Source organism: Erigeron canadensis, chromosome 1 (genome assembly GCF_010389155.1).
Source record: "Erigeron canadensis isolate Cc75 chromosome 1, C_canadensis_v1, whole genome shotgun sequence".
In the NCBI taxonomy this organism is placed as follows: domain Eukaryota; kingdom Viridiplantae; phylum Streptophyta; class Magnoliopsida; order Asterales; family Asteraceae; genus Erigeron; species Erigeron canadensis.
Window position 1 is genome coordinate 47,172,240 of NC_057761.1, and position 72,089 is coordinate 47,244,328.

Here is a 72,089-nt window from a genome sequence, read left to right on the forward strand (position 1 = left end):
GTGTATGTTGCCCCGGTCGAGACTAATAGCACCACTGAAACAGTGGTGGATTGCTACGAAGCAGCCAAGATGTACGGTGGGACTGTCATTGCGGATTACCCTGAGAAGAAGCCTGCACGCAGGGCGGGTTTATATTACAGATAATTAATTAAAACCTATAACTAATTAGTTACATGTCTAATTGAGTAGTAGTAATATACATCATGTATGTGATATATGGTTTCTGGTGTGTATGTATGTTATATATATAACTCTTCATCATATGTACCCTCACCCGACCTGTACTATATTACTCTGCTAGCGCGGTATGCTGTTAGCTATGTCTATCGGCATCAGTTATATATATCCTAAATAAAATGCATATTTACTCTTTTACTTTGAGTATATATATATATATATATTATATATATATATATATATATTGTGTGATATAATTAAGGTGAAACGCTATCAACCACTTACAGAATGAGTCTTTGGATGGCCTGTTGGAACCACGTTAGTGTGACCGTCACTGATCATGTATCATTCTTAATATGATAATTAACGATAACTGAAATTCCTATGTCTAGTAAATATATAATGGGCTTATTTACTCTTAAAGACGTAGTATAGGGTTTCCCATTAGGTGTTTGTAACTCAGAGGACTAATGGTACACACATTAAATACCAAAGGGGTTAAAGTGTAAATACTCTCCTTATATATAGAGAGTCATTAACTCTAAGTTAAGGTTAATCCATACACTCATAATACCCTAATTTTTGTGTGTCTCTCCTCTCTAAATTCGTGCATCATGTTCCAGCCGAATTACTCATCCCATTATTACTCAATCACCTTGTTATGGGAACCCGAAATCAATAGCAATTATGCTTTAATGTTCTTACAGGTTCCACAGGACGATTGGGGATATTTTATCACTCGAATCGAATCATGTTTATTCCAACATGGTCTATTAATCGATAATCAAGATGACCGATATATAGATCTCAAGATGTTTGTGCGGCGGTATACAAGATTTGTCCCCCCATATGTATAAACGTTTTAATCTTAATTAACCCGGCATTATAATTCATTTATTCGTGTCTACATAGTGGTGATACTATACCTAATGTAGATTTTGAAGGTAAAGTGATATATATATATATATATAATGATTCCAATATATATACCATATCCAATTTCCAATAAAACTTTTTCTTTTTTTTTTTTTTATGTCAAAACTTGGATGGATTGAAATTAATACATAAGTGTTAATGATCGATGTTTGTGGAGACAAAGATCATGGGTTCGATCCTCATCTCATGCAAAGGTTAGAGGGCCTTTTCTACCATTTAGGTAGAAACTGGAAGCAGCCTCTCTACTTAGGTAGAAGTAAGGTCTGCCTACATCTTAACCTCCTCATATACCGTCGAGGTATTGGGGCTCAAAACCCGCGAAAGACGGCACTGAGCAGTTACTTTTAGATTTACATTGATGAAATTGTTTTACCATATACTCCTTAAATTGGTTGTACTGGTTGAGACTGCATGTGTCACTCTTGCTACATTGAAAAGAATATTCTTCCAGAATCAACATATATATATAATGTTTCATAGCTCTTAATTTGATTAGACCATTTTGGTTTTTTGTTCAAAAACAACACGTGAAATGATTCCGTTTGTTAAAACAGCTTTCTAAGCAGATAAAGGAATATTGTTATTCCATCTTTGGTTCATTCATTCCATATCTTGAGATAAGTGATTATTTTCCTCTCTTTAGAATCATCATATCTGGTATATATTACAGTAGCTATATATCTGATTATATATCATGCATCGACTTACATTTCCTGATAACATTTTTGGTGCTTTGCCTAGCTAGCTATATTAATTAAATTTGGGCCAACATATCCTGTTTTAGTTCTAACCAAGCACAAACATTGTTGTAGAATCTACATCCATCATAAAGCTAGCTTATTACATTTATATCTTAATTATATTATCCAAATCACGCTCTACAGTCGATCAAGCCATTGGGCTCATAACAGGGATGTAGGGGCCAAAATTGAGTCTGTCAATCTAGCTAGCCATACAGATAGAAATTAAGTCAGTGGGAGCTTGGTCTGTTCGTAAAGATATGATAATTGGTCAAAAATGGAATTTCTAAAGCCAAGTAGTAACTTGCTCAAGCTTAGCGAACATGCCGTTTAATTTATCACTTTATAGGATGCTACCAAACTTTCTTTCATTCGGAATCGATTACTTTATATGATTTTGATGGCCTTAAGTTCACATTCATAACTAATTAATATTCTATTCGGAACAGATAATCGGAAATAATTCTTGAAATGCTTTCATATTGCTTTGGAAGTGAACCAGCTGCTTTTTAGGAGCTAGGTAGAATATAATGACGATCTCCTTATACGTCATCTTGATGAGCCATTAATTAATTACCTCATTAATTTAATAGTTCTCTAGTCTCTACTATTGAAAAAAATTAAACTTTTTGTTTCTTTAATTTAAAACTTGGATGGATTAAACCTAAAAAGTGTTAATATTGATGGTTGTTGATTATGATGAATGAGTTTTACATTTGATGCAACTGTTTCACCATATATATTGTACTGGTTGAGACTACGTCACTCCTATTACTTGTTTAGAATATAGACCACAAATATTTTGATATATTCGACTATTTTGGTTTGTGAAGACAACTCTATGTTTACTTGTTGAAAGTGAGTCAACATTTCCTGTTTTACTTTTAACCAAGCACAAACATTGTTGAAGAATCTTCATAAAGTTGTGTTTTGTGTGTGTGTGTGGTGTGTTCAAACACAATAAAATGTTAAAAATTATGATATAGACTACTGTCATATTTTAGAAAGTTGACAGTTTTTTTTTAAAAATTTTCAAGCTACAGTTTATTCTGAAGGTATAGGGCAAACATATCGGGCTCATACAAATAAAGTTTTAATACAATTATTATACGCTCTGCGGTCAGAAAGAGAGATCAATATCAAAAAATAACACATACGAGGGTAGAGTTTGTATATGACAAGTCGTCAAGCCATTGGGCTCGTAAGGGATGTACGTAAGTAAGGGCCAAATTTGAGTCTGTGAAACAAGCCATTGTGCTGAAAAGTGAAAACTGAGACCAGGCCCAATACAAATCCACGTCTGAAATTGAGCTAAAAACCAGTCAAAAGAAGAGTCAACGAGCCGCAACCATGGCCTCGGTGATTTTCGAAAGACCATTGACTCTCTTTTTTATTTTTAGGAAATGATCGATCCTTGTGACAAAATAGATTAATAATCCTTCTAACTATTAGATGAAAACATGTGTAATAATCAGGGAGCAAAATTAGGTTAGAGAATGAATGAATAACACATGTCACCTTCTTATAGTATTGGCTAATTTTTAGAAGGATTTAACATTTTCCTTTATTTATTGTTTTACGAGATGGGTACCCTCACAATACGGCGGCGGTGGCAGCAATTGGTGGTGGTGATGGTGGTGGTGGTTCTTAATATAAAAATAATTGATGTAAATGGTAGTGTAGTTATTTTATGGTTAAGATATGTATCTTTGATAAATAATTTTAATAAGAATGTCATAGAAATATTAGATGGAATTATTTAAATTAATGAATAAAGAAGATAGATAGTTTGGATAATATGGTTTGAAAATATTTTTAGGGATATATTGACTAGATTTAGTCTGTGAATTAGAAATGTGTTGAAATTTAAGGATATTTTGGATATTTTAAAGGTAGAGAGTTGAAAAAAGGAAGATAGTTTGTTTTATAATAGAGTATATGATGAATAGATTGGGTACTTTAACTCTATTTTCATTTATATAATTTTCATTAACACAAACAAAAAGTCTAGGGTCAAAGTTAGAAAAATTCTTCAAAAAGTCTAAAGTGGAAAGGAGGCATGCAGTATATATATATATAATTTGTCTCAAGACTAACATATCTTTATTCTTTAATAATTTGTACATCAGGTGGTATAGTATTACCATTAACCTACAAATTCGACCAAGTTAAATATATCAACAATCTGATAGAATAATGATGCAAACTAAATACTAAATCACAGACTCACAGTACCATTTTATTCAACTTTTTGTTGTCTATTAATAGATTATCATATCTGCTCATTTAACCTCGATCATCCTTAATAATATTTGCACCACCAAAAAATTTAAGGTTTATCAGTCTCATGCAAAAACAACAAATTCAGAAGGACCTTCCATTCGTTTAATATGAGTAAAAAAAACCACAGCCATTCACATCCAACAAACCTCTGCTATATAGATAAATTTGCAGGCAAAGGATTCCCTAGGAGCTCATGTATCCATACATAGTTATTGCATATCATTATAAATAAATAGAGCATATAGAACAAATTTTTGTAAAAATAAAAATATGGCTTTGGATAGGGGGAAAAAGAAGAAATTTACAGTTATCGCGCTTACTACCATCCTTTTGGTGGCAGCTGTTGTCGGCACCTTTGTCCATACTCGAAAACTTATTGATGAATCCAAACAAAGCAAGGCCATTGAAATCGATACGCAAAAGGCTGGTGGCAAGAAAACCGCTATTTTGATTGCAGCAACGACTGTGATCATTTTGTGCAAATACACCGATTTCAGGGATATTTGTAGGCAGACATTGGATAGAATAAGGGCCGGGTTGAGAGAACCAAGGGATCTTATAAAAGGAGGCTTTTTAGCTGCCGTGGATAATGTGCAATTCGCGATAGAAAGATCATACCCCCTTAGACAAGCCGCAAAGGATCCTAGAGCCGCGGCGGCTTTGGACCAATGTAAAGAGCTTCTCAATACTTCCATTGAAGATCTCAAAAGATCAATTAACAGAGTGAATCTATTTGATATCACAAAGTTGAAAGATAACACAGTTGAGCTTCGGGTTTGGCTTAGTGGTGCTGTTACCTATCAAGAAACATGTCTTGATGCATTTGAAAACACAACAGGGGATTCTGGATTGATGATGACAAAGTTGTTGGAATTAGGACACAAGCTTACAAGAAACAGTCTTGCAATGATAGATGGTGTCATTGAGTTATCAGGAGGTGCCGCGGCATCTAGAAGTCAAGAGGCCAGGATAGTCCCTCAACCAAAACTACCAAACACTGTTGTTGATTGGAAGGTAGACCAGCCTCGACAAAGACAGAAAACCATTTCGGTTGATTGGAAGGCAGGGTGGAGCATGTCGCGTTCAAAGACAAGAACAAGGACGGTTCAAGGTGGGACCATTGTGCCTCAACCTATGGATCCAAATGCAGGTGGCATGCCTAATAATGCAGGGAATCGTAGGATGCTTGACCAAAACTCGAATAATGAAGAATATCTGGATCCCGAATTGCATTCAAAGATGCAAATGAATGGGGATCCATCGGATGAGGAAAGTATTGTTACTCCCCAAACGACGACGACTCCTGAGTTATCCCATGATGATCCAAACTCACCTTATCCTTCATGGGCAGATAGTTCAAGACGCGCCCTAATTAACGTTAATCCAGGGAACTTAAGGCCTAACGTCGTTGTGGCTCAAGATGGGTCCGGTACTTTTAAGACCATCATGGATGCCGTTCATACAGCTCCCCAAAAGTCAGGCGAACCATATATCATACTTATCAAGGCAGGTACTTACAAAGAAGATGTCACGATTCCTAGGCATGTCGACAACGTTGTCTTGATTGGAGAAGGTCCACTTAAAACCAGGATCACCGGAAGCAAGAACTTCATTGACGGAGTCTCTACTTACAATACTGCTACCGTTGGTAAGCTAGTTCCTATGAATCTTAACGCGTATAGGTGTGTTCATTGTCGGTAAGAGATAAATATGGCACAATAACATTATTTTGTGATTATGTTACAGCGGTTAACGGGGATGGCTTCATGGCCAGAGACATAGGATTTGAGAACAGTGCAGGACCTGAAAAGCATCAAGCAGTAGCATTGCGTGTCTCAGCCGACATGTCCATTTTCCACAACTGTATGATGGATGGTTTTCAGGATACTCTTTACACCCATTCATATCGACAATTCTATCGCCACTGCACCATTACTGGAACAATCGACTTCATATTTGGAAACGCTGCAGCCGTTTTCCAGGACTGCAAGATGATAGTCAGGAAGCCAATGAGCAACCAAGGATGTATGGTCACAGCCCAAGGACGTAAAGACCAACATTCCGTGGGTGGCCTTGTCCTTGATGGCTGCACCATCACCGCCGAGCCAGAGTTCATGAACGCGGTCCCAATGCCCAAATCCTATCTCGGACGTCCATGGAAAGAATTCTCTAGGACCATCATTATGCAATCATTCATTGACAAGAACATTGACCCGGAAGGATGGTCACCATGGACCGGGACGTTTGGTCAAGACACGTGTTACTATGCCGAATTTAACAACAAAGGTCCGGGCGCAGACACTTCAAGGAGGGTCACATGGAAAGGAATTAAGAAAATATCTCCACAAGAGGCTCAGAGTTTTACTCCAGGAACTTACATACAAGGGGATACATGGATCAAACCATCTAATGTCCCATATGATGCTGGAATGATGAAGATCTAAATCTCTTTGCTTGTATATACATGTTTTTTTTTTTCTATTTCTTTCTTAAAGTTAAGTTTTTTCAAGATAAGTTTATGTTAAGTGTAAATGTATAAAGTTCTACAAGTATAGAACTATAGATAGTTTAATTTAGTATAGTAGCAGTACTTCTCGACTGCTCCTCCTATACAAATCTGTTCATCATACTTCTCTATTGTATGGGGCATTGCCTTGGTGATCCGCGCTAGTTGGATCCAGCTGCCCTTAGAGTGTGACACTTGTCATCTACGTAGGCGCCTTAGATCATCGGAACTAGTTAGGAATTGTGCTCATTTCTCCTCCTATATATGTATATATACAGTAGTCTCATCATGTACTTGATATGATATGACATTATTAGAATGACATACATTTACCAAAATTATATCGTCTCTGTATCTATTCTATCTCCATTCTTCTCAATAACTTGTAATTAGCTAAGCGGTGGAGGAAACGCAACACAACGACGAAAATCAGGGGTTTAAAACTGTCTCTTAAATCATAGTGTTATATGATTTGATAATCTTTAAATATGATGTTGAAGCCTATAGTAATGATTGGAACCACCTATGCTATTTCAGTTAAGTTGTATATCAATATCAGTAACCAGTAATAGAACATATATAAATCTTGTAAATTGCATTTTCAAAGTCTTAAGCCTCCTAAAATATGTATATATAGATGCCCTACTGTATTATGTTTTTGATGCGCTCCCAACTAGCAGTTGCAAGCTCTTTTGTATTTGGAGGTAAAGATAGAGTCACAAAGCTGGGGCTTCACTCAAATGGTCATATAACTTGAGCTATATGACTTCGTTTTTGATGTGCGATTAGTCAAAACAACCGTTGAAATGAGGAGCATCAAACAGTCAAACGGACATGTAACCAGTCAAAACGATCGTAGGCGGTTTGGCTTGACTTTCCATGTAGAGATATATGTATATATTAGGGACTATTATTGTAATTAGTTCATAGTTAGTTGTTAACCTAGGTCTATAAATTAATATGTTGTTTGTATTCATTTTATATTTGAGATTAGTGAAATAATTCTTTCACTTTTTCATGGTATCAGAGCCACCATTGGTCTCCAACTCTTTCTTTCAAATCCGTGACGGTTTTGATCTTTTCTAGATCAAATTCGCGACGGTTGTTCGTCATCTTCGTTCAATTTATTCAATTCTATATTTTCCGTTTGATTCTTCATATTTTCTCATTCATTCATCTTCTGTTTATCCATTATGTATGTTTGTTTTGTTCGTTCATCTCCAATTTCTTAATTTATTTTCATTGGTCCATTCATTGTTTTCTTCAAATTTGTTATTCAACTACTTTGTTAAACTTTTTGCCGCTATATTTGCAAACCATATATATATTTTTCGTATTCTATTGATTGGTGTTATTCATATGTATTTTTTTCTAATTATCACACCACCGCCGCAATCGTTTCTTTTCGATAAGGTCACTCAGTGGTAACAAAAATTACATTCGTATATATTGGTCAACGTCGATTTATTCACTGCCAAACATTTATATTCATCCAAGACTAGAACAAATTGATTCATTTGCTATTTGCTTTGAATTAATTCACCTTTTTCTTTTTTGTTCTTTTATCACTCAACAAGTGCGGCTCTTATTTTTTTTTTTAGACCAAGCACTAATTTCCTTTGACCTTTATTTTCTTCTTGAACTTAATTCTATTCTATTCTATTCATAGACCTTAATTCTATTGATGTTATATTCTTTCCAATAAAGTTATTTTCATCAACCTTATTCTTTCATTGACCTTATTCCTTCATTGACCTTGTTCCCAAACTTAATTTCACCAAAGTTAAACTGCTTTCATCACCATTTTCTTGGTGATATTTTCATTCTTCTTGGCAATCGTTAACCTTGACGGTTTGTCTTTTTTTCTTTCTCGATGACTCTGTTTTTGGTCATCATCTTCTACAGAATTTTGGATTTATTCACACAAGACATCAAGTCATGGAAGGATTATTCGGACGAAATAAACTGACTGGAGAACTTATAAAGAAGATTTTAGTATTGTGTCGATTTCTCCAGTTGTTTGTCCAATCCGAAGATGTCACATTGCCATCCTTCGGCTTTGGGGGGAGGGGGGTAGAGATATATGTATATATTGGGGACTATTATTGTAATTAGTTCATAGTTAGTTGTTAACCTAGGTCTATAAATACGTTGTTCGTATTCATTTTATATTTGAGATCAGTGCAATAATTCTTTCACTTTTTCATTCCGGCCTAAAAACGTTAATTGTTTTCTAATCAGACTTTAATTTTGTCATAACTTTCGACTCATTTATTTTTTTAAGTCCGTTCAAATTTTACATGTCATTATATGTACTTGACTACCTGTAGGTTGTAACCCCCAGTTTTATAAAAATTCAATTTCTCTCTAAACACATCTATGTTTGTGTGAGAACTCTAATTTTTAGTAAGTGTTTTGAATGAACGAATATTAAAAGAATTGTTGTTGGTATTCTTATAAAACAACAAATTCAGTTTTTTTTTTTTTTAGGTATAGATCATTTGATCACAACAGGCATTTTGCTTACGTTGTCTTAACCGAGTCTGCGCTAGAAAGCTCCCTCACCTTAAACCCCTAACTAAACCGCCCGAAGGCATGACATATAATTGGGGTAAAACCCTGCCCCCTTTGTAGGACTCAAACTTGCTTCAATGAAGGACTTTATTTGAAATGTTTTTCTCATGTCTCAAACTCAAGACCTTCAACATAAAAAACTAGTGCTCAACCATTGAGCTACAAAGGGAAGTACTAAAGTTCAGTTAGTTATTTTGTTTTTCCATCTCACCTCTTTTCTTTATAAATTAGCCACTCGAAGATCCCAAAAAGTAAAATGCATTTGGTCGAAGCTTAGTAGTGTTGCGATGGAGAAACAAGAATCACATATTTATATCCTATAAAAACATCCTTTAGAGTTTAAACCTCTACATCTTTTATTTTGTTTTTAAAGACATGGATTGAATATTATAACGGAAGGTATATATTATGTTGTCTTAATCGGGTTCATGTTATAAAACCCCATCACCTACTACCTGATACGAGGACCCCCCCCCCCCCCCCCCGGGTTTAATATTTCGTCCAAAGGAATAGCAACATATTATGAGTAAACCCTGACTTGAAACTGAGTCTCTCATAAAGAGATTTTCTTATCATTGTGTAACACCCCAACAAGGCGGAATAATGGGATATCACAAGAAAAGCACAGCACGACATGGAAATTAAGTAGAGACAATCTAAAATGCATTAAAAGGATTGGGAATCCATATAATTCAATCAACTACAAATCCAAGATCATGCAAAAACAATGCATAAGGAGCACGACCATCAAACGTTTACAAAAGAGAATACAAAAGATGGCATATGATCCTAAGCATAACCCATAAGCGGGAACAATGGATTCGTGGATCCTTGATAAAGTCCAATTCCAATCCTAGCATACAAACAATCAATCATCATCCAATATGTCTTCCATTAACCTGTTCACCTGAAAAGTATACTAAAACGTGTCAACATAAAGTTGGTGAGTTCGTAGGTTTAAACGTTAAAATCATAGTGTCGGGATAACAACCGTTAATGATACACGAAGATTAGAATACCAATTCACGATCCAAGGGAAACCCTAAAAGGTTTCACGTTATTACAATTCAACACATAACACAAATCAACACATATCGGCACGACTTACATAGATTTCAAAGGTGTGTTCATTTCGGCATGACTTACATATATTTCAAATGCATGATCAACGGCATGACTTACATATATTTCAAATGCATGATCAACGGCATGACTTACATATATTTCAAATGCATGATCAACGGCATGTCTTACGTATATTTCAACGGCATGATCATAACAAACAATCATGATTACGTTTACGGGGAACAAAGCATTTACATTCACAAATCATCGTTTAATATCAAATCATTTCAAATAATTTGCTACAACGTTTACAAGAAACAAGTACACTTTCCACCCCAAATATAAGAGAAACGGGGCTACGAAACTCACCTTGGCCTTGAACGTGGGTAGAAGGTGACTAAGCGGGTAAGCAGGGAGAACAATGGTCACAAACCTATTATAACAACATTTCATCATCACATTATAGCTTACGTTACAATATACCTCACTCTAGGCCATTCCAAGACACCCCAAGGTTGGACGATGAATACACGATTGGAAAAACGAGGGACTCGGGAAGAATGGTGTTAGATTCTCATAAAAAGGATGATACTAAGAGAAACTAGACTCTCATACGATTCTAACGATAGGTCATACGCCTAAAACGGACTTACGGTTCAAAAGTTATAAGCGTTTGAAGTTGGCAAAAGAAATCGTTCGGGCAGCAAGTTCTCACTGCGCCGCAGTCAAGACCAGGGAGTCCCACTGCGCCGCAGTGAGACCAAAAACTCCAAAAATGATCAAGGGGAAGCTACTGCGCCGCAGTGGTGGCTATCCCACTCCACTGCGTCGCAGTGGCCAATATCTGAAGCCAAACAGCAGCAGAACAGCAACAAGAACGATCCCAAACCCAATTTTTGACATCCAAATCGACTTGTGGTGTTTCAAGACTCGTTTTTAGGCTCAAACAAACATCATTAAGTATAACTAAACATGTTTCATCAATCAAATCCAAACCCATAACATAATTACATGTTCAAATCGTATTTGACCCAAACCAACCCTAATGAAACCCTAATTTGACCCAATTCAGGTTTTAACCCGATTTCGACCAAGGGTTTCTTAGACATGACTAGTAATGAAGTTTTAAACATAAAAGGGGAGATTTAAGATGATTTTAACTTACCGAAATGGTTCAAGACTTCAAATTTTGGGTTTAGAGCAAAAACCTTGGATGAACACCTTTAGAACCTAAATTCTTGAAGGATGATTATTATTATTATTATTATTATTATTATTATTATTATTATTATTATTATTATTATTATTATTATTATTATTATAAGGGTTACTTAATTTAGTTAGATTGGATGATAAAACACAAATTTTTGGTGTATTAATGGTGGATTTATGATGATTTGTGGTGGTGGTTGAATGAGAGAGTGGAAGAGTAATGAGATGAAGGAAAAGAGAGTAAGGAGAAATGAATGTGGTGGGTGTGTGTGTGAAGGATGGGGGCTGGCCTAGGGAGTCCATTATTGGGCTCTCGCTCCGCTAATTCCGACAAATAGCTAAACGTTAACCATTTAAACGCTAAAACGAGACCGTTAACACAATTAGACTTCACGTTACGTTACTATACAACAAAACGTTCGGTAATTCATTTAAGTCAACAAATTCGTTCATTATCGATTACATTAAATTACAAGTCAACTAAGTCAAAAATCACAAATATTACACATTGGGCTATTAACACACAGTTAAAGTAGTTTAACTAAAATAGTTATAATTAAAATAGTTTACCAATCATCAATAGATGGATTGGTATATGGTAGAGTCTGAGACTGAGAGGTCTTGGTTTCAAATCCTGGTGTGAGTAAATGCTCACAAGAACAGAGACAGAGGTTTTCCACATATGAATTTACTCTAGAATTATAGTTTCATTAAAACTTTTTTACCTAATGGACATTTATATATTGCAAATGTTAATTATATAATATCCATTTATATACAGTATCAACTAGGACGACCAAAGTCACAAAGCTATATACTGTATCTTAATTTAACCTTTTTGTTCTTAATTAGTTGGATAATTATTTATTAATTGACCAGGCCGACCATAATTCGATCATAACCGCTATAAATTAATTTCTTCCTTTTTATACCATGCTAAAAAAATTTTCTAAGGTCTCTTAATTCTTAAATATAGGACTATTTCTTTTTCAAACCAACACAACCACAAAAATGTCGTTAAAACTTACGTCATTGTATACTCTTTTGTTCATTCAAACAAAGACGACTACTGCACACTTGATAAGTTGTACTTACAAAATAATATATTACAATTTATATGATATGTTCAAACGTTTATCTTTCCTTTCTCAAAGATTTACTACAATTCATATGCAATATTCAACCTTTTCTTTTCTTTCCTTCTTCACACTAATCTATTTCCATTGGACATGTACTATAGGTGCGCACTAATTATAATTCATTTAATAAAATCAAATTATCTTAATATATTAAACATTTTATCTTTATCTTTATATACAATAAAAGATAACTGACCAAATAACTTTTTAACTAAATTTAAGACTCGATTTCATCGAATTATAATTTACGTATGTCATAATTCATGATTAAAAATAAAAAGTTACGGATCCACATATAATTTATTATGTATGTCATTATAAACAATTTCTCATTAATATACATTTTTGTTTGTTCCATATTAATTTACACTTTTTAGTATTTGTTAAAAAAGTCTCATTAAATACTTAATTTAAATATAACTATTATACTTTCTAACTTTCAACTTTAAATTATTTTTTTCCAATTTTCACCATTTGATTAGATAAAAATATTCAGTAAAACTTTTTTCTTTCATAAAACATTAAAGCTATATGTTAACTTACATTTACAATCAGTTTATAAACATCCGTGTAATTGACATGAAGATAAATCTAATATGTATTTATGATTCATGTAAATAGAGTATACATGTACTAGATTGAATTAAGTACTAAAATATTTTTTGATTATTCAAAAAGATATAAACTTCGTTAAATATAATATAACTAATGTCCCAAAGGGCATTATTAACAACACTTTTTTTACCGGCAAACTATTTTACTTTTTTCAATTAACTCGAATGTTTTGAATGAAACATAAGACCACACAAAAATACTCAAAAGTATTCTTTTTCAAAAATTTAAATTATGACGGGAAACCAAAGATACTAAGTCCCTAATGAGAATTATATATTAATTTATTTTATTTTTTTTAAAGGTAAAGTAGTTAAGTTGTACATTTTGTTTCTTTTTTCTTATATATTTTTGTTTTGTTTTGTTTTTTTAGACAAAACCTATTTTTTACAATATTAATATTATTTTTTTAATATTTCTGTTCTTTATTACATTTTCATGGTAGATGATTTTCTCATATCAAATGGGAAGTGATATATATTAGTACTATCTAAATTGATTAATTTACCACAATCATTCACTAACTGTTTGTACATTGTGTTATAATACTTATACATTGGTCAATTAATCAAGTTTGGTGGTACGAATATCACTTCTCATATCAAATACTACATACTTACACTAAAGTATTAACTATTAAGTAAGGGAAGTCATAAATCTACCAGAAACTTTAACCAATTACAACAATACTTAATTGTATGATACAGTTGTACACTGTCCAATAAATTTTATAATTTTATTGTAAATGACTAAAACTTGTTGTATGAATATCACACCCCGTTGATTAAGAGCTACCCGCTACCAAATGCATGCCCACTAGGTAGCAAATAATATGCAAGTGAAAGTAGTTGATGACCCAACTAGTCAACTCTCCTGTCCTTTTTAACATCAAATTCTTTTCATTAATTCACAAACCCCCATCACTAGCCAATTCAATTAAAGAGCTAGTTTAAAGAGAGATGGGAAGCTGTTGTTGCGCCTCTGAATCATCAGATGAAGGAATAGACATCAAGGGGTTCCTGCTATTACTTGTTATTGTTCTTGTGCTAATGGCGGTTTGCCTTCCACAGCCGCGAAAGCGAACCTTCTACGTATACCGCTGCTAGCTAGTGCTAGTCATGTCCAATCTAAGGTTTCATTTTGCATGAGCTCTGTCCATGTTATTTTGTGCAGTTCTTTTCTTAAATTGGGGGATGGATATATGTCATTGATATGATGGTATTGATCATGTGATTAGAATTCATTGACTTTTACTTGTTTTGTAATCTCTTTTTTACATATTGAATAAAACAACTACATTTTTTAGTATAATACATGGCAAATGATAATTGTACCACTTTTTCTTATTAATTTATCATAAAATATAAGGTTTTCAATTTACAGTATAAGTCAGTGTTGCATATGTGTGGTAGATTTATTATAAGTCAGTGTTGCATATGTATGGTAGATCTATTATATGTGGTGGTACGATTATCACTTCCCATAATGCATATGTTACAATAACTTGATTTTTGTGAAGATGGATGATATTTCACAGACCACAACATTCATAACTTTTTGTGAAGGCCGACCATAAAGTGATATAAACTGTATACAAGTTCTTCCTTTTTATACCATGTCAAAATATATGTAAGCTGGTACCTCTCTTATTTAAGCATATACTATTTATATTTTCAAAATCAGCACAGCCACATAAATGTCATCGTCGAAACGTCATTGTAAACTCTTTTATTCATTGAAACATAGAAGAGTAACATCCACACATGATATAATTAAGTTGTATTTACAAAATGATTAAATACGACGACTTATATGAAATGTTCAATTTTTTTTTTTTTTAATTTCCTTCGTTTTTCATACATTTCTATCGAAATGATTTACTACAATTTTTATGAAATGTTCAACTTCTACTTCTTCTTTTCTTTCCTTTTTAATACTTTTATGTTATTGCAAATAAATTTTATATACATAAATGTAATATCTATATATCAAAGTTTTACGAGTATCTATTTGATACTTTTGTGATTTAATGCACCACGGGTTTTATCTAGTCAAAGACCATAGTTAATTAGCCCAAAACAAAAGATAATAATAAAAAAAATACATAAATATATTGATAGTCGTACAATTACTAAAAATAAATATCAAGAGATACCAAATGACACTAGCTAGCAAACATGCAAAAAGTAGTTGATGATCTAACAACTAGTCAACTCTCTTGTCATATTTAACGACAAATTGTCTTAAATCTTTAGTAATTGATCGATAAACTTACAATAAACGTACCCCCATCATTAATAGCCAAATTAATTAAGAGCTATCTAATTAAGAGATGGGAAGCTGTTGTTGCTCTAACTCATCATCAGACGAAGGAACGGACATCAAGGTGTACCTTCTGATACTAGTCGTATCAGTTCTTGTGCTAATGGCGGTTTGCCTTCCACGTAAGCGAACCTTCTATGTATACCGTTGCTGCTAATTTTAATCCAAGGTTTCGGTTCTGTCCATGTTAGTTATTGATTTGGGGGGATGGATGTCATTGATATATGGTATTGATGTAATTAGAACTCATTGACTTTTTCTTTTTCTGTAATCTCTTTCTACATATGGAATAAAACAATGACATTGTGTATCCAGTTATTTAGTTTCTAAAATGCACATCTAACGATAACTTGATTTTTTTTTGAAGACACATGGGTCGAAAGTTGTTACTCCTTACAAATTAAAGTCAGAAAACCTTGCTTGCCTTAATTAGGTAAAACCTGTAAGTAATTAACCTCTGGGGATAAGAGTACCACATTTCCCATACACCATCGTAAACAGTATTAACTATTAAGACCCATGCATAACCTGTGGAAGCCAGTATTTGGTTTTACTTTTTACATGGGCCAAAAATCCTAACTAAACTACCTCTCACTCGTGGAAACCTTTGTATGTATATCGATTTTTTTTGTATGCTCCTATATACACCGGCTTTTGGTATCTGATTCTGTAAAGGTGTATTAGTAGTAGTTAATTAGTTAGTCACTAAATGTATAGACAACCTAGTCCTTACCAAGCTGGTACTCTGGTTCTGTAAATTGGCCCGGTCATGATCCATTGATCACGAATACGTACAAATGTACAATGATCATCAATTAATCATGAATGCAATGCTTAAGACTGTTTTTAGCCTTGGTCTCTTACTCTCTTACTAGCTCGGGGAAAAAGAAGGGCTGATGCCGCTGATCATACGGGCCTGGATGCTAGGTAGTTTCAACTTTCAACCATTTTTAGGTGACCCGGTTCGATTTTTTCTTCTTTTTTTTTTTTATATATATTCATTTAATTCTTCGTAATTTCTTGATGTCAGTGTATCTTAAGGTAGTGATTTAGTCTTTCAAATAGATTAGAAAAGTAGAACAGTAGTTTCTATAGTTTAATAAGGCAACTTAATTGTAACAACTAAATTTTGTATATATAGAATAAGAATAATAGTAATAGGACTTGTTAATATATACCCCGGTCACTTTGTTTATGAGCCACAGATATTCACATTCACTTTGTTTTTGTTAGAACTTGAACCCATGTATAATATATCGATTGTTGGACATATAATAGTTTTTTTTTAGAACGGCATTCTAACCTACTCTTACGTCTAAATTAAACTCTCGAAAAATTCCAATTAATCTACCCCAACAAATGTAGGTTGTGGGACTTGAACTCAAGTGGATTCCCCAAAGTCAAAGACTTTACCAATGGACCACCATATCGGTTAAATATTATATGACAAACTGTATGCAATGCCTTCACATATAAATAGAGTGAAAAATCAAGAAATTAGCACCTTACCAGAAAATTAAGGTGTCTTTTTTAATAATAATAATGATAAAGGTATTAAGGTAATGGGCCAAGAAAATAGACATTTGAGCCTAACTCGCCTTTTGACTTTTGTCTTGACATGAACATTTCTCAAGCCCAAGCCCAAGATATATTAACTGTTCATCTCTAATGATGACCTGGGACCTAGGTGGCTGGGTGACTGGGTCAATACGTGTAAAGTGTGAACATGTAGGTATTGGGCTTTCCCCCATCTACTTCTTCATATTTCTTGTTATTTTCATCCGTATAAGAATAGAAAGAAAAAAAAAGTATATGTATTCGATTGAACTCAGCGAGTTTAATTGTATGTTTACACTGAATTGTAACTTTAAACTAGTTGTGTTGGTTAACTATTTAAGCTAAATTTTATATAAGTATAGTAATTTAGTACAAATAACACATGTAATGCACATGTATTTGTATCTCATAAGCTTAACTTAATCTTAATCTTAATTTTAATATATACTATAAGACAGTTGAACTAATGACTTAATCAAATCGCTCAAATTCATCAAATTGACTTTCGCTTATGTCATCATTTAGATTAACTATAAATTAAAAGTACTTATGATCATTATCTAAATATATTATTATATTTATATTAATTTGTAGAAAATTCTCATTAATTTACACTGTTTTCCAGCAATAATTCACACTTTTTTAACCATAAATGTTTAATGTATTTTTGTTTTTAACCATCAACTTGAGAGAATTTTTTAAATTTACAATCATTTAATTAATTAAAATAATTTCAACGTATGAAATATTGTCTACAAAAACTTATATCAAAACCTAATGACTTATTAACCAAATCAATATTAACTTCATTCAAGATTCATTCTATCTCTCAATCAAAAAAGTACAAAATTTTCTCCCTTTTTATATACTAGATTTGCGTATTAATTTTTTAAGTTATAATTGTCACTCAAATCAAGAGTCTTAATTGTTAAAAAAAATATGAAAACAATCTTAATTGTTATCTAATTATCATAGGACGAGTGATTGAAAATAAACTATTCGTGTTATGGGGACGTATTATAATCAAAGACATATACTTGAATATCAAGTTCAGGATCACAAGTATGTTTATATTTTAACTCTTAATAATCTTTCATAATAATCACATTATGAGTACAACTGGTTTCAAAAAAAATTGTAATAGAGAAATTATTGTAGCATGTGTCTTGTGGAATGACCACGACAAACAATTTCATCAATATGTTTCAGCTAATAATGACAGTGACGAACCTGTGATTATTGTATTACAACTTGCAAATTATAGCATTTGGAACCGTATATATTTAAAATTATAAGTTTTTATAACTTAAATATATGAAAATCTAATATTGATGGTATCATAAACACTGGATACGAGTCTAAAATCTAGTTATATACTTAATTTTAAAAAAAAATAATTAAACTTATTTTTTATATAAAAAAAATTCTGTTGGTACATAAACAGCATTTTAAGTGATTTGATGTGTGCATTGATTGGATTCAATGATTCATGATCTTAAAAAGCCCTGAGGGTTAAATATTTGGAGGCTATTTGCATTGTCTGATGTATGATTATAAGAATTTCAATAAAACTTGCTGTTAAAAAAAGAGGTTTACTAAATACAGTCCTAAGGTGCATAAATTATTTTTACATTTATCATGAAAATCAGGAGGTGGACTTTTAATATGGAAGGTACAAATTGTTTTATGCACGTTAAATACAGCCCTTAACATTTGTTTGGACCATATTAGTCGATTGTTGTATTTCATCATTATTGTAGACCTAAATTTTCAATGACAGAGTCGATCATAAACCAAATTAGCGAGTTTGGGAAATAGGCCGATGCTACCTTCTATGTCTATCCTTCCCTGTTTAATATATTATCTTTGACCTGTTCGAAAAGAAAATTAAATATTTCGTCGGCCGAGTGTTATGGGCACCATATAGCGGTTGGGTGCAATTAATAAGTGTCGTATCCTATCTTCCCATCATTTAATATCCAAAGTTTGGTTTGGGTCATTCCTAATATAAGGTGTGGCTAATTTTTTTTATAAAGGTTACATTCGGACATGACACAACTATCGTAAAAATTGTAAGGACAAAAATACTAGTGTAATATACACAGATAATATTACATTATATTTACTAGGTGCTAAAATAGGCAGGTTTTCGAATCCTCGTTCCCCAAGCAAGGTTTTTGAGGTCTCACTAAACCCTACTAGTGGTGCATGGTTGTTAGACTAGAAGAGAAACTAGTGGTGCATGGTTGTTAGACTAGAAGAGAAAAATCCTTCACGGGACTAAAGGGTTCCCCGAGCATTTACCTTTTTAAATTTGCACCAATCAATTTAACTAGCTAGTCGAGCAATTCTTTGTTTACTCCGATACCACAAGAAACTCATGGATTTGATGTACTACATATTAGTCCTTCTCGTGCTCGTTGAGATACTTGACGATCTATAATCTTTTCAGGCTTTCTATAAACACCAATATATCATCATAATAATGTCTTTCGAGATTTAATTAATTAGACAGCCTACCAAGTCCCTCCTGATCATATATTTCAACCAAACCTGTGGTGATAAAATTGAAAAGGAAACTTGTCTTAATTATAGCATACACTAATATGGTTCATGGTTCTATATCTTCATAGCCACCCAACACGATAATGTATAAGGTGTGCCTAAATGACTAGCTATTTTTGTTTAGGAAAAAATATGTTTCAAGGATGCACGCTACCAAACTTCTCCAACAAAAAAATAACTCTATTGACAATATCAAATATTGGTGTATCATAGGTTACTTAATTTTATAAATAAATAAAAATTACACTTTTAATCTATTATTTTATATACATAAACACAACTTATCTCTTTTTCTTTATCTTAATTATCTACAAATAAACTAAAACATGATTGTAGATTTTTTTAAGCAACACATAGCGCTATATTAAAACGACATGTATCTTTTTAGTCATTCATTAATTAAAAAAACCTATCTAATAATTTTTTAATATCTTTTATCCATATTTAGTCTAGGATTCTTATATTTTAATAAATGTATTATTATTTAAACTAAATATTCATATTTGATTAAGTTTCCTAAAAGTTTTTAAGTTCCTAATATTCCTGTTTGTATCTAGCCTATGTAAATAATTATCAAATACTAGATTTTGTCTATATTTATTTATACTCGTATTATTTTATTGTTGTTGTTATGCAATAAGACTAACTCTTTCTCTTTTTAAGAATATTTGGTTTTATGATTTTGTTCTAATCTAAAAGGAAAACCATGTTAGCTACAAAAAAAACAACTCGATGGCAATTCAACAAGAGTTTTAACCTTCTATACATTGCCAATACTTTTATGTAAATTAAATTTAATAATCATAAAGTTTGGCTACATAATGAGTTACCATTATTTCAAATTACAATGGTGTCTTCTTAAGCAATATCTCCATCATTCGGTTCAAATTATCATTTGCTTTTGTATACTTCGAATTATCACTTTGATAACGGAATAATCATCCGGTACGTTTTACTCTGTATATCTTATTCTTAGTGCGTTATTATTATCTGACTTAATATTTATTTACTTTGAACTAATAATTTTGTAGACATAAATTCGTGTGGATCATGTGTAAATGATCATATATAAATATTTCTATTCAATCTACCAAAAACTTTAATCATAACCAAAAAAATTAGAGCAATTTAGTTTTCTTTATATGTAAAACTTTTTTTGTAGAACATTCATAGTACTTGCATATTGTCAATCGTATGGGTATTAGTACTGATAAGTAATAAAAATAAGGCAAATTTGGTTGTATCACCTCTAACCCAAAAAGTCGGTAGATATCATTAGAATTACTTGCAAGATGAAAAAGCTAGCAACAATTGGAAACGTACAGTAATAATATTAATTCTGTCTACATATATCAAAAGAAAGTACAAGTAATTAAGTGATCACATTGATGGATGAAGAGCGATTGATCGAATTATACATCAAATAACCTCTTCTCATCGATCAATACTTTTTATGAAGATTTAAAGCAGCAATGACGACAAGCATAAGATACATTAAGCTACCGGCAAACGATAGAAAGAGAGCTGTGGCAACCTGGTGACAAAATTTACCGAACACGTTACAGACTTTGTCCCACTGCACATGCGAGTTGCCTTTGTAGCCGATGAGACCAACAGCGCCCGTTGCACCAACCGCGGAGAAGAGCAAGGCCACCATCACTAAGTCCAAAATAATTATGACTAGTGACACGAGCTTATGTTTGCCTCTGGTTACCAATATAAGCATCATTGATGTTGCTGCATACAAGCATGCGATTGAATTCGCAATCACAAGGTACCTGTAATATATGATATATGTAAATTCAGTTCAGATATTATATACATTCAAATTAATTTAGACCGGCCTCAATTCAAATCGATATGATCATCAACATAAGAAAAGTTCTGTTCAAAAAAAGTCAACATAAGAAAGTGTGTAATTTAATAGCAATTGTTTTAGGTACACTCTATTATTGTATTCAATTCGAGACTTAATTAGTATCACTTCTGAATTTAAAACATAGACAAAATAAGTGTAGCTTTTAATTTGTTAGTGATCAATACTCAAATATGTTACAAAAAGTTTAAAATCTAATTTGAGACCGAAAAAATCTTTTACTTGCATTGCACAATATTAAAAAAATTAAATCGGGGCTCAAAAACTTTTACTATAACTTTGTATGTGAAATAACAAAACATTTTTCCTTTTTCAACGTTTACCTTTAAGGTTTGGGACAATAAGTAGAACTCAAGTAGTTCAAAAGAAAAAAAAAACTCACAGAATTATCACTCTAAAAAACTAAACAAATACTTATAGTCTCAAGCATTTGTCAATTGATCTATGCTTTAAATGTAATTTATAAAGATTTGTTTGTGAGTATAGCATTTATCGGCTAACATTTAAGTTGTGTATTGGGTATTGGATACTCAGTGCGAATGTTTTGGAGTGTACAAATTAGTACGTTGGGTATTGGGTGTGATTAAGGGGATAATGTATAAAAGTTTTTTTTGCTAATGTATCTCTAATTTGACAATATATTGGGAGAGACTATTTAGGGTCCTCTTAGTAACTTGCCACGTGAGGGGAAGCCGGTTGATGCATCAAGTCATCTCGATCAGTAACTCATATACTTTTTGTGAAACTAGTATTCTTTTATTCAGAAAAAATAAATCAATTGTCACCTTTCTTGACAATTTGTCCCTCCGAGATAGGATGATGTATTAATTAGGACAATTTGAATAATAACTAAATCATATATTGAGATATAAATCAAAATCGGGATAATACATATACTAGAACAATTTGAATAACAATGTATATTGAGATATGAATCTTAATTACTACCGATCCATCAACAGATTGAGTGATGAGTTTAAGTTGAGAGATGCGAATTCTATTATTAAGGATCGATACTGATCAAATCATGTGAATATTAAGTGAATGTATTTTACTAGCATTAAAAATTTACAGGAAAATTATGATGTGATCCAATATGGTTCCAAAGACATAATAGTGTCTTTTTTACTTTTTATTTTTATATTGAATCTAGTTAAAAGAAGATGATTATTTAGAACACTATGATAAATAGCATTTCAAGTTTGACATGAACTACTGTTATATAGTACGAATAGTATATCACTATATCATATCATATCAAAAGACGTATATATAGTAGCTAGCAAACTTACACAAATGCGGACAAGTGAGTCCATTTAGCAGTGACCGGGAGGTCAACTGGTGGTAGCGACTGAACAAGCGTCATACTGACGGTTGTGGTTTCCTTATTGACACCGAGAACGATTGCGGCAACTAGAGTGAATGTGAGTGCTAATAACCTCACCACCAAGTCCTTGCCATTGAACATCGATCTTCTGTTTATTACCTCGATATCTTTGCTTTGTGTCTCCATATATGTTTTTCTTTCTGATGATATGATTATTTCTCTAGCTAGTAGTAGTTAGTAGCTATATTATGAGCTGAGAAAGTTATAGAAAGAAATATATGAGCTGATGAGGTTGCAATTTCAATGCGATGAGTTTATATAAGGTGATCCATGGCTGATTTAGCAGCTTGAATAGTTGGTTGGCTCCTAACAGACAAAGTTATTGTTCACATTTATTTCTTACTTGAATTGGGGGAAGCAGTACACATAATGATTTTCGATTGATAAAATTGTATTGTCTATTAAAAAATTTGATTATTTTTTAAATTTTTTATAAGGATAACGTGAAAAGAATTATAAGTTTAATTTTGGTAACATACAGAATACTTTTAGCAAATAATCCAAGATTTCCTAATTGAGGAATCAAATTTAATTAGAATTCAAAAAAGAAAATATTACCTTTTTTTTGTAAACTTTTTTAAAAATATTTATGTTCTGTAAAATTTATACAAAAAATATTATTTTATTAATCAAAATTCCTTTTAAATATACAACTTTTTTGAAGTATAAGTTACGTGTTCAAGTAAATATACATACACGGAATGTTGGTGTTACTAAGAGCAAGTTCGGATCTAGAAGGTGAAAAGATGAAATGATCGATACTCTTTTATCTGTTTTCTTTTTTTCTTTTTTTTTTTTGTATGTGCGTGTTTAGTTCGATCGGGGTTCTCAAATTCATGTAATGGTAGTTCAGCGGTGTTAAAATCATGTCCTGGTGTTGTCATTTTATTATTTTTAGTTTCTATACTCATAGTTTTAGAGCGTCATATTCCATAGTGTGCAAAGTTTCATTATCAACCAAACTAAGGAAACCGGGTTTTGGGGAATTTCAGCATTTGCGTCTTGCGGTAACCGTTATTAGAATGTGTTTTTTATTTCCATGTCAAGTAATTACTTTTTTTTCATTTCCATGTGTTTTTATTAAAAATAAAAAAGTGATAAAAGCTAACGATTTCAGGCTCATTAGATTCGTATTGAAAGAAGATTTTCAAATATAAACTTATTTTTAAAAAATGATTAAAATTAAGTGTGAATATCTAACAAATTATATTAATTAGATAACTTTAAATATGATGATAGAAAATGAAAATGTGTAAAACCAAGGTTAGAAGTGAAAGTTTTTATTGATAAAAGTATAAACTTTATGGAAAAAAAAAGTTATTACCAATAGCTTGATATTCTTCAAGTCATTAAATGCCATTGGAGTTGATCTTATACCTTTTTTAAAAAAAAAAGCTTTTGCAAATACACCATAGAAGATGTTCTAAGGCATCTCCAATTGGAAATAGCTTTTAAAAGCTTTTTATTTGGTCAACTAACCAATCCATTGATTAAATAAGAAAAAGTTATTCACTCCAGTGCAAAAGCTTTTTTGGTGTGTTAATTGATCGAGAAAAAGCTTTTATTCAAAGGGTTAAACATTATTAACTTTTGATAAAAAAAAAAAAAAAAAAAAAAGTCTTTGTACCCAATGGGATATCTAAGTTTTTCAAAGACTTTTTGTTCCTAAAAAAAGGTTTATCATCAACTTTCATTGAAAATGCTCTAAGGCATATAGTGAAACCTCTATAAATTAATAATGTTTGGACCAACACATTTTATCAATTTAACGAGATATTATTATATCGATAAATTAATAATTTATTAGTTTAAAGATGTTTTATGACGTAAATTTTAAAGAAGATGTTCGTGAGTATATATGGAACCGTGATTATCCGTATGCATTATCAACATAAAATAGATGTGAATCACTCGCTAGATTATGACAGTGAAAATAATACATGTTATGAGGTTCAAAATATTAGAGAAATTGTGTCGAGTACCATTCAAAATCCGATTGATAGCGAAGTTGAGGGTGATTTAAATATAGTAGAATTGTTCACAACTTATTGTTACAATACGAGTAAACAATGCCGAAACTTTTCCATAGTTACACTGCATTCTTAAGTTTGATGAGATTTATCAATAAACTCAATATAGATTTAAAGTTCTACAAAAAAAAAAACAAGTGATTATATATCATTTTATACTAAAATTTGAAATAATTTAGTAATTATTAATTTATAGTTTTGTTGGAACCAATATAAATACACTGAGTTAAAAAAAATTATTATCTTATTATTTTATTGATTAGGGTCCAATTTACAAATTATTAGTTTTACGAGTTTATTAATTTATCGAGTATCAATTTATAGAGGTTTTACTGTATATGAAATATCCTTATATTTAACAGAAACCCATGTGAAAATAACAACATTGACAAGAAACGTCAAAAAGTTTACAGCTGATTTGAGTACGTTTCTTTTCGCTTGGATCTAAACATATATATACACTATATATATATATATATATATATATATATATAATGTTTGGCTTTTCTATTGCCGCACCATATATAATTTTAGAAGATCGACACACCACTAGTTATTATGGAGTAACGTTGCCTCAACTATGCCATACACTCAATGACTCTCTCATTAACTTTGAATTAAAATTCTCATCATGTGCAAACGCTATTTAATGCATACCCATCTCATTAAAACTCTTATCATGCATTTATGTTATACTTCAAGTTTCAATTAAAATTTTGAGTTTGATTCTTGTGGATGGAAAAGTTTTGGGTTATTTTAATTAACATTTTGTTTTTTAAAATACGTGTAAGATTTTACCATTATACATATCATATGATTTTCCTAACATCGTATAAATTGAATCATCCGGGAAAAAAAACAAAAACATATATACTTTATCTTTATTATTTTATGAAAATATTCCACCTTTTACTTTTAGATATAGTGAATAAAAAAAACAAAAAGTAATGACTCGATCGCCTCAATGAACCAATAGTTGTCGTCATCACCAATTACCATTAGTCGTCGTCACCTTTAAATTGTCATCGCTCCATTACGTGGGTACTGTAGTTTGAATATAATAACTGAGCGATAATATATTATTAAAATCATATTTTTAATATTCTATAGATTTTAATTTTGAGACGATGTGAGTGAATCCACATGTGAACGAGTGAGAACAACATCTCCATATTTTGCAAGTTGTGCAATCCCGAAACCCAACTTGATCGATGAGACGATCATTGAGTAGCATCTACACCTCTCATACGTTCCCCAATTTCCTTCTATAAATCACTAGCATTCATTAATTGTTTGTAGCTGACAATTGTAAATCGAAAATTTTAAAAAAGATATTCGAAAGTGATTATAAAATCAGTCAAAGTTACGTGGGGTAAAGAGAAAAAAAAAGAAAGAAAAAGAAGAAGTTAAACTTATATTGTTGTTTTCCTTCCATGGTAAAAGACGCAATTCATAAATAGTTTGTTCATACTCATTAGACCAAAAGTTAATTTTATTAACGTCGTGTCTTCTATAGCAGTTAAATTAGAGGGTTTTCCCTTTCTTGTGGTCCCTGACTTCATGGATCGGTCGCTAGTGACTATCTGTCCATGCATATGGATGTAACGGCTAGCCGTCTCGTAATACGAACGTTAAAAAAAAAAATTATTGGATTTCAGTGAATGATTTATAATTTAAAAAATGGGAATTGGTCTATTATATAAGTAACATTTTATAAGGAATGTTAAGTTTATAAAAATTTTACAAATAAATGTTTATAAATACAGCTAATTTTACCAGTCAAAGGATTATGTTCATATATTTTACCTTTCTTTTCTCTCTTTCTATTGAATCACATCATATATCAGACGTATTTATATTATTTATTTGTATCAACAATTTTAAAATTATGAATAAAAAATAATAGGGATCACTATATCCAGTCAGTGCCTCTACATACACGTAGAAAACTATTCAAACCAATCCTTTTTTTGACTACAAGTCACTTGAGAAGAGAGTTGATTGGCCTATGATACGGTGATGCTTGATGTTTTTTATAAGTTTGTTATCTGTATTTAACTTAACTTAAGGGAGAAGTATTTGTGTGTATGTAACTTGTGACCAGTTACTATTGTATGAAAGAAACTTTAGTCAGGTTTATTGTATGTAAATAACCTGCTAAAACTGAACTAATCGTGTAAGAAATCAACATGGCAGCACCAGGCATCTCATACACGGCCCAATGAGAGACCTCCACATCAGCTTGTTAACACGATTCATTCAGTTTTAACATATTAGTTACATACAATGAACCGGAATAAAGTTTCTTTCATACAATAATAACTGATCACAAGTTATATACACACACAAATACTTTTCCCTTAACTTATTTTCAACGGTTTATATACACATGAATATAAAGAAAACAATGTCAAAAATATATGAAACTTATAAAAATCACAAAATATATTATTCAATCATAGTAATTAATTAACATAGAATTTAATTAATTTCATTTGTTATGTATATAGAGTGCGGAAAATTGTATGAAGAATTGGTATCATCGAAGACGTGGAGATATTGTAGAGGCCAATATGAGATGAGTTTTTTTTTTCTCTCTTTCTCTCTTTTTAAGATTCAGCACTTTCAAAAAAATAGTACGAGTATATATTACGAGTAAAACGAAAAACAAATACCTACTTCTTCGAAGACATCTGACTCGATTGCGAATTAAAGGTTATTCATACTCCTTTAATAAAAAACAAAGAAATTAAACTTAGTAAGGTTTGGGCCTCATTCATTGGGCTTGTAATGATATCCAATAAATTAAAGTTTTGAACGCCAAGTCGCCAACTACAAGTCTAGTAGTCTACAAGTCTACAACCATTAATATTTAATATCACATTATCACGAGGGAAGTGACATCCCTACCAATCTACCATCATACTTGATACATAGAAGATTTGCATTAATGATTTGTATATTTGTATAGTTTGTTTTAAAAGTCATATATTGGGGTGGAGGGAGTGAGTGAAAAGGTTGAGAGGGAGATGGGAGGGAGATAAGAGAGTTGGAGGTGGTTCAGCCGCCACTTTGGCGAGATGGCGGAGGGTTGGAGCTGTGTGATATGGGTTGTCGCTGAGGGCTGAAGGAAGGTTGGGGATGGAGGACTGAAATTGTAACAATTTCAAACGGTCAAGTGACCGTTGGAGGGACTGCAAGTGTAAAGTATGATGCGCCAGGGACTAAAAGTGACAAGCCGGACAAACTTTCTTTTTTTCCTAAATTCCTATATATACAACCGATTTCGCAATACTAAAAACACAACCAAACCCTATTTTTACTCTATATTTCTCAATTCAAACACAACTATTAACATATTTTCATCATATGAAGATGTCCATCAATCCATCATCGTCTTCGATATGATCTTACAGGGCACGTTGGGAGACTAAATTTAGTCCATCTCGACGACCCGACAGCTCAACCAACATCGATTGTCGATTTAGTAATGTAGTTTTTATGTTATTTTATGTTTTGTATCTGTAAATTTTTAATCGCTAATAAAATGTATGTGTTTTATTTTATTTTATTTTATGTTTTGTATCTTTAATCTTTTAATCGCTAATAAAATGTACGTGTTTTTCTTTATATATTTGTTGAGTTCTAATTAAAAGGGTTAATTATGTAAAGTTTATAAAAGTTAAGTATAAATTATTGAAATGTGAAGTAAAGGTTGGAAGGGATGATTACCACTAAAAAAGGTTGAAAAAAATGTTAGAGGGTTGAAATGAGGTACAGTATTTTGATTGGATAATTGAAGGGAGATGAGAGGGATGGAGAGTGATTACTCCCTCCACCCTTATGATAACTTAATAAACATACATGGGAAATGATAGATCCTCCTAAACTTTAGCCTAATAATCCTCTTAATTGATTTTTTTTTGACATGTGTAATGTACTTATTCTCTTTCATCATCTTATTCATTGAATTTATACAAATCATGATTCTATGAATTAATAGGATTAATAAGAGGATGAATTATGAGGATCTATCATTTTCTAACTATATATATTTATCATTTCCCACATTATAAGTAACATCTTTGCTAAAATTAAGAGAAAATAAATAAATAAATGTTTTACGGTGAGTATAAACCTTTCTACGTGTCCATTTGACATAAAAAATTTGAGCCGTCCTGCTCCTACACTTTGTGAACTTGCCGCCTAGCGGAGGTTCCCAAATCGATCCTTCCATTAAAAGAACTCGTGAAATTCATTTTCTTATAGTTGAAAATAACTATTTCTATGTATAAAAACAGGCCGGGCAGTATTAATTGGTTGACGTATTTTATTCTTTCTCTAATCCCACATAATAGCATAAAATAAAATAAATAATGTAAAATATCATTTTTTTTTTAGTCCATCAATAATTATAATCGGTGAAAATCAAACCTGAAATAACCCATAGAGGCTGATTGAATGTTTATGATGCGCAATTAATTACACAAATTCACCCACTATTTGTACTTTTATTGACACAATGAAATTTGAACGGACAATCTATTTATTAATGTTTCATCTTGAATAATGTTAAGCCAGACGCATAATGACTATAAAATCTCATTTTATCAACACTCAAATTATTGCTCAAAGGACTAATAAGCTTTTGACCAACCAAAAGAGTATTTGTTTAATAGCATTCAAATTGACCAATTTTATGTAATAGTAAACACTCAGCTGTGGTTTAGGGACAAATAAGCTTTTTCAAAGAACCTTTATGTGCAGATATATAGATATAGATTGTGATTTGTTAACAATTATAAATATAAAAACATGGGTATATTCGTTTGCCAACTTAACATTGAATTCACAAAGTGGCAAGCCACTACATGCCACAAAATATTTGCTTTCATTTAGGCCTGCAAATCTCCATCCCCAACAGAAATAACTGATTTATGCGTGAAATCCCTAATATACCCATCCATATAGTTGCACAACATATACCACATGGATGCCCTTGGTGAAGAATAGTGTGAGAGAGAGAGGCTTTTGAATTTTTCCCTTCATTTTTTCTCTCCTTTTCTTTCTCTCATTCTCTCCCTCCCTCTTCTTCCCAAACTTGTTTCCTAGAAATAGATAGGGAAAGATGGGTTGTGGGAAATCCAAACATGCTGTCGAAACTGCAACCACCGTTCTCAGAAAATCAGATGGTGGCAAAGAGACGCACATCACCACCAAAACTGTCACAGAGAAAGGTGACGCCTCGTTGGTACAACAAGTTGAAACGAAAAGTTCTGTTGATGAAGACACAAAAAATGAAACCACGATAACAAAAGTAGACACAATCGGCGTTGCCAATACCGACAAGGCGGCCCCTGTGTCGGGCGACAATGTTGGGAAAGTCACAGAGGTTGTGAAAGAAGATGAGAAGGTTAAAGATACCAATCCAACCCACGTCAACAATGCCACAACCAAAAATGTGGTCCCCACATCGAGCAAAGACGATGTGAGCGCTACAAAAGTTGTGAAAGGAGAAGAGAAAAAAGAAGCCAACCTAGTAACGGATAATGAGGCAAAACTTGACAAGGTGTCCCCCACACTGAGCAAAGATGATGTGGGTGTTACTGAAGTTGTGAATGAAGATAATGAACAGAAAGAACCGAAACAGCAGATAACGCATGATGAGATCAAAATTGACAGTGTGCCTCCCATTGAAGCCGTAGAAACCAAGGAATCCAGCCTAACAAAGGAAAACAACGTGAAAACAGAATTTATGACCCCCAGGACCGGTGAGGATGTAGTGGAAGCAACAGAAGTTGTGAAGGGTGATGCAGAGATTAAGGATACCAAGGAAGAAATCATAGAAAGTGTAATCTCCAGTGATAAGTCTGTGGAAACCGTTGATGATTCTTCAAATTTCAAAGATACAAGCCCCAAAGTCGAGGAACAAATGGTGGTTGTGCCAGCCGTAGAATCAGCAGAAGTAGAACCAACAGAAGGTATGACACTATTCGTTTCCAATTCACTTTTCATGACATCAACATATCCTGGAATCATTTACTCATTTCTTTCTGAACTATGTAAACCATATCCATAAAATGAGACGTTTTAAAATGATCAAAATACCTCATATTGAAGTCTTTTACATGTGAATTTCATCTTCTTTGTTGTATATCGCAGAAGAGGACGTCAAGGTGACAAAAGTAGACCTTGCCAATGTGGAAACCTCAATAGCAACCGAACCAGAGAAGGTTTCGAGACTCAATGAGGTCCACCTTTTTTGTCTTACATTTATAGTCTGTCAAGAATGTTATTACACATATCTGCAAGTTTCCCCAAGCCAAATTGAATTTGTGTTACCTTCAAAATGGATGAAAAAGATTCGAGCTTGACTGGACCAATTAAGATGGCAAAATGAGAGTATCATAGGAGTTGGATAATTTAACAAAACATGTTTGGTTAATCAGAAATTCAGAACTGAATTATTGTGTTACCAGGCACTGATACTTTGCCACCTATTTTTCCTAAGTCATAAACCTTGTAAAGAATACACCATGAAAATCATAATCTATACTCTGTAATTATAGTTATATTTCTTTCATAATTATAAATTACAGCTTTGAATCAAATAGATTATAGTACAAGTTCACATAAATCCACCTTGGGTGCCATATTACCTATTTGTATAAGTTCACAGATTATACCGATGTAAATTGCTTAACATATCTAATGACTCGAATAGACAGACATAGTTTAATTTCTATGGAATTATCTCCTTTATGACCAATAGTCTCTATGTTCAGTCCATCTTAGTAACCACTACATACCACCTCTGAAGTTTAAGAGAAGTACTGTATACGCTTAGAATCATATCTTAGGCATATCACATGGATTGGTCCATGAGTATGATAACCTGGAACAGAGTCTGTACGTATAACTAATGTGAAATCAAGCATTGCAAATGGCATTATGACTAAGGGGGTTCATGACCCATATCTGGACCTAACCAGGACTCAAAAGCTAAACCGAGTCATGACCAATTTGGTCCGGTTCCAAAGCTGACTGTAACTCTCAAGTATAGTTATAAAACGATGCCTTCTAGAAAAAATAACCAAGAACTAATTCTTTTACCCTAAATTAAGAATTAAACCAGATGATAGTCAGTAATGCTCAGGTTTTGCGGTTTGTCAGTCCAGGCCAATTTTTCACACCCCTAATTAGGTGATATTGCCCTTTTCCAGTGTATGCCGATAATTATTGTGGTTGCTATAATGATAGTCAGAATAAAGTATGCATAAATCCAGTAAAAACGTGATCACACCCGATCCAGAGGTACATACATCAACTAATGTTCGACAAAGGATCATGTGTTATTGATTCTATAATTTTTGTTAAAATATTTAAAAACGTATGCCAGGAGATAGGAAATTAGTTGTAGCAATAGTGACCATACATGCAACTTCCTCTATTATCAATCTATCATAAACAACTATGTTTTGCATTCCACGATTTGCTTCTACTATAAACAGAAACTCAGAATTTTCAAATCGTTCATTTCAGGCAAGTGTTGCAGAAACAACAGAGAAAAAGCCATAGATGATACCACAGAAGAGATGAAATCCCAGGCCCTACTTGGTATGGTTGTGTGATTCAACATTGATGCACCATTGGAACCATGCTATATTTATTCGACTGTATACTTATTATTCCATTGAGAACATACCTAAAGGATTGCTATGCATCACACTTTGAAATTTGAAGCATCATGTTCATCCTTATCATTTTATTACCTTATGTGTTTCAAGTCAAGAACAATGTTCCATCCAAAAGTAGTACAGTACATTTTATAATCTACGCTTTGCAAAAGCCTTCGTCATGTTGTCATCCTTATCATTTTATATGAGGACTAATCTACACTTTTGTCCTAACCTGGATTCAACTCACAACCTCTTGGTTAGTGGGTTACTTCAATACCGCTAGACTAAAAGCATTTTGATCAGCATAATACTTACCAAGTCCAAAATTTGGGATTTACGTCTACCTAGGTATAGATATTTGGTTCTTTCTAGAACTTTTTTGAAACGGGGAAACTGTATAGAAATGAACCTGTTTATACATATTTTGCTAGTATAACGTGTAGCTGGTGAGCTTTTCATAACGAGTAAACTTTAGTTATTTTGGTAAGACTAGAAGCCATATAATTTGTCACTTCATCAAAATCAATGTCACATAGTCAAATGAATGTAGTAGCATCGTTTGATATATTTGTTACATCAAAAGGTTAATTCAAAACTCAGATACATACGATAGCAAAACGGTATAGTTAGATCATGTTTCCTTGAAAAAAAATAGAAATGATAACCATTTGGGCACAAATAATCCGAATGATCAAACTGCCTATATTTATAATACTTAATACTCCAACAAAGTATTCAAACAAAACACATATAATCTTATAAGTTATAACAATGCTACATAAATTTTATAATTCCTAACTTTCTATGAACTAACTCAAAGAGCAGAGCCACAAAATGGGCAAAACCTGAAATCCGAACTGACCGCTCTATCGCAGAACTGACACCGAGGTTTTTCAGATGGCTCAAAGTCAGGTGACAACATCGGCGGATAAAAGAGACCACAGGAGTTACAGTGCATGACCTGGTCTTTGCCGGGCCAACGATAAACAGGAACAAAAAATAGTTTCAAGACTTTGTTTGTTTCGACAAGATCGGCGGGTGAGCGGCAGTTGATGCAGCGACCGGCTTCTTGTTTGATCACCTGACGAACCTCTTGAGTGACCCCACCTACGAAGAAGAAAAACATGTTTCAAATGAGTGTTGTTTGATGGCTAAATTGTATGGTTTTGGAAGGGTTTATAATAAAACGGGGGAGGAATCAGGGGTTTCCGGAGGGTTCTACCAAAAGCTGTTCCTTTCTACTGATTAACACTTCGAATTACCACCGTAACTCCGTAAACGAGCATTCTTATCTAGGTGTTTGGAGTTGTGTGTTTATCTTACTTTTTTTCTTAAGAAAAATGATTAATCGAACCTAACTCATATGCCTAACCTAAAACTTTAAAAATTTGAATTGTGGATTCCATTAATTATCTTTCTTAGTCTTTCCTCTTGATTTTTTCACATATCATTATCTTTTTATTAGGCCGATTTTTAGACATACAAATTAGGTTGATTTATCATTATCCTTTTTTTAATAATACATCTATCATTCCAAAAATAAAAAAATGCTAATAATACCTTTTTTTTAACATAATAATAAGGGTTTTGCTAAACAAAGCCCTAAGGACTTTAGTTAAGGTACATTATATAGTTGTACACTTACTATAAAATTCAGGGTTAGACTTTTGATATGAAAATATATAACTTTTTTATAGACGTTAAGTGAAGCCTGCTTCATTTAGCATTTTCCTAATGATAATAATACTTTATCTAATAACTTTGTGAAAAGATAAGCATATTTAAGTAAGCAATTTGATATTTATATAAACATTTATTTCAAATACTTCTCTATTATCTAATAAAAACACACATGTTTTATTGAAATGTTATAAGATTTGGGATGAGAGATTTTTTTAAGGACCCAATTCTTAATTTTGTTATTCTCGAAGACGGTCTTGCTCGAATAATTTTTAGTTTATTTTATATGTTTTTTTAAATTGATGTTCTTTACGTTTGACGAATTAAAAAGGTTTTATAACCATATCATTTGGTGGGTAAACAATAGCCAACATGAGTTTCTCTATAAAAATTTTGGTTTACTAAACCCGAGGGATGTTAATTTTATGAAAAATAATAAATCCTTTTAAAAGAATAGCCTATTTATCTTCTTAAATTGTTGATCATGACATGTATATAAATGAATGAATAAAATTATGAGAAAAAATAAATGAATAACACATATCATATTTTAAGATTAATATGAGGATAATTAAGATATTTTTAAAAAAGATTTATCATTTTCCTAATTTTATACATGTTCAACCTCTATATGGTTAAGAATTATTAAGGATTTTTATTGGATCTATTCTTTGTTTATTATAGGACTTGTTTAAGACAAGGATTATATATGATAAAAGAGTGATGAAGTGTTGCTGAAAGAAGACTAAGACAAAGTCAAGAGTGCAGAAATGAAAATAATGTCCTAGGGAGTGCTTGGTTCAAAATAAATAATGGGAAAGGGAAAGGTAATAAGAATACACATGAATGCAACGAGTATTACTTAGTATTTCATTCCCATTGATATTGCTTGGTATTTTGTATGTATTAAAATATATAATTTTTTCTGGATAATAATAAACAATGTTTCTATAAATAATAATAATAATAATAATAATAATAATAATAATAATATCACAGAGGTTATTGTACATATAGATATCTGTAAATAAATTTTATCAAATTAAGCATTTAATTTTCTTACTTTGTTTTAATTATTTCCAATTTCATATAATTATCTGTAAAATAAATTGAAATCAACTTATGCAACATTATATGAATCTCGAAGTCATTACAATGACAATAGCAATATTATATATAATAGTTATAATATTACTGTAATACTGACTTGTTATAAACTTATCATAATAATGATGATGATATGCGTATACTATTATTTGACATATTATATTATCATATTATTATTTTATACTTATATATTATTATTATTATTATGTTATAAATAAATAAATGTATAAATATGTAAAGTGTCAATTGAGGTGAAAAAAAAACAAATTCAAAGTTAGAACTGTCGTTGGAAAAAAATTACGGTTGAAAAGTGAATATTTTTAGGAAAAGATGGAAATTGGATTAATATTTTGATTACCTAGTCCAATACCCCCAATTAAGTGGGGAATGATTTATTAACCAATAGTGGCCAATGATTGACTAGGTAATAACAAACCAAGCACTATCAATTATAATCAAACTCATTACTTAACTCCTAATACATCTAACCAAGCATGCCTTTAGTGTAAAAACCAATTATTTGTGTATTTAGGGTTTCGAATTATTTTATGTATTTGACTATTTTCACTCATAAACATACAGTATATAAATATATTTACCTACATCTCAAATATGATGAAAAGTGGTTGTCGTTTAATGCTTTATATATGTCGTCTCAAACACTGTTCACAATGGCAATTTTGTAATATTGTCTAACTTTGTGGTTATTTTAATAACATGTTTTAAATTATAACGCATACTCTTATACGTTCTTATTTTACTGTAGTTGCTATGATATTGTTTGTTTAGGATTGTGTGCCTGTAATGTTTCTATAATTAACTTAACCTTTATAATTATTTTAATACTGCTTTTTTCATTAATTATGATATCTTTTTACGTCAACTACCTTTACATTAATAACCACGCCGTTAACGTCATCATCACTCGTCGTTGCCATTCTGTCGCCGCATTACGCAGACACCCCTCATGTTATTTTTATTAGTATAGTATTGCATTTACTAAGTTGGTTTTGTATAATTATATCGAATGAACATATCATTTTTGGTGTATTTATGTAGTTATATGTTGAAAAGTATTTTTAAAAAGTTCAAAGTAATTTTATTATACAACATTTAAAATTAACATCACATTTTTACATGCTTAAAGTCTCGAATTAGAAAGTTAAAAATTGTATGTTAGATTCTAACAGTTTTTTAAAAGGTTATTAAGCCAATACTAACAAAATTTCTTGTACAAAAAGAGTTTGAGAATATCAAATAACTATTGTCTTTTAGAAAGATTTTTTTTATTTATTTATACTCTATATTAATGCAAACTGTTTTTTTTTTTCTAACTATTATACTTTTGAGATACTATATATGTCCCTAAACTTCTAGCCTACACAATTTTTATATTTTATTAATATTAAATTTCATTAGTTAAGTATTAAAATATTAGACATATATATTCAATCACACTCTCATTATTTGCATCGTAATATCATAATTTTTTATATTATCATAAATTATCGATTAATAATATAAATATCAATTATTTATTATTTACACCATCAGCTTGTACAACATACACGTTTAATTAATAGTTTAATAAAAAAAAATTAATTTAAATAACAAAATTATTTGCAAATGAATAGTAATAGTTATCCTATTATATATGAGAAATGATAAACTTATCATAATTTTTGATTCATCTACCTTATTAGCTTATTATACAAGTTTTATAATAGTAGTAAATATATCAAAGCATGTGATACATATATCACCTCCCATAATCCCATTATATATCCTTTCCTTCCAAAAGAAAAGGGGACAATAAAGAATCAATTTGAAAACCCTAAAAATAAAAAATAGAGAAAAATGTCACACACTCGCAATCAGAACAGCACCCCATTTCCAAACGGATCAGAAGTGGAAATAAGCAGCAACGACAACGGCTTCCGTGGGGCATGGTATTCAGGGACAGTAATCAAACCCAAAAACAACAACAAAAATCTAATGATTGTTGAATACAAAACATTAATGGCCGATGAATCTGGAACAAAACCACTTAGGGAAACATTAGATGTTATCCAGTTAAGGCCATTACCCCCACGTGATAAGGGTGATAGGGATTTTAAGTTTAGTGAGGAAGTTGATGCTTATTATAATGATGGGTGGTGGGAAGGGGTTGTTACTGCTGTTTTGCCCGGTGACCGATATTCGGTGTTTTTCCGGGCGACTCGGGAGCAGTTGGAATTCGGAAAGTCCGAACTCAGGATTCATAGGGAGTGGGTTTATGGTGAATGGGTTCCCCCGGTTGAAGATGAACAACAAGAGGTAGTACTTTATACACACACAAATATACTTATATATATCATGGTTTTATGAGTTTGTGTAGAATTGTATGTGCCTAGGAGTTTTGTTATTTGAGTAAGTGTATGTTCGGAGTTCCTATTGTTGCATATTCAAAAACTTGATTAGGTGGAATTTCTGTAAGTTAAGGGCTTATCGAATTTAAATGTTATAAAATGCATATATCGTTTGTTGAAATTGTCGATTAAGTCACTATAGAAAGTATGAATCTACCCAAATACCACCCTCAAATTGGGGTAATAGAGGAGAAGCCTAAAAAGGGTTGATTTTGTTTCGAGAATCTGGGATTGCGACTGCGAATGAGTTGAGTATCTATTGAGAAACTGAGACTTGAGCTTGTTTGAGCTGGATTGTTATTGAAATCTTGCTCGAACAGAACCACATATTTAGCCGATGTGTTTAAAAGGGCTTTGTTCAAGCTTTTGTTGGGTTTTTAGATCTGTAAATTTAAGTACAGTGGGTTTCAAAGGGTTAGAGCAAAGATTACATAAGAACTATTTCTAAAGGTGCTGAAAGAGTAAACTAAGAAATAGTTTACAAGTATATGAACGAGTGACATTCTTTTGTAGGAGATACTTTGGTAGATATTAAGATATGCGGATATGGTACGCAATGATTTTTGAAATAAATTTATCCAATTTGTAGTCTTTATGCAACAATCCTAGACAGTATTGGTAATCCATAATTCTACTTACGTTGCCAAAGATTTCATTTCGATCATTTAAACCGATATATGGGAACAACTACTAAAAATAGTGAGTGAGGTGCCAACCTCATGGGCATCTTCCCCATCCTCTGTGATTAACTCTATTAATGGTATAATAACATGATACCATAAATAATCTCATGGAAACACAATTGTATCAAGATTACAGATTTTTTTTAGTGCTAATATGTTTACATATTTTAAAAATACATGTATACATCTTGAATGAACTAATTAAGACTCTAGTAGTCCTGCTCAGGCTATTAACTATTAAGGGAGGTAAGTCAACTTTTTATTTCTGCTTAATGCCTTTTAGCACACTGCACACTGTTTAGAGGATACACATGGATTAAAATGAGTTGAGATATACATCCAACACATATATATTGCTATAATTATGTTCTAACAACTTATTAGTGTAAAATGATTGGTGATAATTGTTAAATTTCTAATGCCATATGTTACAAGTCTTTAATCACTCTGCTGGAGCTGGCAGAAATTTAAAAGGTGAACTATCCTTTACCACCATCTACACACGGCCACACGCAGTTGCTATTGATTCTGACCAAGCTACATCAGACTAATAAAAAGCTTATGTGAATATGTGATGTCTACGTATACATTTTCCTTTATTTCTCATTTTGTGAATGAGATTATGTGAACTCTATTTATATATGTCATATTACCAAAAGCATATTTCTTTTATATCTGTTTTGTAAAACCTAATCCCAAACGAAACAGACTATGCGATGACTAGATCAACTCAAATCCATTCAAGTTGCGACCCTTCCATTTCCTGAAATTGAGACTATATAGTGATATATGTCATGCTAATATACCCTAATGATGTTTGAAATTTTGTGGTTTTTGCCTTTTTTAGCCGTGTTCCTTGTTAGAAACACACATGTGTATATGTAAAATGCTTATATGTCATATGAGTCTAACAACTGTTCATACATGCATTCAGCCATTCACCCATATATTTGGTAGAATTGACCCATTTACTTATCACCTTGTCGGTAGGTCAATGTAGATATATATAATCAAAGAATGCTCAAATTGGTACATGAAAAACATATTTGACACTTGAGTCGTTTTTACATGTTATCCAACCTGTCCATTTTGTAACCTATTTGCTTTGTTTATTACTGTAGTACCACTTTGCATAATACAAATAGTCAAACTTGTATCACTACAGGCATCTATCTCTGTAGATTTGAAGATTTCCAGCAATGATAAATTTCAGAAAGGGCAATCAGTTGAAGTATCCAGTGATGAAGAAGGTTTTCAAGGTGCTTGGTTTGCTGCCACTGTCATTGAACAATTGAGCACTGGCAAGTTCAAGATTGAGTACAAATTCTTGAGAAATGATGATGATACTGCTTTTATCACAGAAGAAGTTGATAGCAACCACATACGCCCTTGCCCCCCTAATGAAATGATCGATCAGTTCCGCCTTTATGAAGAAGTTGATGCCCTCTACAATGATGGGTGGTGGGTAGGCGTGATTTTCAAGGTACTCGGCAGACAAAGATATGAGGTTTTCTTTAGGGACACAAGTGAGGAAATAGTTTTCAAGCAATCAGAACTGAGGCGGCATGTAGAATGGATCAACGGCAAATGGGTGTCTTCTTCCTCGGTGTGTAATCCTATTCATAGACAAATAAAGTAGTCTTTAAGTAATTATTAGTTGACGACGGGTAGGTGAAAATTGAAGTTAGGTCTGTACTTTTGTTTTTGTGAACTGTAACTAGGTCATGCGGCTTCTGCATGCCAAATCTCACAACTCAATGGGCGGTAATGTTTTTTTGTATCTTAAGTTTAGCCCTAACTCTTAATGCCACTTGCTATGGATGCTTTTGTACTAAACTTTGAAACGCATGTGAAAAATCCAGAATTTTGTGTTGCCTCTTTTCTTTTGTTCCTTTGAACAAATTTTTAACTTTGGTTAAAAGGGAACCATGGATATACATTTTTTTTTCTTTTGAACATGGATATACAGCTAAAAATGCTTTTGAAGATATAACAAAGGAGTTAATGGCAATACTTTTAAAGATTAAATTCAAAATGTAAGTAATTTTACACGAATTGTCATAGTGTGTATAACAATCGATTGAAAGTATATAACAAAGTCCATATCCCATGAGAAGTGAATTTGTACTTGTTATCCATTAATGTTGTTTCTGTCATTCTTTGATGGAGACGATGTATAACCCTCAATCTTTCTTGAGTTCCTTCTTCTAGGCCTCTCGTCCTCATATGACTTGGCTCTCATAGACTTAAGTTGCAGATAGTTGGGTGCTAGCTTCCTATTCCAGATTATCAAGAATCATCCAATCAACAGATAGAAAATAATAATTATAAATATATAAGAGAGCATCATTGATCTTTTTGTAGGTTCCTAAATGGCTAAATGTAATGAAGACTGTTTTTTTCTTTTTAAGTGTGTACAAGCGTCAAAAGTAGACCATGCATTGTTGAGGAAACATTTGCTAACTAAAATGGGTTGCAGTGTTAACCTATTCATGCTGGTGCCTGTCTCATTGAGAATGGGAAGCAAAGCAAAGATGCCATGTCAAAGGAAATGGATGTTTTGTCTATGTTACCAGCTCTGTTCTGCCATTAACCTAGAACACACAATTGCAATGTTTAAAAGGCTAGTTGCATAGTTACTGAGTCAACTGAATTAAAAAAAATGTGTCTTATATTTGTGGCAACGTTGTTCTTATATGCATAGTGATATGACCGATATGTAGGAAATCCAGAAAGTCTTAGGGCGCGTTTAGTTCGAGAAAATATTTTCAAGTTTTCCATTTCTAGTTTTTTAGAAAATGAAAAGGTTTTTCATTTTTAAAAAACCCTTGAAAATTTTGAAAACGCGTTCAAAATAAAAGATGGAGTTTTCATTCTTCCATTTTAGAAAACTAGAAAACATGTTCAAATTCACTTGTTTTCTAATTTTAGGTTTATAAAAGGTTTGGAAAATAGAAAAGTGAAAATAAAAACTGAAAAAAAACAGTTTTCTAATTTTAGTGCAAAAGTTGGAAAGGGGAATTTTCATTTTCTAGGAAAACTTTTTTAGAAAAATACAATTTGAACGTGTTTCTTGTTTTCCATGTTTTCTTGGAAAATGAAAATGGAAAACAGAGGAGTTTTTTTGAACTAAGCGCACCCTAACTCTTTCTAGGAAACCGATTTGTGGTCTTATGCATTAAAAATACATTTACATCAATCACATCTAGTTGCTAATGCACAAAATTTGAAGGTTTATTACATACAATGTACATATTTAAGTTTCATACTCACTATAATAATTCGTGTAAAGTTTTAAAATACTAATCATTGTCATCATCAATTAAACAAAAGTCCATGGATTGTGAAGACCTAAATTTTGGATTTGTGGTGTTTTAGGAATTTAAAACTTATATTGTTGATTCTTCATTATCAACATAAATTACATAAAGCATACAAGTATGCAATCCACGTTCCTATTTTACGAATTATGATTAAAACTACTCGTTGCTTGATGCTAATTTAGCTGACCAATTTTTACATGGAAAGAAAAGACAAAGCGAGATGGTATGGGTATACGAGTCTCCTGATTGATTGAGGTTCTAAACTGCATTGACTAATTCAATTGTAAGTTATAAAAAGAATATTGAAATGCAAAAAAACTCTATTCATATGTACGAGAAGGGTATCCGCACAATGCGACGGCGGTAACGGTAACTGGTGATGATGGTGGCGGCGGTAGCAGTGCGGTTATTTTATGGGTTAATGAATGTATATTATAAATAACTTCCAATAGGATAGTGGTAGTTTGTTTTATAAAGAAATAAAGATATATTTCAGATACATATGCAAATAATTAAACTTAGCGTCTAAAAGATTCAAATTATCAAGACATGAGATTGCAGAAATTTTCTAGTAGTTGCAACTTTAGTCTTACCTGAAAATTTTAAGTTTCAAATCATTAACATAAATCCCCAACCTATGTTACATTATTATATAATTGGAGGTCATAGATAATGATATAAGATCGGACATTTTATTCCCACCATTTATTTTTACTCGTCCGGTTACCCCCTAGGCCCCTACCCCTTTTAACAACGATATGGCTGCTATAGTATGAATCAACATACGTGTCACATAGCGTACGCTTCTTGACTTTTGACCTTCACCTTTAGCAACAGAGGTTACCTCCATTTAATTGCTAATAAATTAGCCTATCAACCCAATTCACATTCTTCATCGGTTATTATCCCATCGCCATCCATTTTTTTGCTTGTAAAATCTTTTTGCTTTCTTTTCTAAAACAAAACCACTTATAATACCCAACTCGGCTCCATTTTTCTGGCCATTTTCCAATAAGTCTTTAGCAGCAAGCTGGACCACCTTCGTGAACAACTTTTGATATCCAAATTTTTATATGTTATTATTATTATTATTTATTATGATCTGTTTAGTTAATAAGTTTTTTTATATGTTTTGTTAATACGATTCTTATGTTTGTAATACATGAAAATATTGAACAATCATATTTATTTGGGTGTGATATAATTATGCTTTATTTTTTTTTAAAAACACAGCAGATAAATGGCTAACACCCCCAACTTTGATGCCCCCAACTTTATTTTATTTTATTTTATTTTGATGACCCCCTAGGAAGAAACTACAAAGCGAAATACTCCCTAACCACTAGGCTATCACCCTAATAGCAATTATGCTTTATGAGCAAGGGAAGACATTGCATTGTTAGGTCACCGCGTGTGATGTTCTTTAACATGAATTATCCATAACTAGCTAATCAACACGCATATTATGCGGATAACTGAATAGAATTTGGTGTTAAAATTACGGTTTGTTTAAAAGTCATAATATATAAATCACATTTGTTATATTAAAAATCTGATGATAAATTGATTATTCAATTCTCATACTTCTAACTCTGAAATAGTATTACAATAATAAATTTTAATCTACAAACTTGTTTTCTATTTCAATAATTTGTTTTCAATTTCAATATCAACCCTTTTGATAACATTTAACATTTCACTTAAGTTACAATAACATCGAAAGAAAAAAAATAGTTATATAATTTAAAAAAGATACTATGAAAAATTTAATTAATTATACGGGTTTTGATTTTTAGTTTCTATTCCTCTTAAATAATTAAGTAAAATAAAAATTTTCCATATACTAAAATTATGTTAAAATCATTATATCTTGAAATAAGTTTGAAATTGTTTTGTTTTGTCTATTTTCTTGGATGATGTCATAAAAACGTTAAGATAATATATTAACATATTATGAAAAAATATTTTTTTTAAAAATGATATCATCACAATCTTCTTTTATTAATATAAGAGATATCTGCATTATGCTAGTGTATTTTTTTTTCATGATTCTATTTTGTATTATATGTATTACTAAAATTTGTATTTACATCCAAGATTTTAGTTCCATATGTTATAATAGTACTCAAGGTAATATGACATAATATAAGTTTTTTCATGGTTGATTTCTTATTTTTATGGGAAAATATAGATAAAAAGTAAAAATAATATGTATAAAATAACTATATAAAGATAGATATACAAAAAGTATGGAAAATAGTATAATAAAAACAAGGTATTGATGTTTCATACCTACTTCATATATTATATTAATGTTTCACATTTGACTTACATGTTGCATTTATATCTACATCTACCATTTACCTCAAATGTATGTATCTTTTTAACAAAAATTAAATAAAAAATGATATTGCATTAATGTTTAACACCAACCTCATATATTGTATTAATGTATCACAACTATCTCATTTGTTGCATTAATGTTTTACTTACAATGGATGAAATTTTCTCAAGTTATTCAATTTGATTAGTCAAATTGTGAAGATCTTGATAAATCAAAGATTATGATTAAAAAGTCATCTTTTAATCATAACCCTTGATTTTATTCAAGGGTTAAGATTGCTCTAACTTAAACCCTCAAGTTATTTCCAACTTGAGGGTAGGGGTAAGCAAAAACTGAACCGAAAACCGAAAAAACCATTAAAACCGAAAAAACCGAAAAACCAAAAAAACCAAAAACCATTGGTTTTGGTTTCTAATGAAAAACCGAACCATAAAAACCGAGCCGAACCAAAAATATATATTTTTACTTTATTTTATATTTATATCATTTTATTATTAATTTTTGATAAATATGTTATTATATTTGCATTTTTAGGTGTATATAATAATATATCATTAATATGTTTTAAGTGAAAATACACAACAAAATTAATTTGTTTTAATACTTGTATAACTAAACAACACGTAAAAGATATAAATAGTTATGTAAAAAATTTGTTTGAAGTTTGTACAACTTACTTTTATGGATTTGTTGTCATTGTTGTAGTGTTATTGTTACTAATATTGTTTTGAAAACTTGTTGAAATTAATTACGGTATAATTATAGGGTATAAACTTATAACTTTTGAAGGTCAATTTGACCCAAACCACAAGTGGTTAAAACCGACTAAAACCGAAAAACTGGACCGAAATAGACCGAAACCGAAAAAACCAAAACCCACTCGTTTTAGTTTTCAAAAACTGAATTATAACGGTTCGGTTTCGGTTTTAGTAAAAAACCGAACCAAACTGAACCATACTCACCCCTACTTGAGGGGATATCTACCCATCGTTACATATATCTCACTCGTATGTACTTTTAATAAAAAAAAGATAAAAAAAAGTAGGGACCTTGCATTAATGTTTTACACCTACCTCATCTGTTTCATTAATGTTTTACATCTACCTTATAAGTACGTACCTTTTAGTGGCGGTATCGCTACTAAAAGGAGTGTATGAATTGTCCAGTCTAGCACCTAGTTTTTAAATTGCTGCTAAATGTGACAGTAAGAAAAGACAAAGTTGTGCTAAAGATGATAGTCATAAGGGATAAAATCATTGCTAAAGGTATCCATGTTAAAAAATGTGATCGGGTAAAAAAATGGTATGATTAGCAATCCTTATAAAAAGGCTCTCTGAAAAATAAATGGGTTTATAATGTAAAAATATAAAAAAGAAAGGAATTATATATATGTTTTAGTTCATAAAAACAAGTATTAGAATAAAATAATCAATTTTTATTAAAAATCGTTAATCATAAAAGTCGTCGTGCAACATCATATATACTATATTTTATGAATTTTCGTGCATTAGTTTTATTATAATCGCACGATCAAAAATTTAATCCATTTATTTTATAGGGTAGGGTTAACGTGAGAACCACATATATGGAGAGAACCGTGAGAACCACTAGTTTTCCTCCTTCTTTTTTTTGTGGTTTTTTATTTTTGTTTCACTTTTTTCAGCTTTTTTTTTTGTTTTTTATTTTCTTTTAACAAAAAACCATTCCAAAAAAAAATAAAATAAAAAACAGTTTTATTTTTTGTAAAAAATCAAATGGGTTATGCGTTAAGAAAATGTATGGATACGGTATCGGCGTTGCCCTACATCCATTCTAAAGGGGTTGTCACCGGACGCATATAGGAATGATATGAATTTGATGGGCGGCGATCCAAGAGATGGTGAAGGTTGTTACGGTACGGGCGTAGCCCTTAATATTAAAGGCAAAGGCCTTAGAGATAATTTTTCAATGGTTCTCACTGTTCTCACCATATATGTTGGTTTTTACTTGATCACTTCACTTATTTTATATTGATATTGTTTTAATATAGGGATAAGTATCTTATAATGTAACAAACTTTGAACGAATGTCTATAGTAGGAAATAACTAAAGTTGTGTGTATTGTATGTAAACAACTCGAAAATAATGTTTATTGTATGTAAGAAAATGTATCCAACCAATTAAAATTAGACAAGTGGCACCTCTATGTGGTTGTCACATATGTTTTCTTACATACAATAAACATTTTTTAAAGTTGTTTACATACAATACACAAAACTTTAGTTATTTCCCACTATAGACATTCGTCTAAAGTTTGTTACATTGCAGGATACTTATCCCTTTAATATAATATTAAAGTTTGTTGTATTCTTTCTTGTATGTATCATGATGGCTACTGTCCCAATGTTCAAAAAAAAAAATGATGGCTACTGTCCCCGATCCTGCAAACTATCTGGCCAATGGCAAATCCAGCTAGGGCCCATTTAGTGAAAGGTTTATTTTAGGAATCTGTTTCGTACGGAATCTATATGTGAAGGACCAAGTTCATTCAAGAACTTAAATACCATAAATTAAAGTCTGGTGCAACATTTTTGATATTTTGACTATATCGTTCCAAAATAACGTGGGTTCCATGTCTATAATAGTAATCTGGTAGAATAAAAGCGGCCCCTTATCATTAATAGTCTGGTCAGGTTATCAAAAATATGATTAAGATACCAGACGCTGAAATTAAAAGTAACTTTATATGCAAACACATATGACAATATGACATTTGTACAGTTGTAGTTGTAGACTTGTAGACTTGTAGGAGTACTTTGTATGCAAACAGATCTGACATTAAGGACCTAATTTTAAATATCTAGCAGGACTTTATCCGGAATTTCAGTTAACTACAAGGACCTAAATCATGAAATATACAATAGAAAAGGCACTAGTTGAAACTTTCAAAACCATTATAAAAGAACAAACCCTACTAATATGACAATTGTCTTTGGCCGCCCACCCACCCACCAAACTCGGATCTACTTCACCGTATGTCTTCAACCTTCACCAAATAGTTACCGAGTATTTCACAATTGTTTTCTAGGTATTGTATCTAGCTTCTAACATATATTTTTTTCTTATAAAATGGTTTTTAATTTAATTTTAGATTATTAGTGTTTATATTCTTAATACATCTTTTTAAATGTGACACTGTTTAATATATCAATTATTGATTTTGTTTTTTCAGCTGATCTAATGGTGAAATTTGTTTTTGAAGAAGTCGGTTGGAAGTTTATCAAATGCTGGAGTTTATTGATTAAAATTTAGAGATTTTTTTTGTTCATTGTAGGTAAGCATCCAACAAGGTGTTGGAGCTCTTTATGTCACGATGTATGACTCTTGTTTCGATCACATAGGATTATGAAGGTAGTCTACGCCACCGACGTTACGGATGTGAATCTTGAGACATTAGTTCACATGAGACATGTGTGTCCAAGGGTTTGTGTTATGCCTGTCTCACGTGAGAATCCAATGGCTTAAGATTGACATTAGTGATGTTCGTGCTGTAGGCTTCCTTCATAGTCCTTTTTGTTCGTAATAAAGAGTCGTACATCGTGATATAAAAAGCTCTACCATCATGTTGGGTATGTTCTAATTTTAGTGTTTCAGAACAAGGATATTCTCACGGTTGCTATCCCATGTTGAGTTTAGTTTTTTATTTCAACAAATCTTATAAAATCGAAGAATGAGTATTCCCATTTATCTTACATAATTTATCATTGTGCTGTTTTTTATCTAGTTATTTGTATGTATTTATAAGCACGGGTAAAAGATTTGACATGTATAAAACACATCAACTTGTTAGTTATTAGATACACTGGTAATCCTGAAATCAATGACTGGATGTTGCAAACAAAAACATGGGTAATACAAAGGGCAACGTTATTGATATTGCCATATTGATAGAAATCAAGATTCCATTCAAAAGTATATTGCGCGATAATATATCCCCAAAATAACAATAAATTTATAACAAATTTTGGTTATACAACTACACAAACTACAGGTTGTGACTGTTACATTAATATACAGCAACTAATACCAGTCATTGGATGCTTCCAGTTGGACTCGAGCTTTTTTTGCGTGTGTAGATTGTTTGAGTGCATTGTCTTCTTTTTGATACATTAAAATATAAACCAACTCAAGTCAAATATGATTGGTGGAATTATCCTAGTCAACTTGTATTCTTTGAAATCAAGAGAACCCAAAGCCTTCGTACTTCCAATGTTATCTGGGATACTCCACTGAGATAATTATGAGACAACTTGAGATCCATTAACAGAGAAATTGTAGTTAACTCTACAGGTATCTGATCAACGAACTGATTGCTTGATCGAAAGGTCCAATAGCGTTGACAAACTTTTCGTTCCATTTTCAAGCGTGACACCTTTTGAGACCCGAACCATGTACTCTTGAGAATAGATATAATGCCGGCAAAAGCAAGCTTCTATCATTCCCGGTAGCTTTTGCAGACAATGAGGGATGGGTCCTATTTGGCTGTTGTGCAATTTCCAATTTTGAAGACATGAAATTTTGCACAAAAATGGAAGAATTCTTCCAGTGGTTTCTGACTTTCTATGCAACTTGAGAACCTGATAATTTATTAATCTAAGATCCACAAGTCATGTAAATTTCTTAGATCTCGTGGTAGCTCGCCAGTAAAGTTATTGTCATTCAGGGGTAACCATGACTAGAATATTACCAGCTTAATATCGCTCCACATAGCTTTTTTAGATTTTCTAAGCAGTTTGGAATTTCCCCTGTTTACATATTCATCGAAAGATCTTTATTTTACAAAGTCGAGATGGCCAAATAAAAAATGCAGAAGTTTAGTATAGTCGAGTATCGGCTTATAAATTTTCTATCGTTGGGTCACTTCAATTAGTCAATATACTGTTTACATGATGAGTTGGGCAATAGGCAGACGAGAACTTGGGTTCAAATAGCACTGTCACAGCAGCCCCACTTTTTTTTTTCGGTGTGATAACATACAAGGATTAAAAATTTACTACCATGATTCATATTAACAATTAATAGTGTACTCATCTTCTATTTGATGTTACGTTTGCCAATTCATTCTCTAAGAAAAAAAAGAAAAAAAACTGTAAAGATGCAATGTAATAGAACATCAATACAGTAAAAAACTTTATCTTTGCAAAAAACCAAAGATGCATTGTTTTTATTGTGGAAAGATTATAAAAGAAAAGGAAATTTACAGTAAAGACTCCCTAATGCTCAAGTAGCTCCCCCACTCTACGTTTTCTTACGTAATATTATTTCTGCTGGCTATAACGTAATATCCCATGGACATCAACGATGCCAGGAGGAAACACGGGATCTGTAGCTGCTCTAATAGCTACCTTTGCTACAGCTGTAACATTGACAGGAGGTGTCAACAATGGACCAACAAGCGGAACTTCTCTCAGAGGCTTTGCTTGTTGGAGAACCTGCATTTATGAAGAACAAAATCATTATTGAGGTCATCATTGGCTTACTAATGGCAAACAACACAAACACAACTAGAGGTGGCAATTTGACTCATTTAGTACATGTCAAAAGTTTGGGTAAAAACGAGTAATTTTTTAGCTGTAGGTCATCGGGTCCTTTTAGGTAGAGCTGCGACACTATTTGTTCTTAGTTATTTTATTTTGTTACAAAATAAAGTGTTGTAATTGTGATGAGATGAACTATTTAATTACAATAATGATTTTAAACTTGGAATAAACGCTTGCACACTAAAAACACACTTTGGGAACTTTCGACCCACTTCCTTAATAGCTAACTATTATCGTTTAATCGATTTAAACTGTAAAAAGATATAAAACTACCCAAACTGACTCGTTAAACCTGCACGACCTCTACACACAGCAAGTAGTAACTGTTACATAGTTGCCTTAAAAGGGAACGGTTAATATGGGTGACATTTAGGATTGAAAGCAGCGCAAGATATTGGTCATAGTTAAAGCATTGCAAAAAGTTGGTCGTAGTTAAAGCAGCTAAAGGGTAGCATTTTTGTAACATCCGGATTACTTCTGACATTCAAGATCCATTCAAGATCTAATCGAGTAAGAAATTATAAACGGTACAACTTACTAGCAACCAAAGCTAATAAGTGGGAGCCAACAATTCTACCTACTTTGAACATTTCCCCTCGTGTATAATGTAACACGCTAAGCTCAAAGCACCAGACTGACCCAATAAACTTTAAATAAACCTAAAACCGTTGTGGAAGTTATGCTGTTGAACAGATGGTCTGACCATCTGAGATTTATATCACAGTGAAGTCAGTTGAAGTGTTGAACTATATTTTTCTACACAACAATTACCAAGAGCCCTTCTGTCTGTTCCAACTTCCAACAAGACGAAGCCTGATCTTAGTTGGCATATAAATATCCTAATTTTCTCCCCAATGTACCATACTCTGCATGCATATAATTGTACCAGGCTATAGCATAAGATGGTTTTTTCCCTGCCAATTAAAATGATGGCTGTTTTGTGATATAACTTGCAATTCAACTGACAGTATAGTGTGGCATTTTTCATGACTCCGCAAGGGTAATATTTTATAATGATACCTAAAGTGACCAACCCATTCTTTTAACAATTATACAAAGCTTCCATTGGTGCTCACTAATGATTACCACATGCATTTCAACCACCTTATAGTAACATGAAACTCTTTTTCTTAATACCTCAAGTTGAAATTCCCACTTTTATTCAAAAATATCATACTATGAGTGATATGTTTTCTCTCCATAACAGAAACAAGTCTGAAACAATAGAAGACACAACTCCGTTCAGAAATTTCTTATTGCTACTGATTTCAAGACTAAATACACTACACTCACAAATACATATACCCTCAAGTCACATATGATAGCATGTATATGATAATATGAATAATGGTGAAGACTTGACATGAAATCATGATCGACGGATTTCTATGTCGCTGGGCAGGAAGAAAAGAAGCTACCTATTTGTTACAGTAAAGCTAAAATTGAAAACTGGACACCATAACTCAAAGAATGATAAACCAAGAGATGAATGTCACTGGGACAAAAGGAATAACTCAACAAAAGCCGAAGATTTTCAGGGGAACAGAGGTTGCTGCTTTGCTCTCTATTGAATTCCATATGATATATCCTCTAAGCTAACGGTTACTAAGTGAAGCCTCTCTCAATATGGGTTGTAGTATAAACCCTAGCCTGAACAAGGGTCGCTCTTAATTTAGGTTGTAGGGTATAAGCTTAAGCCTGAACAAGGATCGCTCTTCGTTTACTCATAATTTACAAACCCTAAAGAGACTCTAAACTAAGATCAAAACTGGGATTACAAGGAATTTGCACTTCAGTAGTTCTACGAGAGCATGGGACTCAATCCCTTTTAGTCCTTAATTATAGGCTCGTTGTTCCTGTGGTACACCATACTCTGTATGTATAATAGTATTGGGATATAGCACAAACTTTTTGGCCTAAGAATTTGTCTCAACTCTCAACCAACTTGAAATAACATGCATAGTTACCTAATCTGTTGACAATGGAAGGGTAATTCAGAATAGTATATTTGGTAGTCATCTCAGGTACATTTAACCTTAAGCTGGGATTCCATTGGACCTTAAGTTACTAGGACATCCATCACTATCTATCATATTCAAAGAGGGGAATAAAATGCTGTCAACAATCAAGAAATTACACAAAGCGGTTAAAACCGATGGTACCATTTCTAGTGGACAACCAATGACATCCAGAGGTAACTCCATGTTGCCAACACGACGCTTTCCATAAATGAAGCCAGGCCTCAAAATGGCATCTGAAATAATAAGAGCTTTATCATACATTTGAAGGGACTAGATTACGAAAAAAATTTACGTCATTCAAAAAGAAAATATACCAAGTAAAGCTTGATGACATAAAAAAAATGCAGGCACATTGTTTAAATATCCAGCTAGTATTTCACAGAATAGTAAAACTCTCTCTTACTTGGAAAGAAAAGAAAGTTATAGATGCAATTTGTATAAAAATATCAAAGAACACTTACGTCCATATGGATATCTCATCATCAACTCTGTTTCTGCGGCTCTCTGCATCAATATTACACAACTACCAGTTTAGATCGTAAAAGAACCTACATGTTACTTTATCATGAACATTTTTAAGTTCTAAGCTGCATTTTATTTATTAACTTTTTGAGATAATTACCAACATTTTATGCATAGATTAACATCTAATGACCAAATTTCAGCTATATCATCAGATGTACAAATTGTTTTAAGAATAAACAACAAATTATGAAAGCCAAAAGCAAATGTTCCACAGTTACCTTTCCATCGAAGTATCCTTGTAAAAAGTAATTGATCACACCAGAGTCAGCAGCAGATATGTATACAAATCTTTTAACCCCTGTAGCATGAAACAGTTTACTTATATGTTAGGTGTCAATAGACATAAGTTGTCTTTAAGTTCCAAGATGTTAAATGATATCCTCGACAGTTTTATCACTTTGTTACTGCATTGAATGAAGCATAAAAAACAGAGAAATAAATGAAGACAGATGATCTTAGCCCGAACCTTGTTCGGCCGCAGCTCTAATGGCTGTCATATTTGCAGTTCCATTGATTTTGTACATGTAGGAGTTGGAACCAAAACCACCAACACAGGATACCTGTAAGTTTATAGACAGACATTAAAGTGTGTATCATAAAATTTAAAAGCACCATGTTGATAATTTGAATGAAACAGTTAAAGGCTCTTTTAACTATCCAAAAAAGGAAAGCTCAAAAAATACACATGAGAAACAAGCAAGATTTTATTTGAAGGTCTCAAAAAGTTATGAACAATATATTATGAACTTAATTTGAGAATATGAGTAATAAGCAAATACACACAATAGAGGTCACTCCATTTAATGCTTCCTTCCATGAGCCACCAGATAACAAGTCCCCTAAATAACACATAGATAAAAGTTTAGTGATCCAGCAGACAAATCGATTAGAATGAGAAATATTTTCATACCACTACAAAATCCGACAAATAATAAGATTCTTAATCAAACTAAGCAATTTGGTCACTACTAATGGGTAAAATACCAATTAACAGATAAAAAACTAAATTAGAAAACTGTTGCAGACTAAGAATCAAATTCAATAAATCTTGTTTATCATATTAAGCCATTAGCATGTATAGTTTACAGTGACCAGTTATTTAGCTACAGAGTAATATTGTTCACAAATGTTATTCCACATCAGCCTTTCATACACATCGCTTGCCATGTTGGCAGGATTCAATATTTATATTAACAGGCACCAAAGAGAAAGTAACATTGCTGAGACAATTTCACACAGTGACAGTCCTTGTAACTAAAACGGAGATAATCAATATGAGGAATAATAGTTGGCACATTTTGTTTTGTCAAAGGCTGACCGTTCATAAGTTATCTAAATGTACATGAGAAGTATACAGAGATATATGATATGGAACCATATGCATAGACCAGATGCCATACCTTGATGCCAGTCCACTTTGTTAGCCCATGCTTCCTGAATGGATGACCTGCCAGATCTGCAAAAGAATGTTACCAGCAGTTAGGGAAGAATCACTTAACATGCACCGACACTCGTTCCATTAACTTAACTAAAACATGAAATCACCATATAAAGTGATACCCCTTTGTCATGCTTTAATCACCTTTGTCAAAATGATACAACGATAATTTTTATTCTAGAAGGATACCGGCAGCGGATAAATGTTCCCCCACACTTTTCATATACAATGAGCTCAAATCAACAATTATCCCTTTTATCCATATATAATTCAGATCAAGATCAAAATAGCATTCATTTATACCTGCTAAGGCTAGCAACGGACAAGCCGCGACTTAACGCTTCTTTGCATATATGTGAGCCAACAAATCCACTTCCACCGAGCACTAGTAACTAATTACAATTCACAAACAAATCATTAATCATTATCATTATATATATATATATACACACACACACATAAACGGTCATCAAAGTGTACCTTGTCAGCTGGAGGAGGTGGTGGAACATTAGTAACCGTTTCGGCATTTTCTACTTTGAGTGGCTCATCAATTTTATTATTATGTGATTCTGTTGATATATACCTTCCTCTATTTGTTGAACAACCACCAAACTTATTACTATTATTATTATTGCTTAATTTTACAATAATAACAATAGCGAAAAGTAAACACAATGTTAGTTAGTTAGCATCATCATATATACATAATCTTAATATATACTATAAGATGCAATTATTGATTACAAAGTGAAGATTATAGTAAGTAATTTGTTTGTTTGAATGAAAGATATAATCATATAATAAACTGATAATTGAATTTAGGGCAAAATTGGATGAAGAAAACTTACAACAACAATCTGGAAAGCGTTAATCTAGAACAAGAATTACGAATTAAACGTGACATAATAATAATAGTGAAATTAGATATTGAATCTTTATGACAAATTTTTGGGATTGTCACTGTAGGTATATATGTGAGGGAGAGAAACAAAAAAAATTCTTTGGCTCAATTTATGAAACTGGTAATGTACTAATGTTCAAACAAAAATTATTACTATTATCATTATTATTATTATAATAAATCATAAAAGCTTTTAACATGTACTTTCCAAAATGTACCTCTATCAATTTTATATTTATCAAAAATAACGATATTAGTCTTTTTTCACCTTCAAATTTCAGTCACTCATTTTTTTTCTCTCCTCCATTAATCACTTATTCCTCCAATTCATTCAAAAAATTTTATCTCAAAAATCATACATCGATAAATCTCAACTACTCATTTTTGATGCTCTTTCATTAAAGATGTCATTCGATATACTTTCGACGAATTTTTAAATCCGAGTACGGATGACTAAGTCATTTAGCTATCACACTCTATGACCCATCACCTCCTATGATCAATTACACTTTATGACCTATCACCCCACTATCTCACCGCCACTAACCCGACGGCCGCCGCAACACGCGGATACTATTCTCGTTTATTATTAAAAACAATATGCAAAGTCTACTCATTTTTCATTAATTAAAGAAACTTTGACTGAATACATGTTTGATTATTTCATCAGTTTTGAATTTAGTAACATTGCAGTTTTAACAATGGTGATTAACTGATTACAGTATAATGTTGGTTTTCTTGGTTATTCATGCTACACATCAAGTGAGAATATATTGGTTTTCTTGGTTATTCATGCTACACATCAAGTGAGAATATATGATTGTATAATGTAATTGATGTAAAGGGAGTAATGTCTTAATGATTGAAATATATGTGTTGTAAATTATTTTGTAAAGTTATAGGTAATGATAATTTTGATTTATCAGATTTTTAAAGATTTTTTTAAGAAATAAATGGTTTATTATGTATAACAAATTAACAATAATAATTTTCGTAAAACATTGTTAGTTTCATCAATTCGGTCAATTTTTTTTAATCTTTTTTTTTTTTTGCATATATATCTTATATAAATAAATAGATAAAATGATTTTTTTTATAACAAGGAACTTAGTGATTAATCAAAAGTTTCTACCATTGGATAAAACATAACGGAAAGCCAGAAAAATGGTTTCCAGGTACAAAGAACATCATTTAATATTTTAATTGAAATATTTACAACTAGGTTATAAAAGGTACATTTAAGATAATGTTTATCATTATAATTGTATTATCACATCTACCAATAAATTAAAACAGGATTGTAGATTTTTTTTATCGACATGTGACATTATATAATGCAACAAATGTCTTTTTAGTCATATTTATTAAAAACCTATCTAATAAAAAAAAATTAATCTCATCTATTCATATTTAAATTAGGATTCTTATAAATTAATAAATTTATTATTTAAACTAAGATATCCATGTTTAATTAAAGTTTCATTAAATTTTCTTAAGTTCCTAATGTTCTTTGTATCCAGAGTGCCTACGTAAACTTTTATTTATTAGTTTAGAAGATTTTGTAAAATCAATATATGCTAGCTTTACGTATAAGTTATCAATGATTATTACAATAAGTTAGTTTATATTATAAATAATTAGTGCTCAGACCCGTCCAATGTATGAGTAGTCTCAAGATATATTAAACAAACCTATTATGATTCGAGCAACCATCAAGGCATCAAGATGACCAATATTATCATATCACAACTTAATCAATACGAAAGCTAAAGAATAAACATTGAATATTAACTCCATATAAATATTGATTATAGTTTACTTTTTTTTTTTTTTCAAATTTAGTTAAATAAAAAATTTGTAACAAAGTATATAATTTGAAATACATACTAATTCATCAACAAAGACCATCTCGAACGTTTTGATTTTCTTCTCGTTGTTCCACTCCGAAACAGTCCATACATGTACAACACGGAGTCGTAGATGATGGTTAACATGTGTTGACTTAAGAGCTTCAAGATGAACTAATATGATCTTATTTTTTGTTGTTGAAAAAGAAGTCATACCGAACCTATAATAGAAAACAAACTAGATTAAAAAAGTTAATAATAACAATAACATAAAAATTAAATGTTAAATAATAATAATAATAATAATAATTAAATATGAAAAAAGTATATAAATAAAAAAAACTCTTTTGGTAGTCGATGGTAGTTTTTTTTTTGGGTTGAGAATATGTGAGAATTTTTTCTGGATTGTATATATAGATAAATAATTTTCGGGAAACTTTTATGGATAAAAGAGTTTTAAATTAATAATAAGGTCGGTCATTTATTAAATTAAATAAAATATTAAAAATATAGAGAAAATATAAGGAGGGAGGATTAGGCCCAAAGAAGGAGATTAGGGATGCCAAGTATACCCCAACCTTATATTTTAGTTATATTATAAATAAAATTTAAGATATAGGGTTTTTTATTAACATGGATTAATAGGAGAATTTTTTTTTTAAACTACATTACGTGTAGATCATTATGTGCTATAATCCTATTTTTGTATTTTGAAACATTATTATTATTATTATTATTATTATTATTATTATTATTATTATTTTAACTTAATTAATTTGGGGTTTAAAAAATTACTCATTCATAACAAGGTTGTTGTTTTTCATATTCTGAACAATTTTTTGTTATATGAAATTTTGGCTTATATGTTTAATTTGACTAAAAGCGCATGATTAGATTTATTAAACTTAAGTTGATGGATTTATCTTTCGTGCTCTATTTTTTCTGATTAAATTATATAAACTTATGAATTTATGGTTTATAAATGATTAAACTTGCATTTTATGCATAATTAACGCATCAAATAGGTATATAAACTTTAATATAATAAAATAAAATATAAATAAAATTATTATGAATCAATTCGTGCATCACGTACGGGTATTATAATTAGGTTGTTTAAAACAAAACATCAAGATAACTTAAAATGTTGATACGGGGCCAATTATCTAGTTTGTTTCATACCATTACTTCCCTAACTTATAACAAGATTTAACCTTGTCGTTATCGTATGAATCATCAAACGTTTCAATACAACAAATCATAATATTGGGTATCATCATAAAAGCATATTGTATCCGTTTGGTCTTAAATGACCTAATCGCAAATAGTTTTAATTAATGAGAGCTTGTCTTTTATTAATTTAAATCAATATAATAATTAAGAATAAACTAGGTAGTTTCGGAAGTCCCGTGTTGCGAGACCTTAATTGTCGTTTTTGTTCGTTTTGTTTTTTAATAGGTATAATCACAAACACAACATCGTAAATACATTTACTCTTATATTAATAACTAGTTAATCAACTCGGATTCAATCCGGGTAGTTGCAAATATATTTCCTTATATATACAAAATAAAAATTGTAATAGGAGACAAACCTTGATCTTAACATTACCAAACATTGAATTCAATAATATTAATAAGTCTGAAGCTTCAAAGTAGAATAATATTAACAACATCATCGATAGATAAAAATAATATAACCTACAACCTATAAAAAAAATACAATTCACATATCTATAACCATAAACTCAAAACACTAAAGGTGCTAAACCTATGTACTTATGTATTTTAAGTCAAAAAAAACTTTTACTTAGAGATAAATATAAAATATATCATTAATTTGAATTTATGAATATTTCATCAAGACATAAATGGAAATTTTGAAATATGATAGACAAAGAAAAAATATGTTAAATTAAAATAAATGTATTTTTGTAATATGACATTATCTTTAATTATATAAAATATAGGGAAAAATTATAACATGACACGTCACATTTTTTCTTTCTTTATTAATAATAGAGATTTCGTAGGACATAATATTTAAATGATTAACAAAAGAGAAATAGGATCACAAATATATAATGTTACCCAAACTAATACCATAGTTAAATAAAATGCTAAAAATGAAAACTAAAAATAAAAAAAGAAACAAAATGTTTAAAAAAAGTTTAAGGAACAAAGAATTCAAAAATGTAGAATAGAAAAAAAAAACAAATTATCATTTTAAAAATATAAAATAAAAGGGAGACAAATAACAAAATAAGAAGAGTTAAAATGTAAATTTTTAAATTTAAACAAAAAAAAAATCATGTTAAGGGTGTAGTTAAGTTTTGAACCTACCTCTCACATATATAACAAAACAAAGACCATTTTGAAAAATTGCTCAAAGTGTTTGAGTTTGTAAAATAAATATTTATCCTAATTCAATGTTTTCGTTTAAATTACTATTCACATCCATTTGTATTAATAAATGATGTAATATCTAACCAATTAATTATATTGATAATGATGTATTAAAAGTAATAAGTTAAAATCAATTGGACAAGATTTTTTATTTTTATTTTTTGTATTATTTATAATAGTCTTCATTTTCATACTAGTCCGAAGTATAGACCCCTAAGTATCTTAGCGGTGCAACCGGGATTTACTTTTAGTGATTCTCAAAGTCAATAGGAACTATTGCCCGTAAAATCCAAATTCCCAAAAGTTGATTGTGGTGTTTGATCTCGAAAATATTATGACGAGGCGCATTTTGTACAGTGTATTGACGCATAAATTAGCTGCACCATCGTTTCAAACATGTTCATGTTCCATCCTCCATGTTCATCTTAAGTGAGTGCATCTTTATATAATATGTTCCATGTTGCATTCTGCAACTATATACATAAAAATGAATAAGGATTGCTTAAAGTTAAGTTGGGTAAATCTTGACCCTTGATTTAAAATCAAAGGTTAAGATTAAAAGATTGTTATATTTTTTTGAACAACAATAAAATTATATTATTAAACATAATGAGAATACTAGCAAGGTACTAGCACTCGAAAGTACAAGATCTAGAAATACAACAATTTTCACAAACTAGACCCTTCTTGAAACTTTAACTGCTAAGGTTGCAAAAAGGTTGAAAAAATTTATGACAAAGACATGAAAAAACCCCACCAACGAAGGCCGAACCACTGGTTACTACTTGATGTTTTTGTTGCAACCCCAAACAAGTTCCAAGGAAAAAAAAAACAAACCACTGATCAGTGACCAGCTCCCAAAGGACTCGTGTTCCAAGATTCCCAAGTCGAGTAGCTTTTAGACTCACAATGATTTATCAAAAAAAAAAAAAAAGTCAACACAATAGAGTTAAAGGTATCCAAGCAGCTTTCATTCGAACCATTGTGATATTTGTTGTTTCTAACTTTCCAAATGTACCACCACCGTATGAACAAGATCGCTTAAGTCTTTGACGATTCTTACTAGTAAGTTTCAAATTATCAAACCAATTCAAAATCTCATTATAATTCTTATCAGGAATGTTGTACTTCACCCAACCACTAATAAGTAGCCTCAAATCAATTGTGAACTTATATTTTTGGAAGAGGAGATCAGTAAATTCCTCTCCATTTAAGCACATAACGCAATTGTAGGACGAAATGTCCACACCTTTGGTAAAAGATTATTATAGAATCTTTTTTTTTTGAACGGCAAAAGATTATTATATAATCTTAACCCTTAGATTTTAAATCAAAGGTCAAAATTACTCTAACTTAACCTATCAAATTAATAGTAACTTTAGGGAATCCTTTTACCATAAAAACACTGAATCCCTAATATCCAAATTTCATTCTGAAATAATTAAATCTATGTAAATCTATGTTGCCTTGCAGCAAGTTTAATGCTTGCAAAACTTCACTATCTGCATGATTTACTTTTGCTATGTTGGATTTTCATACACAACTCGCCCATTCTTACTACATAAGTTGCATCACAAACCTTAAAATGCATTCTGCACTTAGCTACTAAATAAAAAGATTTCACAAAACTGCAATAGTAACACAGTTCATTTCTTTCAGGACATGCAATTTTGTTATGTTGTCTCTATACCCACGATTGTATTGTGTTGCAACTGGCAATACATTTCTTAGGATAATATGGTTGCAGATCAAACCTTAAAACATCCGCAGTCATTAAATTCTAAAATTAAGTTACAATTACATATACATATTTTTCTTAGTCTGTTTATGACATTAATAATCTTAAATTCATTAAAAGAAATTAAAAAAGGTATGTATTTGCTTTATCTCGCTCTTCAGAGCTGCACAAAACATTACCTTTTGGATCATTTACCCAACCTCCCCCACCCACCCACCTTGCCAAGGCTTCTTGCACATGAAAGGAACCCAGGCCCATCTGCAAAGAATAAGGTCATCAGCATCTATATGAAATTAGTCAACAACCAAACATACAGATTTTGGAAGATAAGTTAAATGAGCTAAATTAATGATTCAAAAGCAATTGCTTTGAGATTGCAGTCATTAGAGTAAGGGAAAAAAAGTAAACCATAACTAAAGGTATGTGCACTTTTCCGCTTGTTCAAAATGAGAAAATCATTAGATCAGTTCTTCGTAGAACACTCAACAACATCAACAGAAGTAGAGTTGCAATGACACGGATGATTAAAAAAAGAGGCAACAATAAAAGAAGCTAAAACGATTGTTCAGGTGTTGGGTCTACGGATGATTAAAAAGATGGGCAGGAACAAAAGAATCGATCCATAACTCAGCAAATGGGGGCAAATGGAATCCAACCCTAAGACATGGGGTATGCATTATGTTTTCAATATGATTACCACCAAGATCTGGTCTATGTGTAGATGAATGATTTAAAAAAATCAAGGCCACAATAAACAAATTCAATTCACATTCCAGTCTAACGTCAATCTGGCCTATGTATTATCTCATTTGCATACATTCTAAAAGTTCAGCCAGAATTACTCAAAAGGGCCAAAAGTTGACCCATTTAAATGATTGAAAAACTAGAGCGTGTAAAGCTTTCTAAGCAATAATGTGTCTAACACCATCATGCTTCTTAAAATCCCAAGCTATCTTCTCTGTGTAACAGCCCACATATAAATCACACCAAATCTTACCTAACCCAATCAAGCCTTAAATTTCATAATCTTGTCTACTTTTTTAGTTGCAAGCTAAAGATTACACGTGCTAATTAAAAGACTTAACCACATAATCATTGGAGTAATGATTGACAAATAATGTTAGTTAAACCATTGTCATTGTAACAGATAATAATAATATAATAAAAAATAGTTAAATCAAGTTCCAGAGTTGGCCAATTTAAGTCTTTTCAGGCATACCCAAGGATGTGCATTTGCTATAAGTGTGAATCTCAAAAGAAAGGTAATGGACGCAGGCACACAGCCACCATAGAAACAAAACCTTGAGACAACCGTACACTCATAAGCTTGGGTAGTAGTAGATGGAAAATACAAAAGCAACTGAAAACTCTAGATAATATGTAAAATCCATCCCCATTAATAAAACATCAAAAACCACATAAAAAAGGGAAATTAGAAACAGATGCAAAGTAGCAAACCTCACCACAACAACAATCTAAATACACACAATCAACCCTGCAAGTACAAGCCTCAAAGTACAAGTGAAATTGAAACGAGTGTTTAAGTGTTGAAATAGTTAAGAGAATACAAAATTGTCTGGGGTTTTTTAAAATATATGTAACCTTATCATATAATATATCAAAATCACAAAAGTGGGGAAAGTCAAAAGTAAAGCTATTGTCACTACAAGAACAACCTAGATACACATGATCAACTCTCAAGTACAAGCCTCAAAGTACAAGAGAAGTGAAAACGAGTGTTTGAGTGTTCTAGTAGTTGAGAACTGCAAAAGAGATTGAAAACTTGAAACTTATATTTAACCCCAGATTCATAATAGACAAAAAAAAAGGAAAGTCAAAACATGAAAATCATTAGTGATTACCAAAACCAAATGAACAAAAAAAAACAGAAATACCCCTTCTTAAGAATGCATCTTGCGTCGTCAAATTGCTCCTTTCAGAGAATGTGAAACAGGAGTGTAAGCTTTCTCATAGTTAAAAAGTAAAGGTTCTGGAATGTAAGGTATCACGTTTTCAGATAAAATAGGACTTGCCAAAAAAACTTTTATTATTACTCATATATTATATTATATATCTAAGGGTACTAGTAATACTTGGTAAATATAGAGCATAAGACATTAGCCATTCCTGCCGAAAAATATCCAAAAAAATATTTAAGTGACCACCAGTGATGTTAAGTGGATGATTCTACTGACATAATGATCATATTTAAGTTACCTGGTTTAAGACAGCGGTGAAAGTAGCCATGTTGATGCATGTATACAAGACCTTAAAACACATTTAAGCACCAATTTCTAAACACTACACTCCTGAAAGAACATGATGCTTGCTCAAGTAAAAATATGGCCAAAAAAACAGCCCATTTCCCCTGTACCTAATGAACTTGATTTCATTTGAGGTGAACCACAGCACCAAGTATTAACCACTTTAAAAGTAAATGAGTCGAAATGGCCATACCTAATTATAAGAGATGCACATGAAAACGAATTAACAACTTACACAGGAGCCACACAAGTTAGGGGTTTCATATTGGCAGATATGGAACTTTTATGTTCTCCAATTCGACAAAGCTGTCATCTGCATTGCTACTAGCGCATGTAATTGAATGTTCAGTCAATAATTCTGTTTAACTTTGTTGCTACTTTCTTGAATGAGCACAGCTGAATTAATAAACAACTCAACACCATGTTCACCATTCGGTAATTTCAGGACTATCATCACAAAGAGACAGCTCACAGACTTATAAAAACAGCCAACCTCTCTATAGTTTCCCGTCCATGCACTCTTAGAGGGACCTCGCAAGGAGAAAGATCAGTAACAAAAACATCTATATCAGTAGCAGCTCGAGTATTATGATCATGAATATGTACGTAACAACCAGTCACCGGTGCGTGAAATCCATGTTGTGCCATGTGGCCTAAATTGGCATTCCTTTATTAACTTTTTTAAATCGGCCTAGTTTTATAGCTAAATCCATATGATATAAAACAATATGTCATTTTATTGATGCGGATCACATGTTCAAGTGTATACAACTAAAGAAAGAGCTTGCCTCATTAGCTTTTTTATTCGGTAAAGCTAAATACATATGATATCAAACAGTGTATTTCTAGTCATTTTATCGATGTTGATCACAAATACAAGTGCAAACCACAGAAAAAAGAACTTGCCTCATTACATATAAGAATCAGACATGTTTTAAAGCTATTTATATCGAGTTGTACATCTCTAGTCAAATTTTTGCAAGACATCTAACTGACTACATAGATACTTCTAGAAGGGGATTTTAAAAGCAAATGAAAACTTTAGTAATGCAACACCAAAAATAAAAATGTAAAATCAGACAATTGAGGAGAAGTCAAACGCTTATGCAATCCACATTACAAGAACAACCTACATACAGATGATCAATTCTCGAGTACAAGCCTCAAAGTACAAGAAAAGTTGAAACAAATGTTTAGGTGTTCAAGTATGCGAACAAAAAAGCAATTGAACAACTCGAAAACATATGTAACCTCAATATTAAAAACGTCAAAACCACATAAAGTAGAAAATGTCAAAAGCTAAAGCAGTCTCCACTACACGAACCTACAAACAAACGATCAGCGGTCAAGTACAAGCCTCAAAGTACGAGAGAAGCTGAAACGACTGTCCGGGTGTTCTAGTAGTGGGGTATACAAAAGCAATTGAACATTTTAAAAACATATAAAACCAATTAATAGAAAACTTAAAAAACACATTAAGTAGAGGAAGTCAGAAGCTAAAGCAATTCTCGGTACAAGAACCCGCATACACACGATCAACCCTCAAGTACAAGCCTCAAAGCACAAGAGAAGTTGAAACAAGTGTTCGGGTACTAGTGGATGGAGAATACAAAAGCAACTGAAAACTCTACAAAATATGTAAAATCACTCCCCATTAGTAATAGCTTAGAACCACATAAAAAAAAGGAAATCAAAAGCAGATGCAAAGTTGCAAACCCCACCACAACAAAAATCTACATACACGCGATCAACCCTGCAAATACAAGCATTTAATATATCAAGATCAACTCTCAAGTAAATTACCTCAAAGTACAAGAAAAATTGAAGTGGGGAAAAACCACAACAGTGGGGAAAGTCAAAAGTAAAGCAATTCTCGCTACAACAACAACCTAGATACACAAGATCAACTCTCAAGCACAAGCCAAGTATGACAGAAATTGAAAGGAGTGTTTAAGTGTTCTAGTAGTGAGAACTGCAAAAAAGATTGAAAATGAAAATTATATGTAACCCCAGATTCATAATAGACGGAAATATGAAAAGTCAAACAGCGAATATCATTGGTGAATACCAAAACCAAACAAAAAATACACAGAAATACCCCTCATAAGAATGCATCTTGCTTTGTCAAAGTGCTCATTTCAGAGAATATGAAATAGGTATGTAAGCGTCCCCATAGTTAAAAATTATGGGTTCTTGAACGTAAGGTATCACGTTTTCAAATAAAAATAGGACTTGCCAAAATAACTACTACTATTTTATTTATATTATATTATATATCTACAGTACTAGTAATACTTGGTAAATATGAAGCATAAGACATTAGTAATTCCTACCGAAAAAATATCCAAATAAATATTTAAGAAGCCTGCAGTGATGATGTTAGGTGGATAATTCTACCAACATTATGATCATACTACACCTATTTGAAGTAGATCTCAAAATATTCTTCACAGTGATGATATTGAGTTGAATTAAGAAAAAAATCAATCCAATGTTGTAAAGATAACAAATCGAAAGATAAATATGGTGAGCGTACCGAATCACGATGATATCTAGATCTTGAACTCATGATGTTTCTTGAATGAGCACAGCCGAATAAACGAACAACTCAACACTGTGTTCACCATCCTGTATTTTCTGGACCATCATCACAAAGAGACAGCTGACTGACCCTATTCCTCATACGAAAACAGCCAACCTCTCCATAGTTTCCCGTTCATGCACTCTTACAGGGACCTCGCAAAGAGATAAATTAGTAACAAAAATATATATATCAGTAGCAGTGTATACGACTAAAAATAGATGCGGATCACATGTTCAAGTGTATACGACTAAAAAAAGAGATAAAGTAATTTTAAAGCTAAATCCATATAATATAAAACAGTCTATGTCATTTTATTGATGCGGATCACATGTCAAGTGTATACGACTAAAAATAGAGCTTGCCTCGTTAGTTTTTTGATTTGTTCTAGTTTTAAGGCTAAATACATATGATATCAAACAGCGTATTTCAAGTCATTTTATCAATGTTGATCACAAATACAAGTGCAAACCAAAGAAAAAAGAACTTGCCTCGTTACATATGCAAAACAGACTTGTTTTAAAGCTAGTTCTATAGGATATCGAGTTGTACATCTCTAGTCAGCTTTTTGCAAGACAATTAACTGACTACATAGATACTTCTAAAAGGGGATCTCAAAAGCAAATGAAAACTTTAGTAATGTAACACCAATATTAAAAATGTAAAAATCAGACATTTTAGGAGAAGTCAAACGCATATGCAATCCACATTACAATAAACAACCTACATACAGATGATCAATTCTCGTGTACAAGCCTCAAAGTACAAGAAAAGTTGAAACAAATGTCTAGGTGCTCAAGTATGCGAACACCAAAGCAAGTGAACAACTCAAAAACATATGTAACTTCAATATTAAAAAAGTCAAAACCACATAAAGTAGAAAATGTCGAAAGCTAAAGCAGTCTCCATTATAAGAACCTACAAACAAACGATCAGCGGTCAAGTACAAGCCTCAAAGTACGAGAGAAGCTGAAACGACTGTCCAGGTGTTCTAGTAGTGGGGTATACAAAAGCAATTGAACATTTTAAAAACATATAAAACCAATTAATAAAAACAAAAAAAACACATTAAGTAGAGGAAGTCAGAAGCTAAAGCAAATCCCGGTACAAGAACCCGCATACACACGATCAACCCCTCAAGTACAAGCCTCAAAGCACAAGAGAAGTTGAACAAGTGTTTCGCGTACTAGTGGATAGAAAATACAAAAGCAACTGAAAACTCTACAAAACATGTAAAATCAATCCCCATTAGTAAAACAGATGCAAAGTTGCAAACCCCACCACAACAACAATCTAAATACACACTGATCACGATCAACCCCGCAAGTACAAGACTCAAAGTACAAGAAAAGTTGAAACGAGTGTTTAAGTGTTGAAGTAGTTAGAGAATGCAAAACTGTCTGCGGTTTTTTAAAATATATGTAATCTTATTATTTGAAATATCAAAATCACAAAAGTGGGGGAAAGTCAAAAGTAAAGCAATCCTCACTACAACAACAACGTAGATACACAAGATCGACTCTCAAGTACAAGCCTCAAAGTACAAGAGAAATTGAAACAAGTGTTTTAAGTGTTGAAGTAGCGAGAACTGCAAAAAAGATCGAAAACACGTAACCCCAGATTCATAATAGACAAAAATATGGAAAGTCAAAAAACGAAAATCGTTAGCGAATACCAAAACCAATTTAACCAAAAAAAAAAAAAAACAGAAATACCCCTTCTTAAGAATGCATATTGCGTCATCAAAGTGATCGGTTCTTGAATGAATCTAAAGTATCACGTTTTCAAATAAAATAGGACTTGCCAAAATATCTAAACAAATATTCAAGAGGGCAGCAGTGATGTTAAGTGAGTGATTCTACCAAGATTATATGATCATATTAATTAAACCTACTTGAAATAGATGTCAAAAAATACGCAATAATATGTTAATGATAATGAGTTAAATAAAGAAATAATCATTCGGATGTTGTAAAGATAACAAATAGATAGATATGATGAGCGTACCGATGATATCTGTACAGATGAAAGATACTTCCAAACGTATTTCTTGCCCCATCTTCTGCTCCTCACACATATCTTATTGGTGGTATTTTAATAGATATGAATTTCCAGAAAAAAGAAAGAGAGGATCTGACGAGTTAATTGGGAATTTAATAAAATTAGGGTTTGGGGTTAAAAACTGGGATTGAACATATACAAGAAGAAAGAATTTTTTTTCAGGAAATTAGTGATTAAGTCTTCTTCCTCTTCTTGCTTGCTAGATATGTATTGTACGGAGTCTATTTGTAATCTGCTCCTCACTCATATGATACCGGTGGTATTTTAATAGATCTGAATTTCCAGAAAACGAAAAAAAGAGAGAGGAAATAGATAATCTGACGACTTAACTGCGAATTCAATAATTTAGGGTTTGAGATTCTAACATACTATTTAAGAAGATGAAAGAGGGATGTGTGGTATGATGACCGTTAATTGTTTATGGTCGGAGTACCAGTAATTTTTTTAAAAAAATCCATAAAAAAAGTAACATATTTACTTAAAATTCCTATTTAGTTTTCGTATATTAAAAGGATTACATTTATGAAAGTTTCGCAATAAAGGTAATATCGTTGGTTTTTAACGCGAGATCTCCGTTAAGTGTCACGTCAACTTCGCCGCCTCATAAAAAAGGCTGACGTAGATATATCTAAATACTCAAAAACACTTCTCTTGTTGTTCGAAGACGAATCGAAGAAGCAAAAGAAAATAAATTTGTTTTATATTGCTTTACTGCTACGATTTGGAAAAAGAAAATTTGTAGCAGAGAAAAATCCAACAGATATGAAACCCGCAACTGAAAAAGCCCCAATAGAGAAGAAACTAAAAGCTGGAAAGAAGTTTCCGAAAGAAGCGACTGCTGTTGAGAATTATAAGATATACATCTTCAAGGTGTAAATTGAAGCAGGGTCATCCAGATCATTGGGATATCGAGAGCAAGGCAATGAGAATATAATGAATTCGTTTTGAGATTGGTGCTTCCTGGACTGAAGGAATGAAGGCGGTTATGAAGTTTACGAGCTCTTCATTTTGTTTAAGTGGGTTATGTTTTATATGCTTACGAAAGATAAGATCATGTGGTTGAGTGGTTCGGTTTATTATTCATAGAGTTGAAAATCTTATAAATTGTTTGAATCTTAATCCTACTGTGTTACGTTTCATTTGTTGCAGATCTATATTGGTAGTCTTTTGATTTAGTTATGGTATAAAATATTTAATTTGTAGTTAACTTATGCATTTTCATGTGACATACACATATAAAACTCAAATAAAGCACAAATCTTTATACACTGATTTGTGTTATGTATTTATGAACATATTCTTTAGATAAGATATAATTATACGAGTACTAGTTTATCAGATGTCCATTTCAGCTTTTTTTACGATGTGGCAAGCCTACGTAACATTTAAAGGAGGTCTAACGTTAAATTCTAACGATATTACCTTTATTGCGAAATTTTTATAAATGAAATCTTTTTAATAGATGAAAACTAAATAGGTTTCCCTTATTAGAAATTTTGAGTAAATATGTTACCTTTTTATGATTTTTCCCTTTTTATATAGTTGGGGTAAAACTTCATGACTTTTTAAAAGAAACTTTTTTTTTTAACATTTAACATACATTGTATGGAAACTTTGAACTAATTGAATTTTTTTCTAATATTCTCTATAAACATCTTCAACGATAATTGATGTATTTCTATAGAGTTATTAATTTAACGTTTATAAAGCTATTTTCATGTATAAACCTATATTAAATATGAGTAAAATTTATTAAATTAAACTTATAAATGAACTAGACATTAAGTTATTAAGTTAGTCGTGAACAAAAATCTTTTGAATGTCATTCTTCATAATGCATGTGTCTTATTTCATTGTGAAAGTTTACTTCATAAAACATATTAACTTTTTCATAAACAGATCATTCTCTATTTTATACTTGGTTAGAATACTTCATTCAAGTTGATATCAAAATAAAATTATTATTAAGTAGAGATTAGTTTAATGAATAGATTTGTTATATATCAAATATACATGGTATCTAATTAACATCATAAAATCATGCTCCTATAATCACGTTTCATATATACCAATAAACTAAAATATGATTAATATATTCTTTAAACGACACGTGGCGTAATCCTTGATCGTCATATGTCCTTTTAATTTATTTATTTTATTAGATTAACTTTTTTTAATTGTATATAGATTTAATTTCCTTAATAGACTTAAAATTAAACTCCAACTTTTGACTTATAAATACAAAACATATTATGAGCTAAGCTTATTTGATTAATTATTTTCTCATTAATAAAATTGTCTTTTTTTTTTTTTTCAATTCTTCAACTTCTATCACTTATATTAATTAAAAACACATTATAAGCTTATTTGATTAATCGTTTTCTCATTAATAAAATTGTCTCTTTTTCTTTTTTAAAATGTTCAACTTCAATTACTAATATTAATTATAATAAGTTAGTAACACGAAAACTTCCAAAATTTGAGTTTACGGTCTGATATCACAAGGCTATTTACCGTTATCCATTATACTTACAAGTTTCGAATTTGATGTGATTGTAAAAATTTAAGTTATATCTAAAATTGTAACTAAACATATATTATATTTATCATTACTGTTTATTATAATTTAGCTTTGCTGATCGGTTTACTTTAACAACTGTTTATTTCATAATCATGAATCATGTATGTTTCATATTCGAATTTTTTTATGATACAATATATATAGCTACCGTACATCTTACGGGTATTAGCACTAGTTCTCTATATATTGGAACATATACCTTGTAATTGTATACACCGAAATATATATGAATATTTTCTGCTCTCAATTTCTTTAGTCTTTATTATTTAGTTCTTCATATCATTGTATAATCTTATCACCATTATCTATTGCTGTTAGATTCAATCATAAAGTTGATAATAAGATCAAATTAGTTTTATCATCTGAAGTTATTTTTTTGAGATAGATAAAAAAAAATACTTATATCAACAAAACTAACTAATAAAGTCTAAAGATTATTAATATCGGTTTTAACTGGATTGCTCACGAATACTATAAAAAGCAATTTTAACTGCTTAAAAATTATATAATAAAAAAAGGTATCCAATTATTAGCGAGGGGTATATCCATTAAAAATTTTATATTACGTTATAAAACATTTGAATGATGTTTTCAAATTTATAATTTTGTGTGCATTAACTTTAACTAGACTTAACGTAATATCGATAAGTCAAAACTAAATAATATCAAATTAAAAAAAAATTAATGTGTAATCGAAATAAATAAAAATTTAATATCTAAATAAATTATAAGTGGACATAATAATAAATGGTAATATATAAAATACAAATTAAAATTTAACTTCATACATAATATTACTATAACTTTCCTAATTTCAAAATTATCACATATGCCGAAAAATGTCATTGTCTATAAAAGAAAATGTAATGTTAAATGCCAAAGAGGTCCATGATCTATGGGTAAAGATTTTGAACCTCAAAGGATCCATTTGTATTCGAATTTCATTTTCTATATTTATAAGAATGAATTAATAGGAATTTTTCAAAAGTTATATGTTCCATCTTAATTAATGTAAAAATATGAGTACAATAATATACCGATTAAAAAAATCATATTGTCAAATAGATTAGTGAATATGTAAAAACAAAGAATTGTAATTTTGTGCTCGTTTCTCATACGTAGATCCATTCGAGTACTTCTCATTATAGCTCAGTGATTGAGCACCAGCTTTACATGCTGGAGGTCTCGAGTTTGAGACCTGAGAAGAACATTTGAAGGAATTTAACAATAAAGTCCTCCAGTGAAGTAGATTTGAGTCCTGCAGATGAGACATGGTTTTATCCCAATTTAATATCGTGCTTTCAAGCGGTTTAGTTGAGAGTTTCTCCTAATGCTAGGTATTGAGGGCGATGGAGCTCTCTAACATAGACCCAGTTATGACAACGTAAACTAGATCCCTGTTGCTAGCAAATGATCCACATCTTTCAAAAAAATCCATTCATATAGAAAATGATCAATCTTTTACTAGCTAGGGGCTACAAAATTTCTGGTTCATTGCATCCTCGTAACCTAAACAAAACAATTCAAGTTTCACCTTTGCAACAACAGATAATAGAGATCAATTAGACGTAACATTATGGCCCGATAGAGGCATTTAGACGCCTGCCTCATACTAAAACGGACATCTTTCTCTTTTAGGATCATCCGATCATGCTTCCGCGGCCGGAGGGCTGTCCAAGATCATACATTATGCTCTCAACAACTAGCTGAGTTGGTTCAAATAATCATTTAACTCGTCTGTTGGGTTCAAACACGTACTTGATTATCGAATCTTTAATCGACAACAGCTCTGGGAACTCTTTCTTAAGCTTAGAAACATCCAACTCATTGTTACTTCTTGGTGCTACTATCACTTTGGCTTGCTCTTCCAAATCAAAATTGACCCATTCTAAATTCGGGTCTATGTATCTTTTGTACAGCTCTAAGATCTCATTGTGGCTCAC

The 72,089-nt window shown here is 31.4% G+C and overlaps 7 protein-coding genes and 1 long non-coding RNA gene across 8 annotated transcripts in view; 4 read left to right on the forward strand and 4 right to left on the reverse strand.

The window, feature by feature from the left end:
• The first annotated feature begins 4,368 nt into the window (after positions 1-4,368).
• On the forward strand, positions 4,369-6,612 carry LOC122585809 (pectinesterase-like). The gene is made up of 3 exons (XM_043757933.1): positions 4,369-5,065; positions 5,420-5,784; positions 5,883-6,612. The coding sequence occupies exons 1-3, from the start codon at positions 4,407-4,409 to the stop codon at positions 6,578-6,580; spliced, it is 1,722 nt and encodes a 573-aa protein (XP_043613868.1). The 5' UTR covers positions 4,369-4,406; the 3' UTR covers positions 6,581-6,612.
• A 14,378-nt stretch (positions 6,613-20,990) lies between these two features.
• On the reverse strand, positions 20,991-23,185 carry LOC122581217 (CASP-like protein 1E2). The gene is made up of 2 exons (XM_043753393.1): positions 22,857-23,185; positions 20,991-21,466 (listed from the first exon to the last, which is right to left on the reverse strand). Exons 1-2 carry the CDS (start codon positions 23,075-23,077, stop codon positions 21,130-21,132), a joined length of 558 nt encoding a protein of 185 aa, XP_043609328.1. The 5' UTR covers positions 23,078-23,185; the 3' UTR covers positions 20,991-21,129.
• Positions 23,186-30,105: 6,920 nt separating this feature from the next.
• On the forward strand, positions 30,106-32,794 carry LOC122586136. The gene is made up of 3 exons (XM_043758242.1): positions 30,106-30,962; positions 31,144-31,232; positions 32,524-32,794. Exons 1-3 carry the CDS (start codon positions 30,110-30,112, stop codon positions 32,557-32,559), a joined length of 978 nt encoding a protein of 325 aa, XP_043614177.1. The 5' UTR covers positions 30,106-30,109; the 3' UTR covers positions 32,560-32,794.
• A 545-nt stretch (positions 32,795-33,339) lies between these two features.
• On the reverse strand, positions 33,340-33,909 carry LOC122585763. The gene has a single exon (XM_043757886.1). It carries the CDS (start codon positions 33,784-33,786, stop codon positions 33,475-33,477), a length of 312 nt encoding a protein of 103 aa, XP_043613821.1. The 5' UTR covers positions 33,787-33,909; the 3' UTR covers positions 33,340-33,474.
• A 3,319-nt stretch (positions 33,910-37,228) lies between these two features.
• LOC122610335 (protein AGENET DOMAIN (AGD)-CONTAINING P1) lies at positions 37,229-40,414 on the forward strand. Its single transcript, XM_043783332.1, has 2 exons — positions 37,229-37,763; positions 39,704-40,414. Exons 1-2 carry the CDS (start codon positions 37,305-37,307, stop codon positions 40,175-40,177), a joined length of 933 nt encoding a protein of 310 aa, XP_043639267.1. The 5' UTR covers positions 37,229-37,304; the 3' UTR covers positions 40,178-40,414.
• Positions 40,415-47,161: 6,747 nt separating this feature from the next.
• LOC122585690 lies at positions 47,162-47,956 on the forward strand. The gene is made up of 2 exons (XR_006321764.1): positions 47,162-47,272; positions 47,417-47,956. It is a non-coding gene; the product is annotated as an uncharacterized LOC122585690 (long non-coding RNA).
• Positions 47,957-49,361: 1,405 nt separating this feature from the next.
• LOC122610305 (uncharacterized protein At1g32220, chloroplastic-like) lies at positions 49,362-54,766 on the reverse strand. Its single transcript, XM_043783302.1, has 10 exons — positions 54,617-54,766; positions 54,249-54,402; positions 54,072-54,160; positions 53,731-53,786; positions 53,114-53,169; positions 52,797-52,890; positions 52,549-52,628; positions 52,267-52,309; positions 51,947-52,038; positions 49,362-49,676 (listed from the first exon to the last, which is right to left on the reverse strand). The coding sequence occupies exons 1-10, from the start codon at positions 54,670-54,672 to the stop codon at positions 49,503-49,505; spliced, it is 894 nt and encodes a 297-aa protein (XP_043639237.1). The 5' UTR covers positions 54,673-54,766; the 3' UTR covers positions 49,362-49,502.
• A 17,036-nt stretch (positions 54,767-71,802) lies between these two features.
• Positions 71,803-72,089, reverse strand: part of LOC122585463 (trifunctional UDP-glucose 4,6-dehydratase/UDP-4-keto-6-deoxy-D-glucose 3,5-epimerase/UDP-4-keto-L-rhamnose-reductase RHM3-like) — a 2,163-nt gene continuing 1,876 nt past the window's right edge. The window contains exon 2 of the mRNA XM_043757591.1: positions 71,803-72,089. This exon is cut by the window's right edge and continues 228 nt beyond it. Coding sequence (XP_043613526.1) covers positions 71,871-72,089 — 219 coding nt within the window. The 3' untranslated portion in view covers positions 71,803-71,870.

Bases quoted from the DNA above. Each gene is read 5' to 3' on its own strand.
- LOC122610305 (XM_043783302.1), bottom strand. From the start codon at position 54,672: ATGTCACGTTTAATTCGTAATTCTTGTTCTAGATTAACGCTTTCCAGA. The intron at 53,170-53,730 runs GTATGGCATCTG...TGTGTTATTTAG, and splicing joins CAAAGTGGACTGGCATCAAG to GGGACTTGTTATCTGGTGGC. The intron at 52,039-52,266 runs GTAAGTGTTCTT...TTATTATTTCAG, and splicing joins GATGAGATATCCATATGGAC to ATGCCATTTTGAGGCCTGGC.
- LOC122610335 (XM_043783332.1), top strand. From the start codon at position 37,305: ATGTCACACACTCGCAATCAGAACAGCACCCCATTTCCAAACGGATCA. The intron at 37,764-39,703 runs GTAGTACTTTAT...GTATCACTACAG, and splicing joins TTGAAGATGAACAACAAGAG to GCATCTATCTCTGTAGATTT.
- LOC122585763 (XM_043757886.1), bottom strand. From the start codon at position 33,786: ATGTTTTTCTTCTTCGTAGGTGGGGTCACTCAAGAGGTTCGTCAGGTG.
- LOC122581217 (XM_043753393.1), bottom strand. From the start codon at position 23,077: ATGGAGACACAAAGCAAAGATATCGAGGTAATAAACAGAAGATCGATG. The intron at 21,467-22,856 runs GTAAGTTTGCTA...CATATATTACAG, and splicing joins ACTCACTTGTCCGCATTTGT to GTACCTTGTGATTGCGAATT.
- LOC122586136 (XM_043758242.1), top strand. From the start codon at position 30,110: ATGGGTTGTGGGAAATCCAAACATGCTGTCGAAACTGCAACCACCGTT. The intron at 30,963-31,143 runs GTATGACACTAT...TGTATATCGCAG, and splicing joins AGAAGTAGAACCAACAGAAG to AAGAGGACGTCAAGGTGACA. The intron at 31,233-32,523 runs GTCCACCTTTTT...CGTTCATTTCAG, and splicing joins AGGTTTCGAGACTCAATGAG to GCAAGTGTTGCAGAAACAAC.
- LOC122585809 (XM_043757933.1), top strand. From the start codon at position 4,407: ATGGCTTTGGATAGGGGGAAAAAGAAGAAATTTACAGTTATCGCGCTT. The intron at 5,066-5,419 runs ATCAGGAGGTGC...AAGTATTGTTAC, and splicing joins ATAGATGGTGTCATTGAGTT to TCCCCAAACGACGACGACTC. The intron at 5,785-5,882 runs GTAAGCTAGTTC...ATTATGTTACAG, and splicing joins TTACAATACTGCTACCGTTG to CGGTTAACGGGGATGGCTTC.